Below are 72,089 nucleotides of genomic sequence, written 5' to 3' on the forward strand. Positions count from 1 at the left end.
TTGCGTGACGTATACAGTATGGTTTGGAATACAGGGAACGTTTGAAAGAGCTTATAACCCATCATATCACACCACCATGCTTACTCTCTCCTTTGCACCACCACTCAACACAGAGATACTATGACACCATTCGGTATAACTGTTCTCATACCAACATCCGCCGCACACTTCCCATCATTCTAGGTAAACCCTGCTGGTTACACCCCCCCCAGCCAGGCGTTCTCCTCAGGCCTAACGCAGCCACATCCGGTCTGGATAAATCCTGCCAGAACTAACACATATTCCTGATCCCTCAACCACCACCCCTACCGCTAAGAAGCAGCTAATACATGAAGACCGCACCAGCTGCACACATACCCGGTGCTCACATGCACCTTTGACTCTCACCACTCTCTCTACTGATCTGAACTTCGGTTCCCAAGGGTGTTCAACCTATCAGCGCCTTCAGACCATACCAATGGTATATAAGGCGCTATATAAATGCAAAATAACATAACATAACATAACAGTGAGTGAGTAAGTACAAGAGGCTATGTGGGAGGTATGCATTGCTATAGACAGTGAGTGCAGAGTCGTTTTTGGGCTGTGATCCTGCATGCAGTGTGGGGATGGTGTGAGTGCATGGTGGGGGGAAGTGAGCAAAGAGCAGGGTTGAGGTTGTGTATATTCATGCAGTGTGGGGATGATGTTAGTGTAAAGCAGTGTAGGGACTGTGTGAATATGTGCGGTGTGGGGATGGTGTGAATGAAGAGTGGTGTTGGGGATGGGTGCATGTCTGCAGTGGTTGGTGTGAGTGCAGAGCAGTGTGGGTGTGCAGTGGGGTGGTGTGTATGCACAGTGCTGGGCAGTGCAGATTGAATACAAGGAGTAGTGTGTCCGTGCAGTACGGGGCTCTGTGGGTGTGATATGTAGGTTGGATGTGCAGTGTACTGTGTTGGTGTATATACATTGCTAGGGTGGTTTATGTGTGTTCGTGGCTAGGGGCTTCTGTTAGCTGGTATCAGTGTTTGTGCATGTGCAGTGCTATGAACTCCCTGTGCAGCTCTGGTATGTTTATTGCCAAATACTTTATAATTAAAGGACGACCTTAATACTGAACACATCTAAGAACAGATTTCCTTTCACCAAATGATTGAAAAAGCAATTCATTTTACATGCTTTTAAAGTAGTTCGATTTGCCGAGTATGTACATTCAGAAAATTACCTGGTTTTAGTGCTTCCGGACACAATCCTTCAGCTTCGTAGCACTCTTATAATCAACAAATGTCTAACACCCACACAATGGCACTCATTTGATTACTTCCAATACAATTAAAGCATGAGTCGGCTCTGATGGGATTCAGCTGGTCGATCAACCCACTGAGCTATTTTACCACCTACATTATGTCAATGTTATAAATGCCCAGCAAATGTGTGCAAGCATGCTCATACTTTCTGAACATATTCACATTTGTTGATGAGCAGAGCATTAAAGCTGGCTACTGTAGCACTTGGGTCACTCTGGCAAGTGGCACTGGGGCAGGACTGACAGAAGATGTGTCAGGGCTGGTGGGGATTTTTGACACACTGTTTGGGAGCCCTCTCCTGCCTTACAGCTGGGAAAAAGATTTAGAGGAGCAAGTGGGGTTTTTAATTTATAATACAGTCAAAATAATGAGCTTCTCGCCTGCCCACCTCTGAGCTCCAAGGCGCATTACCATAAAAAATTGAAAGGCCCTGATGCCATTCCTGGACTGGGGTGAGTGGCAAAATAAGTAGCAAACAGCTGTCCTATATGGACAAGCAAGTAGATCCAGTAGGAAATAGGACCAAGCGGTAGCTGCTCCAGGGTTAGGGACTGGAAAGCTGCTTCAGGTGAAAGGCAGGTCCAGGCTGGGGAACACCAGCTCAGCTAAAACCTCTCTTGTTCAGATGGTGAATGAGAAGATTTGCTCAAGCATCTTTTATCTGTACTTTCATTATGTACTTGGGCTGTCGCTGTGATATGATTTGCAGAGGAAAGAGTGTTGCTCGAGCCCTCCCAACCAAAATGGTTAGGGAAAGTCAACCCTCTTCTTAACAATGTATCTTCCAATGACAATTGTCACATCGTCTCTCTGTGGCGAACTATGAAAAATCAGTTTTGCAACCTATTGCTAGCCAGACCCGCTGCATGAACTGCCAATATAGCACCCTCTTTTATAACGTGTGACATTTCTGTATCCTGCTGGTACAAAAGTACAGGTCTCCTCTCCAACCCATCGCATACAAAAAATAACTAGTAGGTGTTTAATACGAGAGCAATTCTCACCTTGATAAGCATAAATAAAGCAATTTAAAGGTAAATGGTGGACATGTCAATCTGAAATCATTTGGCGCTCCAAAGATGCAGCAGCCTGTGCCTTTGTCACAGATAAATTGATGGTGGGTGGCGCAAGGAGCGGTTAAAAGGCTGGCATTTGCGTTTAATACATTGTACAATTACAGCCAATGTATTCCTATATTAATCTCTTTTAACTCTGAATCATACAAAGAAAATATTCGGTGACTTTGTGGGCTTAATGTCAAATCTTTTCACTATCTTTGAAAAGATTTTCTGCAGATGGTCTTTGATTTCTCAGATTTGCCCTCCAGCCTCTGACAGAAAGCTGGGAAGGGGTGTGATGGCATACTGCTGCGCACCCACTCACCCCCTACTCTATCACCTACTCTACCAGGACATTGGGCCTCATTACGGGTACGGCGGTAGGGGGTTAACGGCACCGCTAAGGATGCCGGCGCCGTTAACCCCCTACCGCCGCATTCCAAGGTCCCTTAGCGGGTCCCACTAGGGCCGGCTGGCTTTACCAGCCGCCCTTAGCGGGACCCGCTAAGGGACCAGGGAGCTAATAGCGGGCCCGCTATTTGCGGGCCCGTTATTATCTCCTTCCCCATTCCCATTGAGCTCGGATGGGAATGGGCAATGGTTTTCAGAATGGGGATTTACCGGGTCCTCCACGGTTGGAATGACCCAGTAAGTCCCCATTCCGACTACCCGGACACAGGTTTGGAGGCACCATGGCTACCTCCAGACTCGTAATGAGGCCCCTTGACCTTAATGGAAAATCCAAAGGAAGGAAAGCGTGGTCTGTTTACATTTCGAGCACTTTTGCTTCTTGGGGAGCTGAGAAAATAACACGGAGGTGGTGATGCTGGCGGGCGCCAGTGGGTCCTGCCACAGAAGATCTATGTCCCACAATGGCACATCAGTGAGTGTGGCGGCACAACAAGGCATGGGGCTGACACAAATGGCAGAAAGTCTGGGTGGCCCATGTAGCGGAGAGGGTCATGTGAGGCGATTAATGGCCGCAGGGTGCAGCAGTGGGTTGGCGACCCCATGTAGTGATCAGGGGCACCTGAAAGAACAAATACACATCCGGCGCACAGCAGTGATATTGGCGTCCCCCTTTGGGTATGGGGTCACCCATGAGACATTGATTTGGCATGGGTCACACTTGATGTGCTGCGCAATGTGGGGGAGGGGGCACCAATAATGGAAGAACAGCGCCTGGGGTGGGTCAGCACCATTTTGCAGCCTAGAGACAGACCCCATCCACATCACCCCAGGTACTGAAAAGGGGTGGCTGACTGCAGCAGCCACCTTCAGGTAATTTATATTTACAGTTGTAGTTATCGAGGTGGTGATGCAGGTACTAGATTAAGTTGGGGACGCATATAGAATTGATTCAGAGTTTAGATAAGTGAGAGGTTGGATAAGGTGTGGTATTGGCGGTGCCCTGGTGTGAGACAGGACGGAGAAGTGGTTGCCTGCCAAAGGCCTCTGAGGGGGTTGAACCTGCCACTGGGGCCCTCTCCTGGCCCTCTTCCACAGAGGGTGATGCTAGACAGAGAGTAGAGTCTTTTCCAACAGTTGTACCTTAAGGGTCTACCTTAGGCCCTGTCAGGGAGGGTGGGCTGACCAGGCAGAAGCCTCAAGCACGTTTTTTATTGTTTTTGTTTTCTGGGGCAAGCAGGTGGGGCTCGGCTCGAGCTTTCAGAAGGCAGTGGCTCATAACTTTGTTGAGGGGACTCCCTGGTATGCTAGATCGAGGCTGGTGGTCCGCTGACTTAGAGGGCCCAACACCCTCCCCAGAATAAACAGAGGACCTAGTCAATGGCAAGTACAAACTGCGGTTCATTGCAAATAAAATCAACAGAGATCAATACAAGAAAACAGGAATTCTATGGTACTTCTCAACGTTCCATGGCATGCAGGCTGGTTTTGTATGACTCTGGCGTCATTACGTGGGCCCTTCTCCAAAAAAGCCTATCAGCATGAGGGATTGGCTATTAGAGAGTTCTATAACCTATATGGTCTCCTTGGGATGTTATTCTTCTGGCTCTTGCGTGTCAGGTGGCTGGCCTGTCCCGTCCTCAAGAAGCTATCTATTACATTGTTGCAGAGTAGTGGGCTTACCATTGGTTCGTGCCCCTTGCCATCCACCCGGGGAATTCTAAGCGGAGATTGGTTAAAGCTGATATCAGATTCGTTTTTAAAATGTGGATTGCTACATTTAAACATAAATCCATCCGTGCCAGGTTTGAGCCTGGTTTGAGCCGCTACTAACTTCAGGAGTAAATGCCAAAGAGTACTTAGCTTGTGACTGAGCATCATAGAAGGTGCAAGAGTAAGGAAGTGGACAAGGACATAAAGGGTCTCATCATAAGTCTGGCGGAATCCCGACAGTAATACCGCCGAGATACCGCCAGTGCAAATAGCGCTACTGCTACTCGGTCCGACACTATTAGCGCTGAATCACGAGTAGCAGGCAGGCGGTTATTGCCCACTCCCCATTGGGTCCTCCGAATAGGGTTTTCATGGTGTATTAGTGCTGATGCAATTAGCATCGGGCCAATAGCAAACTCTACACTTTCTGTCCAACCCATAATAGCGTCAGCCCTTAAATGCGACAGTGACCACGTTACTGCCGCATTTAAGGGCTACTGCCCAACTTCTGATGAGGCCCAAAGAGTCAGTAAGACATATTATTGGACAATATTTGTTACATGCTATTTCGTTTTGTCACTACAAAAATGTCCCTGAGTTTATTGGCAAGTAGTTTTGTTACTTTTTGCTTTTTGCTGTGAGCTAAAAATTGAAGAACGTTGAGTGTATTATATAAAGTGTATTATATAAAATGTTTTTGGGGAAACAACGATTGTTGACAAGAAGCACAGTATTGTGCTAGCAATCTTATATGTATCCTAAGTATGTGTCAAAGGCGGCATCCCACCAGAGTTGCGAACCTGATCTGGCACTGTGATCCGTTGCGACGAAATGCCGTCAGATGAGTTGCGTTTGTGATGCAGAAAATCAGCTTGACAAAACCCCATGAGTATGGTACCTAGTGTTGCCAACCCAAATCCCCACAACACGTGGATGCCGCCCCTGTATTTTCATGGTTTCGGGACAGTGCAGACACTGACAGGGGAGGCACAGCGAGAGTAGTAGGAACCAATAGCATGATACTCCAGGTAAGGTCCACTGGAGCTGAAGCAGAAAATATCCCTGGCCAGGAAAGTAGATAATGTAGGTAGACCGACAGGCAGGCAGGCAGTTGGCAGGAAAAAGCAGATGATGCAAGACAGGCAATTGGATAACAGGAAATGGCCCGTGGCCGATGCAAAATCATGGCTGGAGACCTGGGGGCCGGTTCCTGAAGACCATGTGGGCCTGTTTCGGCCCAGGCATGGGCTTCATTGTGAAGCCTTCACACTTCAGGAACCAGCCCCCAGGGCCTCGGCCTCACCGGACGGATGGATGCAAGTTGCAAAGGATCTGTAAGTAAGCAATTTACAGATCCTTTGCAATTGCAGCCCTGCGCCCGCCACCGCCAGCCCGCTGCAGATGCAGAGAAAGGTAACACTGAAGTGTTACCTTTCTTTGATAAATGCGGCGGGCCGGCGGCCAACTGCCGCGGCCCGGCCGCGACACCCTGGCGCCAGCAGCAGTCAGTGTTACAAAACACTGGGAGGGAGCGGCAATGCTGGGCGGAGCTGCCGCAGCCCAGCCTGCTCCCTCCCAATGTTTTGTATTACGCTAGAGCCAGGCTGCAACGTATTGCGTGGGGGGCATATCATTTTTGAAAAATTGCCTGCACGGCACCTTAGGGAGTTTGGGGAGGTCCCACCCTTGGGCTCCTGCCATGCACTGGCCCCGCAGGACACGCTGGGCACAGACTGGTGACACTCTCCCCTGAGAGGAGGGAAGTCCCTTTCTAGCTGGGCAGATGGGGTGGTGGAGGAAGCAGGGGCATCATTAAAAAGGCGCGCGTTCCCCTCTCATGACATCACCTCGCCGCCCCGGTGCTGCCTTTATGGTCCAGGTACAGAGCGCACAACCTGAACTCGGAGCAGTGGGGGCGGAGAAGGCAGCGCCAGTCACCTCTCCCTGCTCACCCCTTCATGAAGTTCATGGACGTTTCTCTCTAGGAGCCCGAGAATGGCAGCTCTCAGGATCCCGCTGGTGTGCCTGGTGCTCTTGGCTCTCTCCTCTGGTGGCTTGGGTGCATGTACGGTGTTCAGGGATGGTCTGGGGTGGGCCACCGCCCCCAGTCAGCCCAGGAGGGCACAGAGCAGCACTCAGGCAGCAACCAGCCACCCAGGCCAGCCTGCCGGCACAGAGGTGAGGGACCCATCATCAACCCCACAGCCCAACACCACCACCCCATAGGCCAGCGCCACAGGCTGCCTGCCTGCTGCTACTGGCAGCGGAGAGAGATGCAGACGGCCCTGCTGAGAGAAGGTGAGATCATACTAGTAACCATTCCAGTCTTGCTTGTGTGATGACAATGTGCTGCCAGAGAAGGGTACTCCCCGTCCACAATGACTAAGTTTGAGGATGTGTGCAGCTCTTGATTTCCACATGACAATAAGTGCTTGCCATGCATGCATATTTAACAGCTAAGAAATGTTGTGCTCCAAATGTAAGCATTTCAAGTATGATATTTGATTTGTTACCAGTCCATGTAATGCAGCTGGGGCTAGATTTGTCAAAGTGGTTTGAGGTAAAGATTTTGCCGCACTTGGAAAGCACGCAGCAACATTTGCCTGCCAAAAAAAGATGTTTTCAGAGGCTGTGAGTGTGAACTAATTTCTAGAAAATGCTTTGGGTCATTGGCTGTCCGGCCTGTCCCATAAAAGGCCAACACTGAAAGGGCCACCACGATCATTCATGTTTGTTGTTCGACGGGGTGGATGTGCACCGCAGCACAAAGGCGGCCTGTTGGGTGGAGGGAAGGGACCTGCGCTCTAGTCCAAGTGTAACATTAGGAGACACTCCTCCTTACATCCTTCACTGGGGGTTGGATGTGTTCGAAGGTGCTCTACATTGTTATTTTTTGCAACACCCTGGCAGCTCTGCCTTCTTCGGTGTTTGTTCGCTCGCCGGGGTGGTCGGTCAGTGGGTCACCCAAAAGCGTGATTTATTGGCTCCTGAGTTCTCATCCTTTCTCCTTCCTGTTGCTTACACAGGCGAGCTCCAGTTTCCTGGTCTTTACATCCACTTAACACTATAACGACAAGCCGCAGAGAGGTGTTGCTAAATGCATCAATGAGGGCACATGTGTTCAACAGATCTTCATGTATGTGGTATCTCTCTCTTGTGATTAGTAAACACGCTCCAGTATAAATGGGCCCAAGCAAGAAACATTCCTTTGAAAAACGGCTCACATTTTTGCAAAAAACATGCATTTCCCATAATATTTTAGCGAATGTAAATGATAACTGATGACTTACAGTAGTAATACACCGTACGGACTACATGAGAAATATTTGACAATAGCACATCAAGTGGCCAACGACTAGTCTTCATTTGTTCACAATGAATGAATGCTTTGTTGTAATGTGTCTATATTTCCCATCTCTGGCATACTGTTCAGGATGTTTGTTTGCATGTATGAGGTAATGAGTGATCAGAGTATGGGATGTCCTGTGAGTGTGCTGCTTTGCCTATTTTGCCAACCTCTGATCTGAAGCCTGAAAAGTAGATGCACGCAGGCTCGAAATGCAGCCATATTTGCACCAGACCTGCAGATGAACTTAACTGGTCTGCCGTTAAATCTCAGTTACCATTTTAATGGTATCCACCAAATAATAATTGCTCATTTTACTATATCCGATATGATAGCTCAGTGGGTTGAGCGCTCGCTACTGCGATGTGTGTGTGATCTGCAGGTGTGAATCCCAGCAAGGCCATCTCAGCCTTTAATCCTTCTTAGGTCGATAAATGAGTACCAACACAGGTTGGGTGATATTGTATGCAAATTTGTTCTATAAAAAAGAGCTTAAGCGTAAGTGCTATACAATAACATATTATCATTTGGCCTTGGACGTCTGCTTGCATTCACAGTAATTTGACAATATGGATCTATACACACAGATATTAATGATACATATCGTGATCCATTCTTGTATGCAAAGTTACGATATTTTATGAGCTGTGATGTAATGTGGGAAACTCATGAACGCTCCATAAGTAGCATTTTCTGTAAAGTCGTGAATTGACACGATTCACAGATGATGGTTTGAGGGCCACTTTTTTTGAGGCGAGGGGTGGGCCACTTTTGTGAGGCGAGGGGTGGGCCACTTTTTTTTCAGTGTCCGGGATATTTCTTGTCCAAGTCCGACCCTGGTAGGGAGATGGAAGCAGCATGGGCAAAAGGAAAGAAAGAAGCAGGACAAGGACAGCAGGCTACTGGAGCAGAGCAAGGCAGTAAAAGACGTAGGAAAAGCAGCAGCAGCCTAGTTGACTGCTGGAGTGCAATAAGACGTGCCTTGTAACAGTGGACAGGGGTTTAAATAAGCCTGCAACATGAAAGGGAGGCTCTCTTGTGTCTTGTTGCCAGATTTTGCCAAACGGCGCCATCAGTGCTACAGCGCGCATACGGAAAACCCGGGAGCTGGGCCACAGCGCATGCGCAGTAATGAAGACATGACAGTGCCCACCGAAGCATGACCCTCGAGACCAGGATGGGGCAATCCAGAGGACCAACGCCAACGGGGATATGGCACCATGAGAGGAGACGCCAGCAAATAAGCGGGGGCACTGTGAGTGGCTTGGGAGGTAGGTTAAGAGAAGCAGCGGCGTGTGTCTGGCATTGATGCATGACACGATGACCCCCCCCCCCGGGGAGTCCAAGAGCACCAGGCTTCCAAAGGAACTGTTGATGGAAGGCCAGCACGAGGGGCATGAACAAAGGTGGCAGGTTCCCAGGAGCCATCGCAGGGCACGTAACCTTCCCAGTCCACCAGATAGTACAACCGTCCTCTTCTGATACGGGAGTCACAAATCTCACGTACAACATACTCCGGTTCTGCACCGCACATGACAAGAGGTAGTCAAGGAGGCGTATGCCCAAAGGGTCAGGCAAATGAGGTTTCAACAGAGAAACATGGAAAACACTGATGCACCCGCCAAGAAGGTGTTAAATGGGGACAGAAAGAAACAGAACTTTCACGATGTGTGATGCGAAAAGGAGCCAGGTAGCAAGGTGCCAGCTTGGTAGGTAGGTTAGAAAGTGGTAGGTTCTTTGCCGAAAGCCAGACCTTATCACCCACCTGGAGGTCAGTCTGTGGAGACCTACGTCTGTCTGCATGTTGTTTATCGCTCTGCTTGTTGTGAGCAAGAGTGGATTCTGACAAACGATTTTGTTCCTGGATCTGAGCCATCAATATACCTGCGGAGGCGACTGCACTGTTCATAGGGTTGCTGATAGAAACAATCTTCGGGTGCTTGCCATATGTACCCAAAAAAGGGCTGCGTCCTGTGGCTGTATGTAGGGTTTTGTTGTAAGCCACTTCAGTCACGTCTAGTTGTTCTGCCTAGTTGTCTTGCATGGCACTGGCATAGCAACACAGCTATTGCTCTAATGTTTGGTTAGGGCATTCCGTTTGCCCATTTGTTTGTGAGTGGTAGCCGGAACTGAGGGCACAATGGATTTGTAGATGTTGGCAAAGACATTTCCAAAAGCCTGAGATCTACTGGGACCCTCTATCACAAATAATTTTCTCCGGCAAACCGTGTAACCGGTATATGTTGTGTAGAAAAAAATGTGCCATGTCGGTAGCGGTGGGGAGATTGGGAAGAGGTATGAAGTGGGCCATTTTACTGAAACAGTCGACCACAACCATAATGCAAGTACATCCATTAAATGCAGGGAGTTCCACAACAAAGTCAGTGGAGATGGTGTGCCAAGGATAAGGGGGTTGCTCCAGAGGTTGCAAGAATCTGACTGGTTTAGTTTTACTGCTTTTGATTTGTGCACATACTGGACAACTCGAGGTGTATTGTTTAATGTGTTGAGACATTTTGGGCCACGAAAACTGCCTTAAAATCAGTTCCGATTTGGCGTTCTTCCCTCAGCGACCACCCACCCAGGAGTCATGGAAACATGCCATCTCAGCAGTATGGAGCTCAGCGGTGGGAACATACAATTTGCCGTAACGGAAAACGGGACCATCCATGGATTCAATCCCTGGTGTTTCCGGTCAGTTCTTCCCATGCTGGATTGAAAGCTACATCCTGACATATGCATTGAAAGTATGGTATCACTACCCCCAGAAGCATTTTGATGGGTCTAAAACACATTGGGCCTCATTACGACCCTGGCGCTAAGTGTTTAACGGCGCCGTAAAAGGCTGCGGCGCCGTTAAACACTTAGCGCCTTACTACGAGGTCCCTTTGCGGGACCCGACTTAACGGCTGGTCTACACCAGCCGTTAAAGTAGGGACCCGCAAAGGGACCTTGGTGCTAAGTTCGGTACCGCAATTTGTGGTACCGTACTTAGCGCCTTCCCCATTCCCAAAGAGCCCTACGGGGCGAAAATGGGAATGGGGAAGGGCCATGGTTCAATAGGGAATTACCGCCCCGCCAACCTTGGAATGGGGTGGTAATTCCCCATTGAACCATGGCGGACCCGTTACAACACCAGCACCAACCATGGTGCTAATAGCGCCATGGTTTAGCGCCGGTGTTGTAATGAGGACCATTATGTCCCAACAGCCCTATTCCCAGGCTGATCATTCAAAGATCGGGACAAGGCATCAGCTGTTTTGTTTAGAGGACTAGGGATGTACGTGATGTGAATGTTGTAATGTGAAAAGAAGAAAGCCCATCTGGCCAGTCTGCTGTTTCGACATTGTAAGGAGTGGGGTACTGTACTTTTCTGTGATCCATCCTCACTTCCACTGGAAACTGACCTCCCTGTAAATGGTGACGCCACTCGTCAAAGGTTTCCTTTATAGCTAGCAGTTACTTTTCTATAACCAAATAGTTCTGTTTGCTAAAGGTCAATTTCCTAGAATAGTAGGCCACCAGATGTTCTTCTTTAGAGTTTTGTGCTGATTGAAGAAGTACGGCTCTGAGGGCTCAGTGTGATGCATCGGTTTCCACAATGAATGGCTGGGTGTCATCACCATGACACAAGATGGGTGTTGGTGCGGACCAGAGGCTGGGGGTTCGCTCCCTCGAGGGCCCAACAACCCTCACCCCAGAATAGTGGAGGACTCGGCCAAGGGCAAGTTCAACTGTCGTGTATTACAAAAAACCGACAGGGATCATATAGGACAATCTCAATTCTCCCAAGTTCTCAGCTCCCCACGACGCGCGACCCAGTTTTGTACACAAATGGCATTATCACCTGTGCCCTCACCCAAAAACCTATCTCCACTCTGGGTTGGGTGCTTAGAGTGGCATCACTTATATCTACCCCATAAAGAAGTTATTCTACTGGCTCTTGCATGTCAGGTGGCTGACCTGCCGCTTCCCCAAAAAAACGATCTATTACATTGCTGCAGAGTTGTGGACTTACCATTGGCTCTTGCCCTCTTCCATCCACCCTGCGCTTTCTGTCTCTTGATTGGTTAGATCTGGTCTGCCCTGGCCTGAGACAGAGTTCGGTTCTCAGCCCCCTGTGCAACTCTTCAAGGTGATGTGAAATGACTATGTGTCTGAATTGTATCTGGTAGTAGACCACCTTTTGCCTGTGAGAGTGCGTTTTCATGTTGCAACACTTGCTTCACTTCTCATCTGGATCGCTGAGGACGGCTCGTCTTCCCACCGCGCGGAATGCTCATTGTCTAGTTTGGCCGCATCACGTGGTTGTGGACCACAAAATTGAACTCTCTGGGTCTGTATTTATTACGATTTATTACATTTTTCTGCAGCTAGTGCCTTGTTATCTGGAGCTTGGAATGTGACTGTTTATCTCTGACCTCGGCTGCGAGCTCAGTTGCGCTTTGTGCAGCTTGAGTCTGCTCCGCTTGTCTCGTGTTCTGTGGCTTGAGGCCTTCTGTAATTTTCCTTAGACTTATAATGTGATTTCTACATGTTCTTACTGTGCTGTGTTACCTATAAGCTAGTCGTACGTGGTCCTACCAGGCTCCATATATACTCCTGTTGTTCCATAGAGTTAAGTTCCATAAGCATCTGCAAGCTTGCTCAGGATCTCTTGTTGCCTTGCGTTTCAGCGTTATTGCATTTGGCTAATGAGAAAAATAATAAAAGCTTGCTTTAACAGTATGTATATGTATCCGTACTCTATCTACCGAACTCTGTAAGCATGTTCTTCGTGTATGCAAATGTGTGTTCGTGTAATGCGGTGCTGGTCTGCAAGTGTGCTTCATGACTAGCGCTGCTACGTTGTGGTGTCACTAGTGATGTCAGCACAATGGCTTCTTGGTGCCTAATCGATTCATTCCATTATAGTGTTTGGCCGAGTGTGGCCACGAACGCACGTTGCTGCAAGGAGTCTGCAAGGAGTCTGGGTACCCTGTTTTTATTTGTTTTTTTTTCCTGGAGGAGAAGCCATATGAACAAAACACTCGCCACTAGCGGAGCGTGGCAGAGTGTTTGGCCGAGCTTGGCCACGAACGCACGTTGCTGCAACGAGTCTGCAAGGAGTATGTTTACCCTGTTTTTCTTTTTGTTTTTTTTCCTGGAGGAGAAGCCATCTGAACAAAACACTCGCCACTAGCAGAGCGTGGCCGGGTGTTTGGCCGAGTGTGGCCACGAACGCACGTAGCTGCAAGGAGTCTGCAAGGAGTCTGTTTACCCTGTTTTTTTTATTTTTTTATTTTTTTCCTCCTGGAGGAGGAGCCATCTGAACAAAACACTCGCCACTAGCGGAGCGTGGCGGAGTGTTTGGCCGAGTGTTCGGCTTGAGTGGAGCTCGTGGAGCCCCCAGCAGAGTTATGCACACGTGTGATACAGAAAACATGGAAATCATGTCGGATTCCCCACCTACGGAACCAACGGAATCAACGCCGGAGGCTTCTTCTATAGCCAGTGTTATGGGCACTACGAGTGAGGCATTCAAGGTGAGCGATGTATGCAATACAAACTCCAAATTGTCCGTATGTCCGCTAAACAAGTGGCATATTATTATTGCGGCTCAAACTACCTCACCACACATGACTGCGTTACTGACAGTGCCTTCCCAACCTTGCAGGTCCCCCAATTGTACAAATGAAACACTTGCATACCCGCTAACTAATTCGGCTTCACGCCCCGGCAATAATGAAATTAATTCAAGGAACAAGAGCGCTATGCAAATCACACCAACTGTCCCCTCTGCTGCGCGAGTTTCAGTGACCTCAGTGCATATGCAATCAAAAAAGATGCCTGAAAACGTTGACGGTACAGATGGCAATGACAGCGAAAACAGCAAACATAGATCTTGGCAACATGGGCCACAAACAAATACACTGTTAATAGTGCCCTTAGACTTTCCGGCAATTGCACTGCAGCCTAACGACTTATGTAAGGTAACTGAAAGTATGTCAGCACTCAATCAAAACTCAGTTATGACACAAAATGATGCGTTGCCGGCTATTGCAGAACACATCAGAGTTGAACATAATGCTTCTAAAACTGAAACGAATCTGCCTCTTCCTTACCCAGCCAAGGGGCAGAGAATGAGTTTATCTTCAACGTCTGAAAGAGTGGCTGACCTCAATAATTCCATACCCGCTCTCTTTGCTGTTTCTGGTGAAAATCACCGATCGTTTGACTTTGATATAATGCCGCAGCAATTAGAAGGTCAAGCCCAAAGATGCCTTAATGATCCGCTGCTAGGAGGCGGAAAGTCAAAACAACGAGTTTGCATGCCCAGGAAACAGCTGTCCATGCCTTACCATCTTCCTGAAAAATGTATATGGCATAGAGGACGACGTGAACAAGGGCGCCCGCCGTACCAGGAGAGGCCACCACAAAGTAACAAACACTTCTACACTACTGGTTTGCACGCCTCACCATTAGGTGACCCAGAAGTCTCGGCCCAACAACTGCTAGACGCGGCTTCAAAATTGGAGGCCTTAGAAAGCCGTTTGAAAAATAAACCAGTGGGCGCTACATATTCAACACATCCACAGAGTTCAAGCATCTTTGGCCTCAATTCAAAACCACGTAAAGCACCTGCTTACGCAACAGTAACCTCGCAAGAGAGTTTTTTGGGGAAACCAATCACCTTACTAAGGGATGGCACGAGTCAGGCCTCAATTGAGGTATCAGAACTCAAAAGAAATTTGCAAGACAATGGGCCTCATTACGACCCTGGCGGTAAGTTACCGCCAGGGCCGTGACTTTACCGCCATGGTGCTAACTACGTTAACGCCATGGCGGTAAGGGGATTTACCGCCCCATTCCGACCTTGGCGGGGCGGTAAATCCCCAATCCCCATTTACCCTTCCCCATTCCCATTTTTGCCCCATAGGGCATAATGGGAGTGGGGAAGGCGTTAATTACGCCACCGTAAATTACGGTGGCGTAATTAACACCAAGTTCCCTTACCGCCATGGTTTTTTACACCCGCTAAAAGCAGGTGTAAAAACCGCCATGGCGGAAAGGGAACTCGTAATTGGCGGTAAGGGGTCGGCGCAGCTAACGCTGGCGCTAACCCCTTACCGCCAGGGTCGTAATGAGGCCCAATGTACACAAACTGCATGTACAATGGGAAATGATACTCATGATAATTCCTCTTCAAAAGTATCTACAGAAAACAACTTTGCTATAATAGCAACTATGTCTGCTGTCATGGCGCCATTTATGAAGTTATCCGAACAATTGGCAGATCAATTGAAAGACCAGACGATGGTGGTAGCTTTGATGACCTCAAAAATCATATTTGTTGAAGCCTTCATTACAGCCATACAAAAGGACCTTGATATGAGCCAAGCGAAAGTGGCAACTCTGCTTTATACTATCCATGATCCCATCATCAAAGATAAAGAAAACCGCCGGTTATCAAGATGTTTTGAATCAATTGATGTTGAATCAAGCGTTCACAAAACTAGTCAACAGCTAACGGATCCATTTGAAATTTCAGAGCAAATCCCAGCAGGGACTATGTCACACCACAAACCCAAGGATCCCGCGATTAATGCCATGCCACCTCCTTCTGAAATTAATGGCACACCTGAAATCGACAGGTTGCATAGCAAGGAAGTTATAATGGGATCAGTCGCAGCACCTGGCATAGGTCTGGCACAAACCTCGAGTGACAATTTGTCTACACAAATATGTCCCATTTTTGTTAAAGGAGCAAAGTCAATCAATTTAAAACCGACAACCAAAAAAGCCAGAAGCAGGGCAAATGTCAAAATAAAAGCCTCAGATGCAAAGAAAGTGCTTACCATTCAAAATCCAAAGGCACGAGTACTCTGCCACAGACTAATCTAAAACACTCACAAAAGCAAAATGAACAAAAGAGTGACTCCCATGAGTTTTCTAGAAAAATGATGCAGTCAATTCCAGAGAAAAAACAGCACTGAAAATAATTCATGTCGGATCCTCACACAACAAGCATGATAACTCTATCAAACAAAACCAATTTGAAAAGCAGACACAACCAATTAACATCCAAAAACGTTGTGAAATAGAGGAAATCAGTGACGACATACAATCATCTAAGGACACAAATGGGAAACAACGGAGTTCACAAGACATGCCTCACCAATTCGTTGATATGGAAAATATAAGTGTGCTGGAAGAAACTGTCAATGAATCTGATGATTCAACATCTGACATGATGAACTTGTCAACTTATTCTGTAGATGACTGTACATCGACGAGTGAAGATCTTGAAGACGAAGAGGAAGGCATTTTGAACGCCCCTACTAACCAACTAAATATAGATGATTTTCAATCAAAACCCACAAAACAATTCTGATCAAACAAGAGCTCCAAAAGGACCATTTCGATTACATATGGAACAGTCCTTGCCAAACCCCACACCTATCGAGGCACGTGACCAATGTGGGGAGATAAATACTTCAATTCAAAAGACTTTGAAAATAAGTAAACCGGTTCCTAATATACAAAAAGACAAAGTCTCAAATAAGGGGCAAAAGAATTCTGCACCCAACGAAGCAGTTTTGAATCCTGCCCCCAGCAAACGCAACAATATTCACAATGATTCTGAGGCTGATCTTACCGAAGGCTGCTACCAAATCTCGCCTCTAAAATTACCATCCCGCTCAACAAAGCAAGCGGCACACAAATCACAAAGTCTTGGATTAAACTCCAACTACCTCGAAGATGGACTTCTACTTGAAAGGATGAACACAGAAGAAGATGGGCTGATCATGAATCGAGCCAATGTCATTAGACTATTGCACATTATCCCATCCCTTCGGCCATTAACATCTAATGACATAGCGACAGTTGAATTTCCAGTTAAAAACACATTGGACCGAGTGTTTATTTACCCAATGACTCCTTTAATTACACAAACCTTAAAACAGGAAATATTCCAACTAAGATCACTAGGCTTTGACCTAACTGAGTCGAAAATAGCACGTGGTCCACCGAAAAACATCCATTCCTCTTCAGAACTGAATCCAAATTCTGAACAAAAAAACGCTTGTGGGCGTTCAAACAAATGGCCAGCCAGAAATCATGGAAGGAGGGATAGCAGAAGTGACACCTACGACCGACGACACTACAACAACGATCGGCATCGAAATTCATCTCATCATGCAGACCATTATAAATCGGACAGATCTAACACACACCAGCGGAGAAAATCCTACAAGCGTAGAAGATCACCATCGCCACATCCGAGGACTGGCTACAGCCAAGAAAGAGCTTCTAATAAACACGAAACAAGGCTCCCAGTGGTTGGCACAGAAGAGAACTGGAAATGGCTTATGGGGCTGGTGGCTGATATCAAGATGCCATAGGATGAACTCCCACCAACATTGACACCCCCAACAATAGCATCTTGGAATACAAGGGGTTTCAGTCATTTGTTTCAGGAAGGATCGGATCGAATCGGAAATCATGACATTCTCTGCTTCCAAGAAACATGGATGCGCATTCCACCGATAGTCAAAGGCTATTCAAGCCACCTTAATCCAGCAATTAAAGGGGCTACTGGCAGACCAACGTCAGGTTTACTTATTCTCATTTACAATCAGCTTGACTTTACAGTAATCACAGAAATCATGCCATCCTCCTTAATTCAAATCATAGTTGGATCCATTCAAACGGCGACAAAACAAACGAGGAAAACACTCATAGTCCTGAATGTGTATTGGAATCCAGCCTCTGTTGCAAGCATACATTTTCCAGACCAGATTGAAAAATGGCTAGTGCAGTTTAAACAAAAATGGATAGATCCATGGTCCATTATCTGTGGTGATTTGAACTCGAAATGCTGGGATGAATCTAGAGGCCTCATAATACTCAATAGCTTTTCATTAACACCACCAAAGAAGAGAGGCTATCAGTGGAACATCGTCATGAATGCAAACAAATTGAACCTACTGAATGGCAACACTACCAGAGACATTCCATCTAACATCACCAGAAAACAAGGAACCGGTGGGCATGCCATCGATTATATTTACATCTCAGCCGAACTGATCACCGCAGAAAACAAAATGGTGGTCATACGAATGGATAAGAGTGATCACAATTTACTATCAGCCAAATTTTTACCAACTCAGAATAACATAACTTTCACAAACATGAAGTTGGTAGAAGTCAACATGGGAAAAAATCTAATTAAAGTCCCGTCCACTCGGCTCCCTCTACTGACTGAAGATTCCTCCATTCTTGTAAACCAGGTGATTTCAACCGGTGCCAAAGAACCTCTGAACTACCTTGGACTGTTCAGAACATATGAGAAAAAATCAAAATCTTCCCATTTGAGTTCCATTATACACCGGCACGCCTTTGACCATCAAGTGATCCTACGAAAAAAAGCATTGAGGAAAGGCTTAAACAAGCTAAATGGTGATAAATCTGTGTGCCTCAACTAAAAAAAACAATTACTACAGCAATATCGGAATTGGTTGCGGCTTTATAAAAAGACACTAGATTGCAATGATGCGGAGAAAATGTTATATACCATCAGATCATCTAATATCGCAGACATGTGGAGATTGATAAACCAATTACAGGTAGATCAAAATTCCTTGACGTCAACACCAATTCTTCCGGGAGCCTGGATCCCTCATTTCAAGGCAATCTTCTATCAAGAACATGATGACATACCAATATCACAAAAAAATGAGAAATGGCACTTAATAGATACTTCAACAGACACTATCGAGAATGTCATCAAGAAACTTTCCAAATCAAATGCATATGTCCCAGATGGGATAAGCAATGCTGTTTTCAAAGAAAATCCACAGGAATTGGCGAAACGTCTATCAATTCTATTCAATTACATCACATCGACCCAAAAGATACCAACTTCATGGAAAGAATCGATAATTATACCCATTCACAAAAAGGGCAATCGTCAAATTCCAGCTAACTATCGCCCTGTAGCATTGTTACATTCCATGGGTAAAGTATTTGGCAACTTGGTTCTTCAAGCATTATGAAATTGGGAAACATCATCCAGCCATTTTGACCCATGGCAATCAGGCTTTGTTCAAGGTATTGAGACAGCGCTCAATATATTCATCTTAAACCTGTTGAAAAGCCGCTCGGAGATCAGTAAAGGTTCAAAAATATACATAGCTTTTATTGATTTAACTCAGGTGTTTGACAGCATCTCGTGCCCTAAGTTATGGACTAAACTAGAACAATGGGGCTACCCTGTTTCCATCACAGATCCCATTAAAGAATTTCCCCATCATACCACTGTAAGAGTCCGGCTGAATAAAACAGGCTTACTAACTGAGCCAATTCCAACCAATAAAGGCGTTGAACAAGGCTGCCCGATGGCCTCTGAAATATTTAACATCTTCATCTCCGACATCGATTCTGCAGCTAATAACATAAGATGCTTTCCACCATCTATAGCAAACATCCAAGTTAGCCGCTTAGTCTATGCAGATGATGTGGTTCTTATAGACCAGACCCCAATTGGTCTTCAAAGACAACTAAATGCTTTACAACTGTACGTGAAAACCAATGGACTCATAATCAATCCGCACAAATCTGCCATCTTACCCTTTGGGGTTCAAAAGAGCCAGCTGCGAACAAAAACGATGCGTTGGTCGCTAATGGGAACAGAAATCCCCGTAGTACAATCCTTTCTATATTTAGGAGTTTGTATCAACACAAGTAAGATTGACGCTCCACGACTGGAAACATTAAGAAAGAAAGTGATGAACCTCACAGGTCTAGGAAAAATCATTTTGAAGCGCTATTGTGGCTTTAGTCTAATTCCATTGATTACATCTTATAAAGCCAAGGTGATTCTGATTCTCACCTACGGTGCTGAAACTTCTTTCAATTTCAAAGTTAAAAACTGGGCAATTCTAGAAGGTCATTTTTGGAAAAACACCCTTCGCCTTCCGAAAGGCACGCCAATACAGGCAATCCGTAGAGAACTGAGTTTAACCTCTTTGCTAGCCATCGTAGAGTGGAAAACCCTGTCCTTTTACAGAAAATGCATTGAGGAAAACCCCAAAGGGGGTTTTAAATGTCTAATAAAAGCCCTTTTGGAAGACCATGACCCACTTCTGACTGCATGGAAAGCTGAATGTCAGACTCTTCTTAACATCACAGGAGAGCAAGTGGACATTCTCATCAGTAACCCGGACAGAGTAAAAAAAAAGCTATATTCATGTGACTGGTTCAGGATCGAGAATGAATGGCTAACCTGCAAAACCTATGGGAAACCATGCCAAGACAGTAAAAAACCAAATTCCCTACCTAACTACCTGAAATTGTTTCCCCATTGGTATTTCAGAGATCAATTTCTCCGATTTCGACTTAACCTGATCAAAACAAGAGAAACTACATGGACACGAAATCATGCTGCGCCCTTGAATTGTAGACTATGTCAGGACCCAGAGTCAATAGAAAATCTGTATCACTTGATGATGGTCTGTCCAACTTTAACATTGCAAAGGAACACCCTCATGATCCCGATCATCACAAAGTACGGATACAAATCAAGGGAGCTATGGAGGAAAATGTTACAATCTGGGGAAAAAACATCAATATCCTTGGCCGTAGTCAAACTCTCTATTGCCATCCAGAAGCAGCTATCAACACTTGAAGACCTGTGACCTTCATTCTGAACGCTAATTGAAACTTACGTCAATAGAACTGTTTTTTTTTTTGGAGTATACTTGAAAATGTTGTCAATTGCATAACCAAATATCAAATAGATAAATAAAAAAATATAGTGTTTGGGTCCACAATCTCCACCGGGTTGTCTGATCTGGAAGGATCTGCACTGGATAGAGTTGGAATGGCTGTATGAGGGGATACCTTTCTGCATATGTGCCCGCCAGGGGTTGTCACGCGTTCTCCCCGTGGCGCTTGTGGAACGGATGGAGAATGCAGCTCCATTGAATTGCACAGCATGTTCTACCCAAGGCGTGCTTACCGGTCTAGTGTTTTTTCCAACATGGCCACCTCCGGGCTGCATTTATTCACTATGCACCCGGCGGTCGGCGTGTTGCAACCCTGCTACTTTCTGTCTACTTTGGGTAAGGCGCTAGTTTTCTTTTGCTTTGCTCGACATAGAGTTCCTTGCTTTCCATCCTACCTGGCATCCCTCTTCTGCTGCCCTCTGCGGCGATCCTCTCGCCCGGCTCCCTTCTATTTTGTCTCTCATGGCTTGCTGCACGTCTTTTGGTGATTCTCCCTGCTTTCTGCCTTTGGGTTCCCTTCTCTGTCAGTGATCCACTCTGTGGGGCTGTGCTTCCCTTGGGCTGTTCTTTCCCGGTGCTTCCCTTAGGAGCGCAGCATTGTCTCTTGGTCTTCACTTTCTCAGAGCTGCCCTCCTGTGTTCCGCAGCCTGTCTCCGCTTACCGGCAAGGGCTGCTTGTCGAAGAGGAGTTGTCAGAGGTGAGTGGCGAACCCTGCACATTTGACAGTGGTGCACTTGGGATTTGTCCGAAGAAGGATGAATGACTTTGAGTGTTTCTGGCTCTTCGGCTTGTCATGTTCATGGGGGTGAGGCGGGGCATTCCTGGGACCCTCTCTTCAGTCCCCCCTCAGTTTGACCTGTCGACCACTCCTCCATATCTTGTCACCTTCGTTCTTGATAGCCATATTTTTATCACTCCTCTGCGATGTCCATAGTAATTTGCATGAACGTCAAAACTTCAGGTCATGTAACTGCATTCTCCTTCAGGGTTGCACCATACCCATTTTCCCCCATAAATCTTGTTGTCAAATAGGTTGTCGAACATTACCATCTCAGTTTGGAACAGTGGACATCCCCTTATTCTTGTTCTGAGGTTCTCTCTTTTGTCCAGTATCTTGTATTTAGTATTTAGTATTTCCTTTTCTTCTCCCATATGCACATCCATCATGACCTTTATTCCTATCGATTTCTCAGCTGTCTTGCAGCATTGAGTGATGCAGATTTTTACCGCGCACAGTCCCACTAGTACTAATATCAGTGCCCCTAAGAGTACTTTCAGTCTATCTGCCAGCCATGAAGGCATCCACGACCATAGGTATGCTATCCAGCTCTGGTCTTTTCCAGTCCCTTCGGCTTCTTCCTCCATTTGGCATACATCTGCGATACTAGAGTCACTGCTTCTGTCAGTGTACCATTTTCTCCATAATTAGCCGGTACGAATGTGCAACAGGAACTCCCAATTTTTGCGCAAACTCCTCCTTCCATCGCTGTGAGGAGATCTGGGATGTATCTGTTCTGGAGCGTCATCAACCTTACTGCTCTGCTTGGAGCTCTTCTTTTATTGCATTGAAGCCATTTACTGTAGACTTTATTGTCAGCATCAGCTCCCATCTGGTTATTTGAAGCCATTTTGTGTTTGTATATGTCTGGACTGCTGGAACCACTGACGCGAAAAACATTTCTGTCCTGCTGAATAACCTATGTTCAGGCGGTACATCATCCAGGTATGCTTCTGACTCTGATGAGAAAAAGTTATCTCTTTTCGCTCTACTCACTTCCACTGACTGTTTCTTTCTTCCCTTTTCTTCTATTCCCACAGACCTTTTCTTTCTCGTTTTAGTGTCCATCTTTGGGAAGTCATCAATCTTTATGTCCTTCTGGAGCACTACCAGTGATGGCATATTGATGTGCACCAACGAGCAAACTCCTCCCCAAATGGGTGGCATGTTCTCGTCTGCACTGGACCTGCATGCCCAATAATTATCCATCAAGACTCTGGTGCCGACCTTCATTGCTGGATGCTTTTCTGTGTACCTACATCCTATGTTATCTCCAACTCTCACTGCTCCTTCATTGTGCTTGTTGTAGCACAATGCTGGTTTCTTCAGAGGTATTATAGGCATCGGTCCAGCTTCATTGTCTACCTAAGTGAGCAACTTGGCACTCGCATGCTGTTCTTTCAGGCACTTGCCATTTTCTCCTTCAACTGTATTCACTGGTGATTGTACTAGGGTGTGTGCTTTGCTTCCTACCACTCCATCTTTCCATCCTTGCTTGTGTATACTTGGCCATAGACGAGCATTTGTGGTCCCTCCCAACATTCTGGTTCTCCTCCTATTTCTTTCCCACCCTCTTCCGGCAGGGCAGCTTTTTCAGTGTTACTGTTTTCATGTCACCTTTCTACAGGCCATCAGTAATGTACTGTATAGCTTGGTCTAACTGCCAATAATTGTTAATCACGTCAAGAGTCTTTATGTGACTGTCTTCATAGGGTAATGTTGTTTGAGGGATCCATCTCATTGTTTTCCCTTGAAATTTTCCTCGGGTTGTAACCATGGATAGGTACATGAGGCATTGGGCTCTTGCTGCTGGTATTTTAGTTGCTATTAACGTTCTGGAGGCACTCATGGCATAGGGGATTAGTGAGCAGACATAACAGCTCTCCCCGGTGGTTTCCTTACCTACTTTGGTCATGTGTTTATACCACATGTTATTAGACACTCGAGCAGTGTCAGTGAGATATAGGTCCACTCCCCCCCATGTCTGGGTTGGGGTAATGTTGGTAGAGGATACAGTGGTTTTACTAGACACAAGTGATATTCGGCAAAAGATAAATGCAAGTCCCCACTTGGGAATAAAAGACTCAACAAAATAAGCATATGTGTAATTATTACACCCATTTACCTGTACTGCTGGATCCTTGTGCAGCTTGAAGATATCAGTTGCCTGCCTGAAATGCGCAAAGACTGTGCGTTAATTGATTAGTGTTGTATTCGTTTTACACCCTGTGAATCATGTAATCACTCATGGCAAATATGAAAAGCTGCCCCACACAGTTCTGATTCTAGGGTCGCTAAGTATTGCGAGGACAGATGGGTTTCCGCGTTCAAGTTGTGGGTAAGGTTGGGCCAAATATGCTATGAAAATGTGGTAGTACGCACTAGGAGGATGCGCTCGAAATCTGTTGGACCTTCTAATAAAGTGGACAAATTGGTCTGAAAAAGTATCAGGTTTTGAATCATTGGGAAACATGCACAATTCATACAATAAGACAGTCACACTTTACCGAAGAATGTGTGTAGAGAGAAAAATAACAAACAGACAGTGTCCCCTCACTCTGGATGTGTAGGAAGTCTTGGCCCTAATTCTGCTGCCCATGAGCAAGTAACTATTGGGTGTCCTCCGCTCGGCAGTGCTGGTTCCAAATTATATCCTTGTTCCTCTTGCTGATGATTGTTGGCCCTATTGATCTTGTTGCCCGGTGAAGCCCCAGCTTTGTAGCCCTTGATATCGTTCATGTGATGCCAGACAGTTTTTCCCTCAAGCCTTACCGCTTTTTCAGTTACTGCTTCAACAATGAGGAGGCCTGTGAATCTGGTGCATCCCAGCACCAAACAATGTTCTGAAGGAGAACCCTCTCCCCAGGAAAGACAGGAACCTGTTTAAGTAAGTCCTCTGTGCTGGCGACACTGTCGCTTTCTCCGCTGGCTTCAGGGCCTCACTGGTGTTGTTGTATCTGGCGAGAGACAAAAGTGGCACTAGTAATCAAGGAGGTAACATACTCGTACATTTCCTGACCCAAAACATTCACACTACTCTGTGTATCTTAGAGCACCCTAGTAGGAGGAGCCAGGAGAAGTTGCATGCACCGTCCTGTCACCACCTCACGTGGGGTTAAATGGAGGCCAGACCCGTGCTTGGTGCGCAATGCGAACAGGGCTAAAGGCAGGCAATGTAGCCAGTTCTTATTGGTACTCTTTTTAGTTTTGACAATAGTCTCTTTCAGGAGGCCATTGAGGTGTTCACACAACCCGTTTGCCTGCCGGTGAAAAGCACAGGAGAATTTGTGTTGGATGCCCAGCAACATTGTGATATGCATGAACCTCTCACTGGCGAAGTGAGGGCCGTTGTCAGACCGCAGGACCTCACATACACCCCATTGTGGGAACACTTCCCGGACCAGACATTTCGCTGCTCTGCCGGCATTAGGATGGGAACAGGGGCCTACCTCAATCCACCGAGAGAATGGGCACACAACCAATATCATGTAGCGGTATCCTTGACAGACTTGGATCATGTCGACGTAATCGACGTGGAGGTTCTGAAATGGACCAACTGAGTGAGGTATGGCTCCTCTCACAACTTTCAATGTATGTCCTGCAGTAAATTGCTTGCAAACCAAGAAGTTGCTCATGAATTCAGCCACGTGTTCTGCCAAGTTAGGACAGAACCATGTTTCTCCAATATGGACGGCAATCACCTCCTTCCCTGTATGTGTTGGATAATGTAGCTGTGTCAGTGCTGTGTGCAACAATGCTGGTGGCATAACCACCTTCCCTGTGTTGCCTTGTCGTCATAGGGCATCTGTTGGAGATACTGTACATCCTTTCCTAGTCCATAGGACCTTCTCCTCCCTGGGTGCAGCGCACTGCAACTCTATTATTTGTGTTGCTGGCAATACACTGTACCCCCCCTTTAGTATCATTGCCTCTGCGTAGTCACAGGCAATGAGGCCTCAATTTCCAGGAGTTCTCCAAAATATGTGGAACACTCTGCTTCTGTGTCTGCTGCTTCATTCCCTCTTGAAATAGGGTCTTCCCCTCATGTGTGTGCTTGGCATTTCACTATTGCTAGTTGCTCAGGATAATGTATGACGTCTACTAGCCTTCCCAATAGAAGTGCATTCTGTACTGGTGACCCATCAGCCCTCCTGAAACCCCTAATCATCCATCGTGACAGTCCCGAGTGTACTGTGGATGTCACGTAGGCTGAATCTGAGTAAATTGTCACCTCCTTTTTTCTGTTGAGCTCCAATGCCAATATTAAGGCCAATAGTTCTGCTGCTTGTGATGTATAATGTGACAGTAATCATGCGCTGGCTACTACCACACTTGTTCCGTCCTCCCTTAGCCTCACCACTGCTGTTCCTGTATGTATGAACCCATCTGCCTGGTCAATTGTTGATGACCCCTAAATGTAAAGCACGTCTCCCACCTCAGGTGCGTCTTCCTGTACCATACGAGTGTCAGTGAATTCTTGTAAGTTTGCTGTGCAGTCATGTGCATAGACACCTTCCTGTAGTATGCTGGTGAGAAAAGTCGCTGGGATGACAAGTCTGCACCTCACTACCTTGAGAGCTGGATTTGATAGTAACACCTCATATCCTGATGCTCTTTGTGTTGTCAGTGTGCTCTTTGGTCTCTCCAGTAATGCAAAGAGGGTATGCTGCATGTAAAGAGTGGTGCTGCACCCAATGGAAATACCTGCTGATTTGTCTACTGCAAATGCGGCTGCAGCCAAAGCTTGTTTGCACGGATAACGTCCTCTCATTACCGCGTCTGACTTCCCACTGTAGTATGCTAGTGGCTTGTGCCCCAAGCCTGTCTTCTGGGTCAGTACTGATGTCATCACTACCCCAGCAGAGTGCGAAAACAAAAAGAATTCCTTTTTATAGTCTGGGATCCCTAACACTGGAGCTGTGCATATTGCTTCCTTCAGCTCATGCCTCAGTCATATCTGTCGCACATCGTATAATTTTGTCCCCTTTTTGTGCTTCCTTTAGTGCACTCAACGAGGGTTCTGGTGTAAGTGCTGTAGTCAAAGACCCATGCCCTACATTAATTGCATAACCCCAGAAACTGCTGCATCTCTCTGACTGCCGTGGGTTTTGCTGTCCTGCGTATTGGCTCCACCCTTTCTGGTGTCACCTGTCGGCCATTTTGGGAGATCTGTCCAGTGTAGCATTGCTTTCTGACAGTACTGTAGTTTGGCTTTGTCCACCTTGTATCCTTTGTCAGCTACACCGTTACCATGTGCACTGAGTCATTTCTGCATTGTTTTTCTGTCATGCTGCAGATCAAAATATCATTTATTTACTGTATGACCGTGCTCTCCGTCTGTACATAGCCTAGGTCAATCTGGAGGACTCTATTGAATATGGAGGGTGATTCATAGTACCCTTACGGAAGTCTTGTATGTTTCCACTTATTTCAATATATAAATGAAGTCAAGTCTTTTGAGTCTGGGTGTAGAGGTATAGAGAAGAAGGCATTCTTCAAATGTATGACTGTGAAACAGGCAGCTTCCACTGGAATGCTGCAGAAGATTGTTGCTGGGTTCGGAACTAACGGATATTCTGTTTCTGCAATATGGTTCAGAGGTCGCAAGTCCTGTATAAGATGCATTGACCCTCCTGTTGCTTTCTTAACAGGGTACACAGCCGTGTTGCATGATGATTCTGATGGTACTAGGATGCCTTGCTTTACTAGTGCTGCAATTGTTTCATAGATGCCCTCGTCTGCCTTCGTTGAAAGTGAGTATTGTTTCACTCGTGGTAGAATCGCTCTTGGCTTCAATTTGATCTTCATCCCTCCTAACCCCTTCAAAAGCCCCACATCATAGGGACTACTGGTCTATGGGATACTGGGTACCTTGGCCAAATCCTCCTTGAGAAAGGTTGGCGGTGCCTTCAGCGCCATCTTCATTCTTTGTGGTACCTCCCTGCAATGTATCCTCACCCAGTATGTGGTGCTCAGTTGGAATACCATCTTATGGTCTGATCTGTTGTCCCTGAATAAGTCTTAGTCTGTCAATGTGGTCAGCCTGTATCCTTCAGTTACAGTAATCACTACTCTAGATAGTCACCCTGTGTCATCTGTTCCATGCACTACTATCCACTCGTCTCCCACAATCAATGCCTCAAGCTCTAGTGGCACTATTGTCCCATCTGCTTCATCCAATGATATCTCTGGTCTTAATTGGTACTCATTTGAAATGCGCCACATCTTCGCTTGGATCCCTGGGAGCCATTCTATTGCAATCTCAGTCCCATATTGAAACAGTTCCTCATCCACCGGCACGCCTTCTGTACATTTCATCCACAGTAGGCTTGAATAATTTCCCGTACATTGAGAATGTGTATCCCTGGTGTGGAGCACACTACCCCCCTGTCCATGAATGACATATTCATGTTAGGTGTGCTCATAATGTCTCTCACCAGTATGTTTACAGATGTCTGTCAGGAGTAGAGTAAGGGTAAGGATAGATTGTGTTACGCTATAGAAATTGAAATATTGTCTGTGAAAGGAACCACTTACGTAGCCCCAAAGAATCCTTGAGTATTAATGGCATCACCTGACAGTCTGTATTTCCCCTCACGGATGCAGGATTTAGTCGACCATGTGTCTACAAGAAAGGAAAAAGTCTTGTCACCTATCGTCACCCCTATGCATGGTTCCTCCGCAGGGTTAGGTGTAACTGACAGGATGGAATACATTGCGTCCATCTGTGGGCTCTCCTATTGAGGCAATAAGCACATCCCATTCCCCAAAAATTGATTTTTCCCTACCATGGTGACCCCCCTCCAAGCTCCTAATGGGGGCCGTGGCTATGGAGTCTGTGTGTGCCACTGTCCCGTCATTTGCTTGTATGCCATTCTGTATCTGCAGCACATGATGTGCTGTGTATGTGTGCTGTGCATTACCTTGAGTCTGGAGCATCTGCAGTGACTGCAAATACTGTGGTATAGTCGCTTGCATTTGTGGTGTCTGAGTCATGGGTCGGTGTGGCTGTGAGTATGCGTTTGGTGCCTGGCTGTGCTGTTGTGTTTGGTCCTGTGTATAGTACTCATCCTGTTCCCCCTGATATGCAGGTTGGTATTGCATCCCCCATTCTGTTACACCCCCTGCTTCTGCAGACTTTCAAAATGTGCCCTATCTGGACACCCACCCAGCACTGTGGTGTCTCCCTCCCCTGTCCTGGAAACTCCCCAAAAGGCTCCCCTGGGCCCTGCTGCACCTGCTGTCTATATTCTCGAGCCCCCCGAGTTCCCCTTTGGTTGTAGTGTATCTATGGCCCATACCAGCATCCTCTAGGTGGCCCCCCTCTTCCCCGAAACCCATGCTGCTGGTTTCCCTACCCCATGAATCCTACCCCGGGGGCGGCTGTGCGTACTGTGGCTGTGATGCCCCTTGTCCTCCCATGCTTGTTAGCACCGAACCTTCCATGCCATATTTAGATACCTTCTGCTGCACTAAGTTTGCTTCCTCTTGCTTTCTTTCCTCATGCTTTGTACTCACATTTTCTTGCAATAGCCTGCAGTGGTGTGCTATCACGAGCTGTATTTCTGGCCAAGGCTTTGCCTCCATCGCCACTAATTTCTTAAGCTGCTTCTGTACCGGCTCTGGTAGCCCTTGGCATAAAATGTGGTAAAATAATGCTACTGTTTTGTCCCACGGTTCTCGCGTTTCAAGGTGCCAAAGCTCTTGAATCATCTAAATATAGTGTAAGGGGTCTCCAACTTCCACGATCTTGCATGCCATAATTGCACTTCTGTCTGACGTGTCTGAATATTGTGTCCTTAGGGCTTGCCATATTGCTGCTTGGCAGTTTGCAAACGGCGAACCATCATGTGCTGTGTCCTGAATGGTCACTCCTGGGTCCACCGACCTTCTCCATACGTCATTAGCGGCTTCCCCAAGGATTATGTCCCCCAGTGCTAACTTCTGTACCGCTATCATTCTTTCCATTTTGTATATCCATTTCCCTGCACCCCCGGTTAATGAGGGTAGGCTACACCTCACGTTTTACTTGTCTATGTATTTCCATGGTATATATTGAGGTCGCCCCCTTCCTTCTCTAACAGGGGCAGCTATGTGAAGCCTACCTCCATGTTTAGTCCTCATTTCAGTAGCACGCATTTATCCGACCCCCCCATGTTCTTAGTGTTGGTACATGCTATGGCTGTCTCCCCTTTCCTTCACCATGGGAGATCCCTGAGTCTCTCAACAAATGGGAGCAAGCTGTCAGAGCTGTGTGATGTATCTCTGGTCTGCGGTGTCTGATTGTCCCTATCGTGCTTAGTCGTCCCAATATTCCTTCCCCCCTTCCCATGTCACATTCCTCTCTGTGCTGTCCCCCGGAGACCTGTGCTTCGGTCGCCGTCTTTCCTCATGCCCACTTCCCCCTGCGTCTTCTTCCTCAGGCTTCTCTTTGGAGTTGATCAAGTCTATGACACCCCTATCCCCTAGGACCCCATATCCATTCTGTCTGATAATGTAGTCGTCCTGCTTGGCAGGGTTGTGCTGTCTGGCTATGCTCGCCTACCTCCTCCCCCTTTGTTGCCTCCTATGCCCATTGCCCATCGTGTCGTCATTTCTCTGATTGTGCGCTTCTCCTCCCCCCCCATTTCCTGTCCACTAACACTTGCTTTTCCTTCTCATCTGCTTCCATTTGTTTCTCAATCTCTTCTTGCTCCTTCCTAATCCTTTCTCGCTGCTCCTGCTCTTTCTATTTGCCCCTCCTCCTCTCTTGGTGCTCCCTCTCACATCTCTCTTCTGCTTCCCTCTCTCTTCTGTCTACTTCCTCCATTATTTCTGCCCAGTCCTTTGCTTTGTTGCTTCCCTTAAGGCCTTCCATTGCCTTGGTTGCTCCCGCTGCCTCTCCCGTCGTCTTCCCATCTAGCTTTAGAAGAATCTGTCCCCCTACCCACTCGTTTGTGGCTATGCCCTCTAGCCCCTCATTTGTGCCCTTCTGCACCTCACTGCTCGCTCCCTTTTCGGCGATCGTTTGCCCCATTCCTTTCTGCCCCTCCTCCTTGGTATATGGTGGTGGCTGAAACACTGGATTTGAATACCCTTCTGCTGCATTTAGCTCCCGTAGTGGGTACATCTCCTGCTCCACGTCTGTGTTCTCAGAGTTTTCGCTTGCAGGAGAGGATGGGGGATCAGAGGATGGGGGAGCTAGCACCGATGCCTCCTGCTGGTTTAGCATCCATTGATGCCTCACCACTTCCCCTTCGCCCTCCTGGAACATCTGCAACAGCTCGAATATTGCCATGGGGTTTGCTAACTTCTTCTTCATAAAAGTGTCCTGTAAGTGTGTCAGTAGTGATTGCTGCACATTCTTGGAGACATTTCCGCATTGTGGTCATGGCATAGCCAATTTACCCTCAGTGCTTTTAACCCATTCTGTGCTATATTTACAAATCTTGTCCTTACTGGGTGGAAGAGTCTTACATAGGTGCTGTAGGGGTGTGACACCACCGCACTTCTCTTGATATATTGCTTTTACACTTACTTGACCTGAAGCTGAGATTTCCGACAATCCGCTGTTAGGGGAAAAACACAGTACAATGGTAATACTTTCAACTTTTTTCAAGCCTCTCTGGCTCCACAACAACCTGTCAGGCATACTCCATGCACAGTTTTTCCACAAATCTCTGCCTCCTCAGGCACACCCACAAATCGTGCACATGCACCTTCCACACACTGCCAGTGGATAACCTCCTCTCTCTATTTCAAGTTTCTCAACACCGATTCCACACCACCTCGTGCTCTCCAAGTCCTATGCGCAAACCTACGGGAGACGTCACCAATTCACTAAGCAAGGTAGTGCTAAAGATCCCTTACAGCGCGCTCAATGCTAGAATCCTGTTACTCAAAAATACACACAACCCGACATAAACCCACAGCTGTCCTCCTGCCTCCTAGCAGGTATTGTTGAGTACCTTTCGAGTATTGTCGAGTATTATGTAGTAGTGTGTAGCATTGTCAAGTTTAGTAGGGACAGGAGCGGAGGAATGTATTCTTTGTGTTCAATAAGTGGGTCAGGTTCTGGGTAAGACAGGCAAATCCTAGTATAAAGCACTTGTAAAAATTGGCGAACCCTAAAAACCACTATATGGCTTTTATGTTTTCGGGGCTCTTCCAATTCATGATTGCCTGAATCTTTTTCGGATCCATCTATTTTCTTGTGTTTGATCTGTACCCACAGCGTCGCCATGTAGATAACTGCCTCTGCGAGACTTAATCAGATGAATCACCTTCCGCACGCAATCTATGCCAGCTCCCTTTGCTGAACGCTACGGAATACCATCATCTATGACCCGAGCTAAAACGCCCAACCCACAGGAAAACCAATATTTACATAACTTCTATCATTTGTGCCCTTGAGTAAATAGTGTAGGTTGTTCACCAGAACCGTTTACATTGAAACCGAATGCACCCTAACCACAAAAATCACATCTATCTCTGCTCCTGTCCCTACTAAACTTGACAATGCTACACACTACTAGACAATACTCGACAATACTCAAAAGGTACTCAACAATACCCAATACCACCCTCGCACCCCCGTTACTTTCCTGTTCCCACAAAGCTGCCACACCACCCTTCTGATCTGCTGGACTCCTCATGGACCGCGAGCAGGATATTTCCAAGGCTGGCTCCTGGCGGCCTTTGCACGGGGCGGCCTTTCCCTGTTTTTTCGAAACCCATGAGACGTCTGCCAGTAATTCAGGCTCTGCGGAGGGAGGGTCGGCTTTGTGCCGGACTAATGTAGCGGAACCATCCCCTCTGCTACCAACTTGTTGATGCGGACCAGAGGCCAGGGTTTCGCTCCCTCGAGGGCTCAACAACGCTCACCCCAGAATAATGGAGTACTCAGCCAAGGGCAGGTTCCACTGTTGTTTATTACAAAAACTGTCTGGGATCATACTGGACAGTCTCGATTCTCCCAAATTCTCTGCTCCCCACGACACGCTCCCCGGTTGTGGACACAAATGGCGTCATCACCTGCGTCCTCTCCCAAAAACCATTCCAGGCTGGGTACTTAGAGTGGTATCGCCTATATCTACCCCATATAGAATTTATTCTACTGGTTCTCGCATGTCAAGTGGCTGACCTGCCCCGTCCCCAAATAAACTATGTATTACATTGTTGCAGGGTTGTGGACTTACCATTGGCTCTTGACCTCTGCCATCCACCCTCAGATTTCTGTCTCTTGATTGGCTAGATCTGGTCTCCCCAGGCCTGGGACCCTTTTCGGTTCCCAGCCCTCTGTGCACCTCTTCAAGGTGATCTGAAATGACTATTTGTCTGAATTGGATCTGGTAGTAGACCACCTTTTACCTGTGAGAGTGTGTTTCCATGTTGCAACTCTTGTTTCACTTCTTGTCTGGATCGCTGAGAATGGCTCATCTTCCGACCACGGGTGAATGCCCATTGTTGAGTTTGGCTGCATCAGGTTGTGGACCACAAAACTGAGCTCTCTGGGTCTGCATTTATGAAGATTTATTCATTTTTCTGCAACTGTACCTTTGTCGTCTGGAGCTTGGAATGTGACTGTTTATCTCTGACCTTGGCTGCAAGCTCGGTGGCACTCTGTGCAGCCTGAGTCTGCTCCTCTTGTCTTGTGTTCTATGGCTTGAGGCCTTCTATACTTTTCCTTAGACTTATAATATGATTTCTACATGTTCTTACTGTGCTATTTTACCTATAAGTTAGTCATATGTGGGCCTACCAGGCTCCATATATACTCCTTTAGTTCTATAGAGTTAAGTGCTGTAAGCATCTGCAAGCTTGCTCAGGGTCTCTTGTTGCCTTGCGTTTCAGAATTACTGCATTTGGCTAATGAGAAAAATAATAAAAGCTTTGACAGTATGTATATGTATCCATCCTCTATCTACAGAACTGTGTAAACATGTTCTTTGTGTATGCCAATGTCTGTTCATGTAATGCGGTGCATTGCTGCGAGTATGCTTCATAACTAACACTGCTACGTCGTGTTGTTACTAGTGATGTCAGCACAGTGGCTTCTTGGTGCTTAATCGATGCAGTCCATTATAGTGTTTGGGTCGCCGATCTCCATCAGGCTCTCTGGATCTGGAAGGATCGGCACTGGATATGGTTGGAATGGCTGTCTGAGGGGATACCTTTCTGCATATGTGCCAGCCAGTGGTGCACTTGCGTTTGTCCAAAAAAGGATGAGCGACTTCGAGCTTTCCTGGCTCTTCGGCCTGTCATGTTCATGGGGGTGAGGACGGGCATTCCTGGGACCCTCTCTTCATGGGGGCAGATAAAAAAGATTGCTTGAGATGCTGGAATGATTGTTACACTTCAGTATCCATTAGGAATGTATTCTTTGTGTTCAATTAAGCGGGTCTGGTTCAGGGTAAGACAGGCAAATCCTAGTATAGCACGTTTGTAATAAGTGGTGACCCCTAAAAACCACTGGATGGCTTTCATGTCTATAGGGCCCTTCCAATTCATGCTTGCCTGAATCTTTTTCGGATTCATCTGGATGTCGTTTTGAATGATGCAGTATCCCAGGAAATCGATCTGTGATTGAAGTAACTAGCATTTTTCTGCTTTAGCATATGAATGATGGTCAATTAACCACTGCAACAACACTGCAGATGTGAAGTACATGTTGGTCAAGACTGAAAGAGAAGATGAGAATGTCATCCAGATATACCCAAATTGTCAATCCAATTAAGTCTGAAAACACATGGTCCATAAACCGTTGGAAGACGAGTGGGGCATTACACAGGCCGAAGGGCATAACCCTATATTCAAAAGGCCCCAATGGTGACTTAAATGCTGTCTTCCACTCATCCCCCTTCTTTGATCCTGATAGGATGATATGCATGCACTCATCTGGTCAGGTTTGATGCAAATTCTTGCTTTCTGTAGGGATTCCATAATATCACGGATCAATGGCAACGGGTAGCAATCTATTTTGGTTATCTTATTGATATCGTGATAGTCCACACAGGGTCGTAGAGATCCCTCTTTCCTAGGGACAAAGAAAAGAGGAGCTCCTGCTGGGGATTTGGAGGGCATCATGTAGCCCTTGTCTAGACTTTCTTGGAAAGGGCAGTAACACATCATTTTCATGCGTGTCCGGGAATAAATCCATCTGTGGGGTATCTGTCAGGCAAATAGGTGATGTCACAATCAGGAATCAAAGAGAGAGATGGAATGGGAATCAACAGCATTAGAGTGTGTTCGTTCCATGATTGGTTTTGAACAGATTATGGGACACAGGGTGGAGCAAAAAATGATGGTACGTGTTTTCCAATTGATGTAAGGGTTGTGCCTGGTTAACCATGGAAGCCCCAATATCACATGGTAGGGAGGTGATTGGATAACTTCCAGAGAAATTATTTACTGATGGTACGCAATATGTAACAATAACGAGAGAGATGGAATGGGAATCAACAGCATTAGAGTGTGTTTGTTCCATGATTGGATAACTTCCATTATTTACTGATGGTACGCAATATGTAACAATAACGGATGGGTATGTTGTTTGGTGGGACCTGAGGCCAAAGATTGGTTCCTTTTTCTGGAGGGTTGGAATGCTGGTTGGGCCTGTTGACACCCTCTCTACAGACAACAGGCTAGCTAGTTGTCCGTCGGTTTGGGTGGTCTCACAGGCAAGTCCCAAGAAAATGTCTTATACCACCACAGTACATACATAAATGGCTTTGACGTCTTTGTTTCCATTCAGCTTCAGTTAGAGGTCCGCGCATAACTCCCAACTGCATCGTTTCTGGTGTACTACTACAAGAAGTGGGTAACACAGGTGTCATAGTTGTGGGATGAGGAAAGGAGAACCGTTCTGATTTCTTGCATTAATTCCTCCTCTCAGTGAGGCGGCGATCAATACGTAGAACCAGTTCTATTAAGTCTTGAAAGGTGTCCGGTTCCGGATTATGTTACATTCATCCTTTATTTCCTCCCGTAAACCACATTTGAACAAGGTTTTCAAGGTCACCTCAGGACATTGAACTTCTGCAGCCAGCAAACAAAAACAGGTAAGGTAAGTAACCAAGTCCATGGAACCTTGACGTATATCCATCAACTGATTCTGGGCAGTGGAGACCAGGTTGGGCAATTGAAAAACCGCTATAAACGCCTTCTCAAAGTCCGCAAACTGTCCAACATGGGACTATTGGAAGCCACATAAGGGGTAGAGCAGGAGAGGGCTTTACCTGTCATGCAGCTCAATAATATAACCAATTTTGGCCTTGTCCTGCTGGAAATGCATCAGGCGGTAAAGGAAGTGTATCCGGCAGTGATTGCAAACCTCTGTAAGCTTACGGGGAACTGCATCGTATTTCATCGAGGAACCATGAGCCACTGCACATTCAGTGGATGAGGCCCTAGCACCATGGGCAACTATTTGTTTCAGCGTGGTATTCTCTTGACGCAAGGCGGCCACTTCCAACCACAGATTCTGTAGTTCATCTCAGAGATCTTGAATGGATTCTATATCAGGAGATTGTAGGCATCTTATTCTGTCAAGGGCGGCGTCCCACCAGAGTTGCGTAACTGATCTGGTGCGGTGGACCGTTGCGACGAAATGCTGTCAGATGAGCTGCCTTTGTGATGCGGGAAATCGGCTTGACAAACCCCAGGGGTATGGTACCTAGTGTTGCCAGCCCAGCTCCCCACACCACGTGGATGCCTCTCCTGTATTTTCGTGGTGTAGGGACAGTGAGAACACTGAAAGGAGAGGCACAGCGAGAATAGTAGGAACCAATAGCAGGATACTCAAGGTAAAGTCCGCTGGAGCTGAAGCAGAGAATATCCATAGACAGGAAAGTAGATGATGTAGGTAGGCAAACAGGCAGGTCAGCAGTAAGGCAAGCAGGCGGGTAGGCAATCACACAGGAAAAAGCGATGATGGCAGACAGGCAATTGGAGAACAGGAAATGGCAGGCAGACTGGTTGGCAGGAGGACTAACAGGAATTGAGCAGGAAAATTGGTGGCAGGGAGACAGGGAAGAAGGATGGGCAAAAGGAAAGAAAGATGCAGGACAAGAACAGCAGGCTAATGGAGTAGAGCAAGGCAGTAAAAAAAAGGTAGGAAAAGTAGCAGCAACCTAGTTGACTGCTGGAGAGCAATAAGACACACCTTGTAGCTGTAGCAGTGACCAGGGTTTTAAATAAGCCTGCGACATGAATGGGAGGCTCTCTTGTGTCTGCTTGGCAGATTTTGCCAACCAGCGCCTTTGCCGCCACAGCATGCATGCGCGAAACCCAGGAGCTGCGCCACAGCGCATGTGTGGTGCTGGGAACATGGAGGTGCCCACCAGGTTGCAATCCCCGAGACCAGGATGGGACAATTAGAGGACCAACGCCAACAGGGTAATAGGTGCCATGAGAGGAGACCCCGGCAGGTAAGTGGGGGCACTGTGCGTGGCAGGGGGGGTAAAGGACGCAGCGACGTGTGTCTGGCATGGATGCGTGACAGTATGATAAAAAGATTAAGTACAAGAACAATAAACTAAGTTGATGTGGAACCTCTCTCTCCTGTCACAAGCAGAGGTGATAATCATTAGCACCATGGGCGTGGGCGCTGGCCAATCAGGCTGCTCTGAAAATGGCGCGAATTTGCTGGTATAAGCCCGCTTTTCTAAGCAGATTGTGTGCAGCACCTTTTGCAACCGTGATGTTCAGATGTGGGTGCCAAAGACAAGGTTACCGTTTTTCCTGCAAGGCCATGCTTCGGAGAGATGGAGTCAGTGTTTCCTGTTGATCACCGTCACAATCAACACTTAAAAAAAGACTCAATTTGCCAGAAACGTGGCATCGCTAGAAGAAAGACACGTTTTCTTTTCTTTTTTTAATATAATCTTGTATTTTGTACCCCACCTGCACAATACAGCCGCTAATGGGTATTTAGTGAATATACTCTGTCAAGTCGAGCCCCTTTATGCCGCAGACAATATCCTTCATCAAACTAGCAAGGCGATTCCCTGTTTCTCTCTCTAAACGCACAATCTGAAAGCCACACTAACTGACTTGAGTGACACATCATACGATGCAAAATATTTTTACAAGGCAGTAGGAAACATTATAGTGACTGCCTTTAGTGACATATGATACATCACTTAATCACCCTGACTTTCTTGAGTTGTGCACGTATTTTTAAAGGGAGGATACATTCACAATGTCTGCTATCATTACGCACTTGCTGGTGTTGGGAGAGAGCACATATTATTATTTTTTTCTGAGGGAGAAGAAAATAACAGTGACTGGTTTGAAAGTGACATATCATTCTTGTATGCGGGAATTATTTCTGAGGGAGTAGAAGGACTAGAATCACAATACATGTTGTTTCCTTAGGGAGCAGAACATGGCAGTGAATGGCTGGAGAGAGATTGGCAATCTGACTTGCCTCTCCGCCCTGCTATCGCAAGTACGTGCAGCTGTATCCTGAAGCGTCTCTCTCTGTTCTTATGCTCTTACCCAGGTGAAGACACACAGTCATGCTGTGGTCCAGCCCTCTCCAGATCTGCTGGATCCTCCCAGGCCAAGGTTGAGAAGGTGCAAGAGAGGTACCCAGGGCCAAGCAGCTCTCGCTCATATGTGTGCCATTTCACTAATTACAGTTGGCCACAATACATTCAGAATATTTACTAAATTAAGAGAATATTAGCTGGCTGAGTAGTGGGGACTGGCATAGTTGAATTTTCCTATGCACACCCCCATCTGCAGCAACTGTGCAGAGAGTGTTTAGTGAAGGGCACTAAGCAGTGCAACAGTTGTGTGGTTGTGTATGTGTGTGTGTGCATGTGGGCCAGCATGGCCATCCTCTGTGAGTGTTATGATTGTGTGCTGACATCCTGTTGTTGTTGGTGAGGCTGGGTGTGTGTGTGTGCTGCCATCAATTCGTTTTGGTCTGTGCTGCCATTCTCTGTTGTGTGTGCTGTCTGTTGTTATTTATGTTTGTGTGTGCCACCATCATTTGTTGTTTTGTTGGGGTGTGTGCTACCATCATGTGTTGTTGCTGCTGGCAAGGGAATGTGTGTGTTGCCATCCATTGTTGGTGGTGTGTGTGTTTGTGTTGTGTGTTAGTGTGGTTCTTTTTGTTCTTGCTGTGTGTTTGTGTGTGAGCTGTCATCAGTTGTTGCGCTTTTGTGTGTGTTTGGGTTTGTGAGTGCTGCCATCAATTGTTGGGGTGTGGGTGTGTGCTGCTATCCATATTTGATTTTTGTGTGTGCTGCCATCATCTACTGTGTGTGTGCTGCTGCTTATTATTGTCATTGCTGTTTTCACGTGTGTGTGCTGCCATGTGTTGTTGTTCCTCTTGATGTTTGTGTGTTTGTGGTGCCATATGTTCTTCTTCTGAGTCTGTGAATGTGTGTGCTCTGTGCGAAACCTTAGGGTGTTGTCACTTGTAGACTCCGGGGATCCTTTGTTCAGGTGGTCTGGGAACGGCCATCGCACTTGGATCCCGACCCTGGGCGCGGACGAGCGACAGAGGATCATCTGGATCATCTGGCCAGGAGCTCCTTGGGGACTGGGGCAGGACCGCCCTCAGGTGAGACATGGTATCCCATCCTACTATTTCCGACACACCCCTACCCGACATCCCCTCAGCTTTTATGGGATACTGCCACCAAAGTTCCCTCCTACCCCAGCATTTTCCTGTAAAGAAAAGGAGAAAACAGCCAGGGAAATTAAAACCGCCCCTAAATATCGATGCAATCATTAACTCTCCTTCCTTAAAAACACGAGGATATGATATAAACATGAGAGGCCCCTTTTTCCCCCGCAACATTACATCTCCCCCCCTTTTTCTGATGATAATCTGTCCAACCTTTCTTCCCTTTCTATGGGGCACTACAACTCCCACAATTCCATTTCTCTACTGGACTGCCAGAGGACTGAGGCGTGGAAGAGGAGAACTGAGGCTAGAAAGATTACCACTCATTCGGTACAATGGCCCTGTCCCACTAATGAGGTCAGGCTGGGTCAGGCACTCAGCCACATTCACACACACTTGCAACTCATTACCAAACTCCCTAGTTATAAAAGGGGTGGCCAGAAACCATAGAGGGAAGGAACCAGGGATATAGTGTGGTGCAGGAGACCTGAAGAGCAAGCCTGCGTACCAGAGAGAACATTTCTTCCACGACTGAGGCGAACCAGACAACACAAAGGGAGAGGACAGGGGGCCTTTTGAGAAGGCAGAAACTTGACAGAAGGCCAGGCGGGAGTTCCCTGTGGCTGTAAAGCTAGGAGAGTTCAAAGGAGAAAGCTGTGCGAAAGAGAAACAAGCTGCTGTTGGAAGCCCAAGGTTGCCCTGCTCCTGGATAACGGCTGAGTTGGGGTGGAAAAGGAAGGCTGTGCAAGGAGACTTGAATGCTTCATGCAATGCACAAACCAGAAGTGAGAAAAACATCATCTGGTGAGTTAATTAACTGAACAAAAGTCTGGTTGATGTCAGAACAAATTAAATTGCAACCGCAAGTGAAACTGTATCATTGAGGCAGGCTACGCGTACGCGACAAGTGGAAGGCGTGTTTGAAGTTTACCGTGTGCATTACAAAGTAAAAGATTGGTCCTCCAATAGGAAGTCGCACCGTCGAAAAACTTTGTAAGATCCTTTTGAAGTGTGTTTTCAAGGGAAACAAAGTAAGAAAGTAACGCAGTCTTTAAAAGAAGCTCATAAAGAATCATATGAGTGCGAAGGAGTAAAGAAAAGGGAAATTACAAACGCTAGGAGCAAGAGAACTACAAATGCACAGAGACATTGATTAGAGATTGTGAATACTGTGAAAAGAGTAATGTTGATGAACTGTAAATTGCAGACAAGAAAGAAGAAGTTAAGCAAGAGACTTGATAACATATTTCAAGCGATTGGCTTGATCCCGGCTGAGGGAAGCCAATGTAAGAAACTGTGATCGTCGAAGTGGTCATGCAGAGGTCTGGTCAAACCCTCTGCAGTTTCGAAAGCTTTGACAAAGGTAATTGACTTGTGTTTTCTCGGTGCATTGAAAACTTGGGTAAGGGAACCCTGAGGAAAAGTAATTGTTTTTTTTAAACTGCGAGAAGCGGCTGTAGGTTGGGAAAATGAATCCTGTAACGCCTACATCTGAGTTGTGATCAAGAAACCTGGGAAAGGGAACCCCAAGAAAAGAAGAGGGACACAATCCTGACTGAAAGCAGTTTGGTTATTAAGAAAATGGGAGACGCAGACTCGGGTAAGGAGAACCTAAGGTGCCTCATTGAAGTGTGAACTGTGAACCGTGAACTGAAAACCATGAATTTTGAGAAACGTAAAGATGCATTCAACAGCCAAAGCGTGGCCTGCTCAAAGAACTGTGTCGCTCACTTGCCCTTGTCAAAGATCCGAAAACCTTGTGCTTAAAACGAAATGTGGGGAAGGTAGATCTCTGGAATAGTACAAGAAGCAATTCTGACATATGATTTAGTATCACACATTTTCCTTTTACCCCTCCCTCTACACTTTTTGTATACTGAAACAGTGGGCAAGGCTAGGTTTTCTTTATATTTGATGGTCGAGATTGCTCCCATTTTAGCTACAGGGCCAGATAGGAGTTTTCCCAACCCCCTGAAACTATCAATAAAGGTGTTGAAACGTGTAGCCTTGTGCTGTTGCATTACTCATGGTACCAAGTCTGTGTCACAGCTCCCATCTGTTGCTATGTGTGTGTGTGTGTCCAGCCATTTGTGTGTTTGTGTGTGCCTGACTGTGTCCTGTCCTCCTTTGTTGGTGTGTGAGTGTGTGTGTGTGTGAGAATCTGAGTGATGCCAGCTGCTGATGGTGTGTGTGTGCTTGTTTTTTTGGTGTGTGTGTGCTGCAATCCATTTTGTTGCTATGCGTGTGCTGTCTTTTTTTGTATGTGTGTGGTGTTATCTGTTGTTATTGCTGTTTGTGTGTGTGTGTGTGTTGCTGCCATCCACTGTTGTTGTGGATGTTATTATATGTTGCAGTTAGTCTTTGGAGTGTGTGTGGGGGTGCTGCCACCTTTTGTGGTTGTAGTAGTGTTTTTGCTGACATCCATTGTTGCATGTATGTATGTGTGGTGCCATCCATTGTTTCTTGTGTATGTGAGTGTGTTTGCACTGGCATCTGTTGTAGGTATGTATGCTTAGGTATATATGTGTTGCAATCCAATAGCATTGTTGTGTGTATATGGTGCATATGTGTGCTGCCACCAGTTATTTTGGTGTTTGTGTGTGCTGCCATGGTTATGGGTGTGTGTGTATGTTTCCATCCAGTTCTATGTGCCTGTGTTGATCCATACATTGCATTGTATTGCTGTTGGTGTGTGTGCGCATGTGTGTGTGCGTTTGTGATGCTGTCTGCTGTTGGTGTGTGTGTGTGTTTGCTTGCTACCATTCGCTGTACCTGTTCTTTGGTGTGTGTGTTTTACTGTTATCTATTCTTTGTATTCCTATGAGTGTGCTGCCGTATGTTGTGTTTCTGTGTGATGCCATCTGTTTTTATTGCTGCCTTGTGTGTGATACCATCTGCTGTTGGTGTTTGTGTGTTTGCTACTATTCACTGTACCTGTTCTTTGGTGTGTGCTCTTCTTTTGCTATCTATTGTTTCTATTCCTATGTGTGTGCTGTCATCTGTTGTTATTGCTGCTGTGTGTGTGTGTCTATGTGTATGTGACTGCTGCCATTCCTTCTTGCTGTTGATGTGTGGATGTGCTGCCATTAATTGTTGGTATGTGTGAGTGGGTGTGCGTCTGTGTTGATTCTGGGTTCACAGTCATCTTTTGGTGTAGTGTTTGTGAGGACATTTGCTTTTATGTGTGTGTGCTGCCATCCATTGTTGTGTGTGTGAGAGTGTGTATGCACTGCCATTTGTTGTTATTGGTGTGTTGGATGTATGTCTGTGTGTGTGTGTGTAGGGCTGGATTCTGTTGTTGTTTGTGTGTGTGCTGCTATATGCCCTTGATGCTTTTGCTGTGTGTGTGTGTTCTGCCATATATTGTTGTTGTGCACGTGTTTGTGTGTGCTGTCATTTGTTGCTGTGTTTGGTGTGTGTTTTAATGTGCTGCCATCTGCTGCGTGTGTGTGTGCGTGCGTGCTGCCAGACATTGTTGTTATTATGGGTCTGTGTATGAATATATGCTCCCACCTGTTGTGTGTGTGTGCTGTCATCCATGCATTTTTCTTGGGGTATGTGTGCTCTGGCATCCATTGTTGATGTTTGTGTGTTGAAATGACTACTGCTGTACAGGAGTACAAAGAGGAGTACTAGTTTCTAAACTCCTACTCAGCCCACACTGCAACTAAACCAGCAGTGATCTCAATTATAGAGGTGAAAAAGAAACAATGTGAATGCTACACCTCCTTCACCTCTTTAATGTGCATTCTTATACTCTTATTGTAGGTGAAATTGAAATTGTGAAAACCCGATATAATGGACTTACTGGAAGTATCCAGTGTGAAAATATGATTTTTAGATGTATGTGAAGAACTGAATTATCTGCAAGAGTATGTTGGTGCCTGGAATAATAATAATTAGTCATATGAAAAGAGATGAGGTTTTTGGAGGTGTTCTCCTGGAAAAGAGTGAATTAAAACTGTAAATAGAAGAAATGTAAGGATTAAGTATAATACACAAGTGATATGGAAATGTGCAACATTAATTTGCATTTATGAAGTGCGTTGTTTGCAATATCTAAGAATTATGTAACAATTATGTATTTGAATTCTCACAATGTAAAAGGATAGGGAACTGTGCTATATATATATTTATCAACCATGTGCACTTCCCCATGGTGCGTAAAACAGAACAATTAGTGCAATTGCAACCCATTAAAATTCTCTGAAATTTGTAGGGCTGCTGAATAGCATTCATTTTGATTAGTCTGGGTATGTATTAGCTGTGGGTAGGTTGTGTCTGATTTTCTGTATTTGGTGTGGAGTACAATTAGTGATCTGATGACTACTGGATCAATGTTTTTAATTGGTATATATATATATATATATTTGTTTTAATGTGTGCTTAATTTGAATATGCTAAATGTTGTGTAATGATCAAATTAAGTTTTGGATTGTTTCTAGGCATTGTGAGAAACCTGAGGGCATCCTAACATCTACTTGCCTTGGATCCTCTGTGCAGGTGGCCAAGGAAAGGCCATCACGTTTGGATCCTGACCCTGGGAGTTGAGAAGTGAGGGAGGATCACCTGGTTGGAGGGTTCTTGGGGAGGGAGAATGAAATGTCCTCAGGTGAGACACAGTATTTCCCCTTTCCATTCCGTGATGAAACCCTAGTCCAAGAAGCCTTTGTGGGATATTGTTGACAAGCCTCAAAAAGCCATAAGGCGGGTGAAACAAAAGTGAGGGGCCCGCAGGCTAGACATGGTATTCCCCTTTATCGATTGATGACCAACCCAACCCTTCGCCAACCTTTATAGCTTATTGTAAGTCAGCTCCCCTTGTTTCCCCACATGTGACAATTGACAGTACTGGGACGAAGAAGAGGCAACTAAGAGCAATGAAGGCTATGCTCTTTTACCACTCTGATACTGGCACGAGGAGGATGCCTGCTAAGAGCTGGAAGGGTCAGGCATGTCCTTTTGATTATGGTCAGACAGGACTAATTGACACTTGCTGCCTGTCAAGGGGGCTGCAAGTGTAGAAAAGGAGACCAGCCCAGCAGGGAAGGGCAGGAAGCAGAAGCAGCAAGGGGGCTGGTGCAAGCAGCAGATAACCTTATTGGAGCAGGACACTCAGACGCTGGGGAATGCAGAGGGAGGCGGTTGCAGGAAACGTGGCATGGAAACTGTGTGATCCACGCTGCAGTAAGAACTGCTGAAGCGACCAGTGAGTTTCTGATGAAAGGGAAACTGTAACGCTCACCTGGTTCCCACAGGGGCCCTGGTCTAGTCTGGATTGGTGTGGCCTCTTCTAGCGTGATGCGCAGGACCCGGAACACCGATTGGATAGGACCTCCAAATCGTGCTTGCCTGGCCCGTAGGAATATCCTTCTGCAGATGAGAAAGGGGATTAACAGTCTGCAGAATAGTGTGCTAGCTCCCCCCTTCCCCTTTGTTCCTCTCTAACTTTCTCCAAACCCGGTTTAAGCTCACCTTATGGTTTGGAAGGATGAACTCTCCATCCTGCTTCTGGTGCAGGGGATCGTGTTCGTCCAGTTACTTCACTGGTTTTCAGAATGGCGCTGGCAAAATCCACTTGACTTTCCGGGGCGATGCGCCGTAAGTATGAAAGTTCAAAGTTCAAGTGAGGCCCCCTTTATGTTGTCTTTCTAACCTGTGATCTGTCCTTTATTTCAGGTGCAGAATGAAGGCGATGCGTCGAGGGGTTAAACTGCCAAGGTGAGTAGTGATGAGGGCGATCCCTCTAAATGTCCTTATCATTCCCCAGAAATGTCTCTTGTCCTTTCCCCATAGGGGCCGGGGTACGGTACCTGCCAATGGGGCGGCGCCGACCCGAAATGTGGAAGAAAAGCCGGTAAGTATTATGGCTGTTAAGCAGGCTTTCCTTCTGTGTTCCTTCTGCTCACCTTTTGTTTCTTCCTCTCTCCCCTAGGTGCAGAGATGTGGCGTCCGATGCTGACAGCCGCGATGGAGCCGGGAGATCTTCAGGGATGCTGGCGAGAAGATTCCGGATGCAGGTAAGAAGTTTGAAATAGTCCTTGGTTTTCACCTTTCTCTTCTCTTCCTTCCTTGCAGGTCTTCCAGGTTCGAGGCGGGCGTGGCTGGAGTCCAGGAGCAGGAGCAGACACGGTGAGCGTTAAGCTGCAGGAAGCAGAACAACGCGAAGCATGAGCTGCTGTCTGGGCATGGCTTAAATAGCCTCCAAAGAAGTCCCAGGTATGTATCCTTCCCCAACTAGGTATGTATCCTTCCCTGGCCACGCCCGAGTAAAAAAATAGTCCCTATGAAAAAATAGTCCCTTTCAGGTCTCAGGGAGGCCTGAAGCGTGCAGCATGGTCTGCATCAGGTAAGTGCACAAAACACCTCCCTTTATGAGGCTGGCGCCTATGGCACCAGGACTGATGTCCAACATGAGCCTGGCGCCAAAGGCGCCAGGACTGAGTCCAAAGAGCCCCTATAAGGGGCCGCTGGGATTTTACCCAAGGGCATGATGCCTGCTTCCGGGGGTGCTGGGCCTGGCCTGGTGCTCCGGGGGTAGGCATCATGACAGAAACCCGGTGCACGGGTGTGTGAACTCTATTACCAAGGAATACTTTTTATTGGAGTGGTCGTGTGTCTCAAACGAGCACGGTTTGGAAAGTCTGCAGTCTTTATCATCGTCAATTACTAAACTGCTGGGAATATTTTCTATCGGGGTGGTCGAGTGTGTCTGGAAACACGTTTCCGAAGGTCTCGAACACTGGGCAATACATTTAAAGCAAAACAAACGAATATTGAACAATAGATAAAGTGAAAATTAGCCCTTAATTATTGAATAGCAAACTGAATAAAAACTTTACAAACAGAATGAAGACATTTTGAATTTAAAAAGGGAACAGTACCTCAAATTCAAACAAACCATTGTATGCTGAGTTCTGAAATTAATATAACTTTATAGAGTAAGCAAGCCACTATATGCTGAGTTCTGAAGTGAATATAACTTTAAAGAATCAGCTACACAAAAGACATTGAAACTTGGTTTACAAAATGAAACTTTACAATTAAAACAACAGAAAGGAGTATTGCAACCAACTTGTGTGAAAGCTCGAAACTACAGGAACCAATATTTGAAAGCAGAAATAACTGAACTTTGGAAATCAGAATTAAGAAGACAAGGATACTTCCATTTGAATTGTGTTGTGTAACAAAAATAAATCTTGGGGAAGGGAACCCTTGAGATTTGAGACATTTGCTGACGTGAGGACAGAGTCTCAAGGCTCCCTTGTGTTTGAATTGTGTTGCTTTGAGCTTGGGGAAGGGAACCCTGAGTATGGGTTAACACTATATCACCTTTAGTCAGAGGAAGGCAATTTTGAGACTTTTTGTGGAACTGTTTTACACTTGCGGAAGGGAGCTGAAAGGAAGCTGTGAGCTGGAAGAAGCTCAGATTTTGTGTTGAACACTGTTTTCTTTTTGGTTGCTGCCATCCTACACATTGTACAGATTTAGTTGTGAGGCAAGTATAGGTTTTGGACACAGACAGATTCTGAAATTGAACTACGGGTAGATGGTTCTCATCAGCCTTCGAAGTCTATATCGGCCACCTTAAGGAGTCAGCGTTTGAAAAAATCCAACATGCCGGCACCTAAAGATGACACTACCAGAGCCCTGGTCATTGACAGTAGAAACGTCATCATTATCAACGTCTCAAAAACCTTGCAGAGAGAACCTAGTGATGCCTGGCTTCATGCAAGACCTGGGCCTGGGGTAGTTTGCTGCTCCGACTTGAAGTTCCTGCGCAGAATTGAACTCGGCACCTGGTGTGCCCAGGGGAATAGGGATTGAATCCTGGTGGAGTGTGGAGCCAGTACCCTGCCTCTCTTTTTGAGATTATGTATATATCTGCCCATGAGATCTTTGAATCTTGGTTTAGTAGTCTGATTTTGGTTTGCCGCTTGGATTGAGAACTGAGGGATCATTAATTGTTTTTTTATATTCTGTACCTTTTCAATATTGTGTCCTTATGAAAAGGGTTTGTTTTCTTTGTTTCCCTCCTTTGCTATTGTTCATTCGGTTGTTTTGTTGGTATGTTTTGTTTCTTTGTAAGCTCTTTGAGGCCTGTGGGTATAAGGCACTCTATAAGAACTTTAAATAATTAAAATAAACTCTATGACTCAGACGTTCCTTAGTTTCATTTAGGAAGGGAAATCCCACCTTAGCATAGGGAAAGTTAGGCCTTTTTCCATCCTGACCTTTAAGTTAATTGTTTTATTTTTAATTCTGAATCTATCATCTGTATCTTGCTTCATGGTGCCTTCAAAGCACTAGCAGTTTTCTTTAAATGTAACCTGTAACTAATTGTAATGTTTGTGTGATTTGATGTACTGTTTGTTTCTGCTATGCTTAAATATTCTATCAATGTTTTCATATTGTTATTGTTAGAGACTTTGGAGTAAATAAATTGACAACTGAAAAATCGGAAAGAGCGAGAGAGGCATTGCTCAAAAGAGTTTGTTTTGTGTCAGGGATTTCTGCCTGTTGCTCGCTGCCATGGTGAAAAGGGCGCCCCTGTAAATGTGTGGTGCAGATAAATGCACATGAGGCCAAGAAAATGTTTCAACAGAGTACAAGTGAATGTTTGCCTGCAACCATTGCTTATGCTTTTAACAATGATTTCCAAAGACTCAGTGCTAAAGACACGGATGTGAAACTGTGCCACATATTAAAAATAATGTGTTTGCCCCATCAAAAAGAACTCTACAGGCTTCAGAATGTATATTGGAGTTTTAAATGAAATAATCTGGGATTTTGTCAGAATGTTATATTCCTGGGTTCCAAGCACAGATAAACTATTTGCGCTTGTATATTATAAGAAATGTATTTGTTTCCAATCACTGTATGTGATATCTATTTTGTTTGACAAAAGTATTGTTAAAAGTCATGTACAAAAATAAAGCTTCAAGTGACATTCCATTTTATTCTGAAATGTCATATACAAAAATAAAGCATCAAGTGACATTCCATTTTATTCTGCAATGCATGATATGATGTGATACGATATTTTATTTATATTGCGCTCATACACAAGTGTTTCAGAGCGCGACCAAGCAAAGGGAGGGGAACATGGGAGAACAAAAATACCATCTTATTAGGCCCAGTGACATTAAGAACGTGCAAGTGCATGGAAAGGAAAAAGGGGGGAAAGTGCATGGGGGGAGAAGTGGAAAGTGTGGACAGAGGAGAGAACAGAATAAATAATAAATGGGATAAATAAATAAATAAATAAATGCAGACAAAAAGGTAGTGCAGCGAGACAACGTGGCAAGTGCATGCATAGTCAGATAGGGTATATATGATAAGTGCAGAGGAAGAGCGGGGGACTGTATGGGTACAGATACAGATCCCAGTGCCAGGGGTGGCCCGGAGGTAGTGCAGGAGGGAGGCAGGGTGCGCAGGTACCTAGGCCTGAAAGACAGAAGGTGGCCAGGTGCACGGTGCAGAGAGAGAGAAACAGATCAGCAGGGGAGAAGAGGGACAAAGGCAGAAGCAAAGAGGAAGGTCTTGAGGTGCTTCCGGAACCGGAGATGGTTCTCCTCAAGTTTCAGGGTGGCAGGGAGGCTGTTCCAAAGGGAGGCCCCAGCCGAAGACAGAGATCTGCCCCCAGCACTTTTCTTTGAAAAACGTTCAACCCTGAGGGAATTAGACATAGAGGAGTGAGGGGTTCGAGAAGGGAGGTATTTACGGAGGGATAGCTGAAGGTATTTCGGTCCCAGGCCCCAGAAGGCCTTGTGGACAATGCAGAGGGCTTTACATTTAATCCTTGCATCCACTGGGAGCCAATGAAGGGATTTCAGAGCTACAGAGATACGATCCCAGGGCTTGAGGCCGAGGACAACTCTCGCAGTCCTGTTCTGAATTAGTTGTGAAGGGCGGAGGGTGGAGGCAGGAAGATTTAGAAAGAGGCTGTTACAATAGTCGAACCTGCCGAGAACCAGAGCTTGGGAGACTGTGAGCTTCTGGGGGACGGAGAGGAAAGGCAGAGTACCTCTGAGGAGGTGCAGTAAGAAGTTTGACTTTTTAGAGACGTCAGAGATGTGTGCGGAGAAGGAAAGTGTGGAGTCAAAGATGACCCAAGGTTCTTAGCCTCGCAAGTAGGGGTAGGAGGAGGGCCAAGGGAGGCCGGCCAGAGAGTGAGGGGAAAGGATGGTGAATCCCAATGAGGAGGATCTCAGTTGCACTTCACTCTGAATAACACTATGTTGTATTTAACTCAAAATTAAACATCACAAATGTAATGCTTGATGTAACTTGCTAACCTGAACTGACCGAAAATTCACCTTCATAAAGCCCAACTTTAGTTCAGGAATTCACAATACAAAACATGACACCACACAGGCCCTGATCTATCATGCTGAAATTGGTTTCCCACATTAAAGCCCCATAACAAAAATGACCATATGGCCAGCTCATGTGAAATACAAAGGGACCTGTCACATATAGCTCCAGGTCCCTCATAAAATACATTAGCAAAAGTCAGAGATAATCAGATCTCCTTTCAGCTAAGCAAACCTTGCCTTAACATGTATTCAGATTTGGAAGGAGAGTATGCAGGGGATGTAGTAACAGGGACCTCTGTGGGCTGAAGTCAGCATTTCTTACAAAATTGCATAGAAAGCTAATGCATGGTATTTTAAATAAAAAAAAAACGTAATAATAAAAACATCATATCTGTGAGGGAAGATTTTAGAAACATAAGATTAATTGCAAATCAAAGGAAAATAATGTGTATTTTACCCAACATAAAATGTGCCTAATGGAAAACTCTGGAACTAAAGAGAAAAATTGATTATCTTTGGATCTAAGCATCGCAAAGGGACACGCAGCACATGTGATTGTGTGCACTGATCTACAGATTACAATGATATTGATTTTTATTGAACTGGCATGTGCTAATCAAATCAGAGCTGGGGGAAAACACGCTGGAAGAATGCCATTTTCAGCGCAATTCCCACCGGCATTATTACTGTGCGGTAATTGTGCCACAAATTCCACATTGAGTCCAATATACCCAATGGGGAATGGGGGACTAACTTTTAGTGCCAACCCATGATCTGGCAGTAATAGTGCCGGACGGGTAGGCACTAATGCTAAAAAAGTTGGGCGGTATCCCAGCCATGATACCGCCCAACTCGTGATCAGGCCCATTGTAATTAAACTAGGTGCGCCCTCTTCACACGAATCAGAGGAGGAGTTAAAAAGATATAAAGTAGCATGCTTGCAGGGAGGGAGATGATTAAGGAAATATAAAAAATGTATATTAAAGAATATTTGTGGATATCTCTAGAACTGGAGATGGCAGGAGGGCTGACACCATTTTGATGATTGATTTCCAGTCTGGATAGTTAAAGGGGCCATGTTTCAGTGAGATGAGCAGGCCAGAGGGAAACTGATTGTCGGGCAGCAAGCTGAAAAGGACCTTACTGAATAAAGCAGCTCCAGAGTGAGAGATCAAGCTTTCTCTCCAAAAATAAAAAGCCACATATACAATGTAGGTAGAAATCCTGAGATAACCCCAAAAATGTCCCTATCGAGTATCCATGGCAAAATCTAGGTTATAGAAGGCATGGAATAAATGAAAATGCTAATATGACAAAAATCCATGTGCAGGATTAAATACAATGCCATGTGTCTCCCAATTAAATTGAGCACCAAGTGAGATGTTATTTCCATAAAACCCAATGCATTTTGTACTGAGTGGCTCAGTTTAAAACGGACAGCATTTTGGTGCAATGCAGAAGTGTTTTTTGTAAAATGAAGCCTCATTAAACAGAATTTTTGGTTTATGCGACATAGAATCACAAAGGTCATAGTGTAGTCATGACACACTATTGTCTATAGTAATAGCATGCAAAATGTGCAGCCAATGTGAGTCTAGTTATAAATTACATGTTTGCACAACAGAAATTAAACCCGTCTAATCCCTCATCTTGAAATGCAGAGGCAGACTTATGTGTAATGTGAAAGGTCAGTGCTTTAACATCGTGGACCTCATCACGAGTTGGGCCGTATCACAACTGGGATACCACCAAACTTTATTTGCAATATTCCCCGTTCCCCATTAGGTCCATTGGACCCTATGGGGAATTTTTGGTGCAATATCTGATGGTGGTATTACCGTGTGGTAATTGTGCTAAAAAGCAGCATTTTTCTGGCACGTGGGGGCCCTAAGTTACCTAAACTGGAGGTAAGGCAGGTGCCCTACCGGTAAACAATGCTTTCATTACCGCCACCGGTATAGCTCTGAGCTGGGGGTAAACATGACATACTCATTATTTGGCGGACCCTTAAATGCAGCGGTAACTCTGTCACCACAGAATTTAAGGGCTACTGCCCAACTCGTGATGAGGCACAGTAGCTGTTACTGGAGAATAGTACATACCCAGCCCAAAAACACATAGAGAATGAAAGCAGTGCACACAAATATAGACTGAAAAGTGCACTCAAATAGACTGAAAACTTCACACATGTAGATTGAAAGCTGCACGTGCATATATAGATTGAAATGTGCACACACATATTCATTGGAAGCTGCATATATATATATATATATATATATATATATATATTCATAAAATCTTGCATACACTTGTAAGAATCCCCTGTACCACAATTATTGCACAGAAAATATTCTGCAAATAAATGCTGGGTGTCAAACTAGAAATTATATCGTGCCTCCTATTGCTATGAATATATGTATATTGGCCTACGCCAAGCTGCTAACAAGCTGCTTATAAACTACATGTGAATAAACTCGCATTGCAAGGTCCTGACCTTAGAAACCATGTAAACTGTCATTTTGGGTCAAGCCGCCATTTTAGGTTTTCTTGCTCTATAAAGTCACCATGTGAGCTAAAATGGTAGCCTATGTTATTCAGAACAGAACTTGATTGTCATGACCTCTGTACAGCTAATGTATAACTTGCCTGAAGGCCACTTGTTAGGGTCATGAGCTGAGACCTTGTCCTTCTGCTGACCTGTGTGCAATGGATTACCTGTATCACCGAAACTGATCTATAATTGAATGAGAACACCTGCTTAACTATAGTGTATAAATTAAGTCCCGCATTGTAATGTTAGGCCTAGAGCATACATTATTACCATTTCTTCTTGTTAATGTATAAACCTAAGATGAACTAGATTTGACCTGGCAAGGGACCCTCGAGCAGTAACTTATTTATGGAATGGTTAACCTGCAGAAAGGCTGGACAACAGGCTGGAGAAATGTATAAAAGCCTGACTGTTTCAATGAATATTTGCACTCACTGAGCACACCGAACCACGCCGGAGTTCGCTGTGTTGTACTGAGGGTCGATAGCTATCTGAATTTTGTTCTGTTCTTTTGTAACTGGATTCAGTATAAAATAAAGTGCTTTGTATGTTCCTTTGTAACCTGTGTTTGGTGTGTTTCCTTTTTGGTTACCCTGCCTCATATTATTTCCTTGTTTTCACAGTTGGCGCCCGGAATAGGGACCCTCAAGATTGATGCCGGATTATTGAAGGTTGACGCACGCTATCGGACCGGGATCGGACGGTGTGACATAACGGGCCCAACTGAACGAGATGCGACACCTCAACAGCGCTGGACGATAGCCGTGTGGTCTGGGACGGCATCTTGACGAGGGTCAATTTTTTGAGGCGGGCAGATTTGCCGAAATCACCATACACAAGGTAAAATTTGTTAGGTAAGTCCTTTGTAAACCGATCGGTCCTCCTTAGGTTTGGTCAGGTGAGTCGTTACCCGACTCTTAATTCAACCCTGACAATTTGAATTTGGCGCATTGTATCTGCAGACACAATTATTGACCAGGTAACACCGAGTATTTGAGAAATGCCTGGGAAATTGTCTAGCTGCTTTAGGGTATTATTCCGCAGCGATAGACAATCTTTGGAATTTAGCCGTCCGGCACCACAGGAGGGGTCACCGGCATGTACTATGTACTGTAAGCATGGCATTGGAAGTGTAGTATTTAATACAATTTGGCACAGACAAACCAGACATGCCTCCGAACTTCAGTGGCCAGTCAATGGTAGATTTGAGATCCCTCGTATTGAATGTTTAGAGTCAGTCTTGTTAAAAAAGAAGGCCAGACCTGCAGCATTTGATGTTTTGCAAAATTGGAAAAGAGAAGCGTTGCAGCAGCTTAAAAGTAGGGAAAAACATGTGCGCCGTCATAAATGAAATGCTGAAAAGGCGTTGTTATATGATCAGGACAAACAGTCTGAGTCGGTTAGGAATATGGACAGGGCTTTCTCACTCGGTATTCAGAAAATCTATCCTTCTAAAGATCTTCACAATTCTCATGAATTGTTAAATGAACGAAGGCCTGGTGCCTCTGCACCACCTCCGTATGTTTCTCTTCCTCCTGCTGTACCTCTTCCTGCTGTTATTCCTGCTCTTCCTGCTCAACCTGTTGTTCCTATTCCCCTGGTTGTTGTTCCTCCACCTGCTCCTCTGTCTCTTCCCATTGCACCAGTAATAGTACCTCCATTGAATTTGCCTGCACCCTCACTCCCAAGTAGTTCTGTACCGCTTGTAGTTGATCAGGGTGCGGGGTCGACGATTGTTACTCGTAATACTGTTCCTACAGAAAAGAAACAGGATTTGTTTGCATGGGATAAGCATTGTATGGAGAGAGATGATCGAGCTAATGTTCTTGCCACACTTTCTAATATGGATAATTTTCCTGAGAAAAATGTTTTCATTGAAGGTTTAGGGATTCATTTATGTGTAATGTGGGGTGAATTAAATAATGCAGACCTCCCACAAGGGTTGAGGGACCTGAATACTTTAGCGTTTTCAAGAGACACTGTGGAGAAGGTACATGAGCATGTTGAGAGGATATTTGAGTATAGATAGGAGTTGGAAAGGTTACGGAATGAGGATGACGAAGAAGAAAGTATGTATGTACAGAAACGATTTCTTCCGTGTCGTAAATCGACATCTGAGGAGGCGCGAATTTGTACAAAAGATGCGATTAGATGGATTTCAGACATATCGATAACTCCAATTCAGGTATATGACACATACAGTCAATATACGCTAGAAATGCAGAGGAAAGTGATACAGGTAATGGTAGACTACCTGCAGGATGAATGTTTAAAGAGAAAGGTTAGTTGTCCCACAGAGTTATTGAGCATTTATAAGAGAGCTTTTTCACTTGACACTTCTTCAACTGCTTTAGCGCTCGACTTAGCTCTGTTGCTTAGTAAGCTTTCGGAGTTGCCTACATCTCAGTTGCCTATGAGAGAGGTTCCTCCGACATTTGTCCCAAAGGTTGAGATTCCTGCTAATGCTGCAGCAGGTACACCTGCTGTGGACATTCCTGCACATTATGTATCGCAGTTTGTTCACGTCCCGTTTTCACGACAGGAAGTGAATACTATTAGACAAACTATTCCTGACATTAGGAAAAATCCGACAGGGTTCTATAAAGAGATAGAGTCCGTTTTGCAGTCCTCAGTGTTTACCCTAGGCGACATTGATTTGCTATTCCCTGTACTCCTGCCTGTAGATTTGTGGAAACAAGTTAGAACTATAGACGATGTACCAGGGTTGGGAGATACATGGGCTAACATAGTTAGGCTTGATGGGGAAAGGCCAGCTGGTGAGATACCACCTCAGGTGATACTAACTTTGCAGAATCATTGCAAAACTGAAAACTATAATCCCCGAAAAGAGAATTATTTGGGACAAGCTTACCGCCTGTGTCCAAGGAAAATCTGAGGGTGCTACCGAGTTCTTTAATCGGTTCGAACAGGTATTCTCGGATTTCAGTGGACAAGACTTAGGCACAGAGTCTGGGAAAAGATTATTTATGGACAAATTTGTACGTGGATTGCTGCCTGACATCCAGTCACAAATTATGTCTTCTGAGAGCGCTTGGCAGCCAAAATCCCTTTGAGGTGGTAATGGGGAGACCTGCTAATATTTGGGGTTTGCTTAAAAGCTGCGCATTGGGCGATGTAGAAAATGTACTTCTCTCCGACTATTGTAACCAATTGACTAAAAACCTGTTTTCAATTTATCACCAGGTGCGAGAGGCATTGCCGGTGAGGTACGAGGGCCCCGGTCACAGTTTACGACCAGGGGATTGGATCCTCGTTAAATCCTTTGATAGAGCGTCTTGCCTCGCACCACGTTGGAGGGGCCCCTACCAGGTGCTCCTGGTTACTCAGACTGCGGTCCGGGTAGGAGGACGTCGCCACTGGATCCACGGCAGCCACACCAAACGGATCCCACACCCAGTGCCATACGATACAGAAGACGCAGAACCCCTTTCCGACATTGAAACCAACGTACCCGAAACGGCAGATGGTGGAGAGAGAGTATCGGAGGCCGTTCCGGAAGTTGTAAGGCCCGACAAAACGGCCATCTTGCCTCCTTGCTCTCCCACTGCATCGTTTGTGGATCATCCATCTTCTGATCCAACTTCCGTTCACTCGCCACCTCCTGTGGGAAGTGACGACATCCTGTCTGCTGATTCTTTTGCACCGGAAACTGTGAAGTATAATCTCCGCCCAAGGAGATAGGTTTGCAATACGGCTCTTGCTCTACAATTGAAAGAATTTGAGGGCTTGCCTTTTTTTGGCCCAATTGCATAAAGGGTTCTGCTGGCTAAGGGTTGTGGGAAAAGACATTAAGAAGACGCGTGACCGGAGTCGCCAGCAAACGAAAACAATTGGTGTTTCTCGATTGAAGACGACAATGCCCGCATCCGCTACCGTTCGTACTGAACTTTTGGACAAAAATGTGACTAGGAGAGACAATGAGCAGATATGTATGGGGGCCCCGAAAACGTTTTGTTGTCTACTGGTGATAATCACGGGACTTTTAGTAACTGTTGGTTGTGGGTTTTGGTATTTGGAGAGAATGTACCCTTTGAATGATTTCCTACCTGTTGAAAATATAACTGTTGTTCCCACTCCTTCTGTGCAACTACATACCTTGTCACCTAGAGATCTTTTGCATAGACGGAATTATCAAAATAACACTCTACTTCTAATTATGAATGCTACCCATGCAATCTTTAACAGAACCAATTGTTGGATCTGCTCGCATTTACCGCAACATGGGGATAAGGGGCTAGGTTGGTATATTCACCCTTTACCTTTGACAACTGCTTGTTATGCTTCCCTTAGAGCACTGTTCTTTGGCCGATGGAACGATAGCATCTCGGGGAACTTTGATGGCACTAATTTGAATAGTTTTGAGAAAAGTGTTCTGACACCCCTGGGATGCTCGCTTTTCGCAAATAGGAGTAAGCTCAATATTGCTTCTATTAGTGTCATGCCGCCGTCTTTTGGTGGTCGCTGGCGGCTATGGAAGGCTTGGCGTTGGCGGCGCCATTAGAATGTTCCGTGTTTTTTCTCTTCACTTCCTGGTTTGACGGTCTAGTCTTTTTCTCTTGTTCCCGTATTTAACCACGCCCTCCCCTGGGCTCTGTGCTTTGCAACTGTGTTTCCTGTGCCTTGTTGCCGTGCTACTTTGTTTTCCTTACCTTACTCCAGTTGCCATTCACCGCGACCTCTATCGCGGTATCCTTTCGCTCTACTTCTCTCCTCCCCTTCCTTTCTCCCGTTCCTTATTCTTGGCGGTTTCTCCACTCCGGTCTCTCGCACTGCTCCTTGTTCAGTATCAGCTTCACCGGATTCTCCAACCTACTGCTACACCGAGAAAGACTTACCTTGATTATCCTGCTCCGGTTTTTCCTGCATTCCCAGGATCACAGTCATCTCTTCCTGCTCAGCATTGGTACCAACTAGATCCGTAGAGAGGTTTTTTTAAGCGGCTGCTTTTTTCCTCTCATCCTGGTTTCTGCGGGAAGGGGGCCGGCTGCTTCCCTGTTTATCAGGGGATCAGGGTGGCTTCTTCCCGCGGACGGCCGTTCCTCTTCACGAAGAAGAAGAAGCCCCAGACCAAGACCTCCAGACGAAACCCCGTTCCGGAAGAGACAGGTGAGGAGAAAGGGGAGGTGGACATTGATTTATCAGATTTGGAGGATAATACGCTGGTTCCCAACACTCGTGACAGTTTGCAACGCCACAAAGAGATTACAATGTCTATTCCGGAACAGGTCCAAGAGCTGCTCACAGCAATGCAGAATGTGACTTTAGAATTACAGGCTGTGAAAGCCGAAAACGCTGCTCTAAGACAGCGAGTCGACCACTTCGAACAGTCCCGGAGTGATCTGCCTCCCATGCCCTTACCTTGCGGTAAATATGACGGTTCACCTACAGGATTTAAAGAATTCACGGAGGCTTGCATAATTTATTTCACCTTCAGACCTCAGACATATGCCTCAGATGCAGCCCGCATAGGGTTTCTGATATCTAACCTTACGGGTAACGCTCTTTCCTGGGCTACCCCGCTTGTGACCGGTGCCAGCCCGTTACTACACGATTACGCCGGGTTCACCGCCCAGTTCAAATTGGCCTTCGAAAGGCAAGAGTATGCGGTAGTCGCCAGTGAACAGTTACTGGATATTCGACAGGGAAGTTCCGATCTTCTGTCCTACATCTCCCGCTTTAAACGGGTGGCTGCAGACGCAGGCTGGCAACAGAACGCTCAGTACACCATTTTTCGCCGAGGATTGAGGGAAGACCTTAAGGATGAATTAGCAAGGGTAACCAGACCAGCTACTTTAACCGACTTGTGGTCTACAGTGGTACAGCTGGATTTCCGTCTCTCAGAACGGCGGTCTGAACGTAGAAAACAGCGTGGATTTCCTGTTACGCCTGATCCTGGGATTACCTCTCCTTCTCCTACTTGTACGTCGAAAGAGGAGCCAATGCAAATTGGGACTACTCGAGGACCACTCACCTCGGAAGAAAGAAGAAGACGCAGGGAGAACAACCTGTGTATGTATTGTGGATCTAACCAACATATTCTTAGAGATTGCCCTAATGTACCACCAAGACGTTCGGGAAACGCCATTCCTCGGAGCTAGTAGGGACGAGTTACCGAGGGGGATTTCCTGGTCCCTTTGTTTCTTTATCAGTCACACCCATGCTTACAACAGAAGACAACCGTCTCATGGTAGTCGGAGTAGAGTTATTTATCTCTCAGCAGTCCTATGAGGTTCTGGCACTACTGGACTGCGGCGCTGCTGGTTGCATTATGGACTTGGTTTGGGCAGAAAAGGTCGGCATTCGCCGTTTGCAGAAAGACGAGGACCAAAAGGTGGAAGCTGTAGATGGTAGACCACTCAGCTCGGGTCTAATCACCCATACCACACCTCCGATGCAGATGAAGATCCTACATCACAACAAAACCATTCAATTCGACCTCATCCGAGCAGCTCATTTTCCAGTAATCCTGGGGGTCTCTTGGCTTCGGAAGCATAACCCGACCATTGATTGGACAAAGAACCAATTGTCATTTACCTCAACTTTTTGTCGTCAGTCATGTTCTTCACAGACCCTGCATACTTCTGTCCACATTTTACCAGATATAACCTCCAGTTTAGATGTGTTGAAGGTAAACAGCATCCCTAAAGAATATCTCCGCTACCAGGAGGTGTTTACGGACGATGGCCCACAGGAGTTACCTCCTCATAGACCAGAGGATTGTCAGATCATTCTCCAACCCAATGCTGTTGTTCCTTTTGGACGAATGTTTTCCCTTTCCCTCAAGGAAAAGAAGGCTCTCAAGGAATATCTGGATTCTAATTCACATCATGGCCTGATCCGACCTTCATTCTCCCCTGGAGGGGCTTCACTTTTTTTTGTTCCAAAGAAGGGTTCCAATGAGCTTCGTCCTTGCATCGATTATAGGGGCCTAAACCAAGTCACGCTTAGGGATAGGTATCCCATGCCACTGATCGGAGACATTCTGGAAGCAGTACAAGGAGCAAAGATCTTTTCTAAAATCGATTTAAGAAGAGCCTACCACCTTTTGCGGATACGATCCGGTGATGAATGGAAGACTGCTTTTCGCACTCCCTTCGGACACTACGAATACTGTGTCATGCCTTTTGGCCTAGTCAACGCTCCAGCAATATTTCAAAGATTCATGGATCGCATCTTTTCTGATCTATTTTTTCATTGTGCCGTCGTCTATCTTGACGACATACTGGTCTATTCAAAAGACGCACAACTCCATTCGGATCACCTCCAACAAGTCCTTCAAAGACAATGCTGAAAAGTGCATTTTTCAAGCCTCCGAGGTCAACTATCTTGGCTTTATTCTGTCTTCGGAAGGAATCCGCATGGATCCCGCTAAGATCGACGCCATATTGCAATGGCCAACACCCCATACCATCAAAGACGTCCAAAGATTTCTAGGGCTAGCCAATTTTTATCGCAAATTCATCCAAGGTTTCTCGGATCGAGTTCTTCCCATTACAAAGCTGTTAAAAAAGTCTTCAATGCCCTTTATCTGGTCTTCTGAGGCAAACCAAGCTTTCCAACGACTTAAGGAGGAATTCTGCTCTGCCCCGGTACTTCATCAACCAGATCAGAATCTAAGATTCATTGTGGAGACTGATGCCTCCTCTGCGGCGATAGGTGCAGCCCTTCTACAGGAACATGAAGGTTTGGAACATCCGGTTACCTACATGTCCAAGACACTGAATGACAGCCAGATACACTATTCAGTGATAGAAAAAGAACTCCTGGCCATGAAATCTGCATGCGAAGAATGGAGACATAATCTACAAGGGGCTAACCATCCCTTTGAAATCAGAGCTGACCACAAGAATCTTAAAGTACTGCAAAAGATGGAATGTGTCAACTCCCGTCAGGCTCGTTGGGCGCATTTTTTCTCCCAATATGATTTCACATTGACCTACTTACCAGGTTCCAAGAACATACTGGCTGATGCTCTTTCTAGAAGGCCTTATTCAGACATGTCTCAGAAAGAATTTCCCAGTCTTATGCTTCCTGAAGTCAAAGTAATCTGTTCGGTGGAGTCTTTCTTAGAGAGGGTCCGCAAGGCCACGCGGTCCACCTCTCCTCTCTCAAAGGATCTATCCCTTAAAGATGGTTTATGTTTCAAGCAACAACGATTGTTTCTGCCAGACCGATTCACCCGTCAATCGGCTTTAAGGTGGTGCCACGATGATCCAACGGCAGGACACAGAGGTGTTAAGAACACTTTGGAATTGCTTCATCGCAAGTTCTGGTGGACCGGTATGGCCAAAGATGTTTCAACCTACGTCAAGTCATGTCCGGTATGCTGCCGATCCAAACATTGCACTCAAAAGTCGATTGGTTTTCTCCAACAACAGGACCTTCCCAAGAGACCCTGGAGCATTATTTCCACGGATTTTATTGTAGATCTGCCACCTTCGGAAGGTTGTTCATGCATCATGGTAACCGTCGACTGCTTCACTAAGATGGCACATTTCACTCCCTTGGCTGGTCTTCCCACTGCCGCTGAGATGGCGGCTGTATTTGCCAGAGAAATATTTCGCTTACATGGTACTCCGGACAAGATTATTTCTGACAGAGGTTCACAGTATACTTCAAGGTTCTGGAAGGAGCTTTGTGAGAGACTGGGAATGGAACGAGCATTATCATCTGGTTTCCACCCTCAGACTAACGGGCAGACTGAAAGAACCAATGCCACGCTGGAGCAGTATCTTCGATGCTTCACAAACGCACAACAAGATAATTGGGTTAGTCTGCTGGTCACCGCGGAATTTGCCTATAACAATGCCGAGCACAGTGCCACTGGTCTCAGTCCTTTTTTTTGTTCCTATGGTTTCCATCCCAGCTTTATTCCTTCTCTCTCCTTTCCTCCTTCTACCACTCCATCTGTGGATGCCTTACTTACCAGTATCTCGGAGGCTCACAAGTCTGCCACGGGAAGTTTGCGGGCGAGCAGTCTTCGGTATCGATCATACTGCAATCTTAAGCGCCAGCCCGTTCCAGCTTGGCGAAGGGGCACCAAGGTCTGGTTGTCTACTAGGTTTCTGCCTTGCTGGCTTCGCCCCTCTAAACTGTCTCCCCGGTACCTGGGTCCTTTCCCTATACTACACTAGATCAACCCCGTGGCCTTCCGCCTTCAGTTGCCTAAACACATGCACCGTCTCCATCCTGTATTCCATTCCTCTCTCCTGAGGGAATGCAAGGGTGATCCCTACCATCGCCCTTTGCCACAGGACCCGGTCCCCAAGGCGGTTCCTTCCGATGAGTATGAGGTGGCCTCCGTTCATGACTCCCGCTATCGGCGGGGTCGCTTGGAGTATCTCATTCACTGGTAAGGGTATCCACACTCGGAGGACTCCTGGGAACCGGTGTCACATGTTCACGCTCCAGCGTTGATTCAGCGGTTTCACCGTCTGTTCCCGGGGAAACCGGGGGGGTGTCCCTTGGGAGGGGGCATACTGTCATGCCGCCGTCTTTTGGTGGTCGCTGGCGGCTATGGAAGGCTTGGCGTTGGCGGCGCCATTAGAATGTTCCGTGTTTTTTCTCTTCACTTCCTGGTTTGACGGTCTAGTCTTTTTCTCTTGTTCCCGTATTTAACCACGCCCTCCCCTGGGCTCTGTGCGTTGCAACTTTGTTTCCTGTGCCTTGTTGCCGTGCTACTTTGTTTTCCTTACCTTACTCCAGTTGCCATTCACCGCGACCTCTATCGCGGTATCCTTTCGCTCTACTTCTCTCCTCCCCTTCCTTTCTCCCGTTCCTTATTTGTGACGGTTTCTCCACTCCGGTCTCTCGCACTGCTTCTTGTTCAGTATCAGCTTCACCGGATTCTCCAACCTACTGCTACACCGAGAAAGACTTACCTTGATTATCCTGCTCCGGTTTTTCCTGCATTCCCGGGATCACAGTCATCTCTTCCTGCTCAGGATTGGTACCAACTACATCCGTAGAGAGGTTTTTTTAAGCGGCTGCTTTTTTCCTCTCATCCTGGTTTCTGCGGGAAGGGGGCCGGCTGCTTCCCTGTTTATCAGGGGATCAGGGTGGCTTCTTCCCGCGGACGGCCGTTCCTCTTCACGAAGAAGAAGAAGCCCCAGACCAAGACCTCCAGACGAAACCCCGTTCCGGAAGAGACAGGTGAGGAGAAAGGGGAGGTGGACATTGATTTATCAGATTTGGAGGATAATACGCTGGTTCCCAACACTCGTGACAATTAGGCCTTCTGATAGACTGTCTCGTCCTTTCCAATCTTTGATTTCCTTTAAAATGGCTCCGATAGGCAATAAGGATGCCGTGCCTCCTTCTTATACTGTTAACCATAGCCCCGATTCAGTTTCTTTCTGCATACAGTGGAATGGCACCCGGTCAATGGGAGATTTTAAAGGTTGTGCCAACGTTGCAAATTTGACTGGGGAAGCCAGACCTTTGTATGTAGGCGAACCTATCTATTTTGTTTGCGGTAATGTAGCATTTCCATGGTTGCCTAGGGATTGGCAGGGAACTTGTTATCTAGGAATCCTGTTACCTGGGGTGTTTATAGCAAGTACTGTAGAGGTTTCGAAGGCTCGTCCATGGCGGGACGAGAATGGCGACACTCCAGCACAGGTTTTAGGAGATGTAGCGAAATCATTCCTTCCATTCTTTGGGCAGATAGCGAATTCCGAGGATATCAGGAAACTAGCGAGAGTACTGGAGAGAACCATCAACCGGACCACAAATATACTCTATAATATGACTTTAGAGCAGAAAGCGATCAGATTGGTAGCGCTTCAGAACCGGATGGCATTAGATGTCATTCTGGCTGAACGTGGTGGAGTATGTAAACTAGTGGGGTCCGCTTGCTGTGTTTTCGTACCGGATTCCTCTAAGGAGTATGTACTGAAAGAGATCTTAGTAAAAGATCTAATGGCGATAGATATTTCTGACAGCTATTCAGGGTGTATGGACGATGACACATGGAGTTATTTGCAGGGAGATCAGAAGTAGTTTAGCACTTGGCATAGGCCAAAAGGAGGGTTTGTCAAACTAGAAATTATATCATGCCTCCTATTGCTATGAATATATGTATATTGGCCTACGCCAAGCTGCTAAAAAGCTGCTTATAAACTACATGTGAATAAACTCGCATTGCAAGGTCCTGACCTTAGAAACCTTGTAAACTGTCATTTTGGGTCAAGCCGCCATTTTAGGTTTTCTTGCTCTACAAAGTCACCATGTGAGCTAAAATGGTAGCCTATGTTATTCAGAACAGAACTTGATTGTCATGACCTCTGTACAGCTAATGTATAACTTGCCTGCAGGCCACTTGTTAGGGTCATGAGCTGAGACCTTGTCCTTCTGCTGACCTGTGTGCAATGGATTACCTTTATCACCGAAACTGATCTATAATTGAATGAGAACACCTGCTTAACTATATTGTATAAATTAAGTCCCGCATTGTAATGTTAGGCCTAGAGCATACATTATTACCATTTCTTCTTGTTAATGTATAAACCTAAGATGAACTAGATTTGACCTGGCAAGGGACCGTAGAGCAGTAATTTATTTATGGAATGGTTAACCTGCAGAAAGGCTGGACAACAGGCTGGAGAAATGTATAAAAGCCTGACTGTTTTAATGAATATTTGCACTCACTGAGCACACCGAACCACGCCGGAGTTCGCTGTGTTGTACTGAGGGTCGATAGCTATCTGAATTTTGTTCTGTTCTTTTGTAAATGGATTGGGGGTACTTCTGTTGTGCTGATTCGATGGCATGGTGAGTGCTGGAGCTGATTCAGGGTCTACTGGACACCTGCTGTGAGGATTCCGTCTTGAATGTGCGTAGTGGCAGGGAATGGAAATTGGACTGTTGAACTACTGGTACCCTCTGAACAGCGTGAACAGTGAGTAAACCACAAAACAATATGTTGCGTAGTAATGTTGTGGTCCCAAACTAGGCGCAAGAGTGCTTGCTGACCCTCAGCATGAGTCGAAGACTTTATCAGGTTACCCAGTCCCCGAACATTCCAGCTAAAGAGTGTGACCGGTTGTTTCAGCCTCCCAGTCTGTGAAGTATGGTATAGTTCAAAGGGCACACTAGCCCCCCCCGCCCCCGTGTATCCCACAACCAGTTCCACCAAGTGTATTTTATGTATACCCTATCCCAAACAAACTCCCTCCCACCTTCCTACCCACACTGCTCCCAAACAACAGCAGTGTCATTCCCCACTCAATAACATAATACCAACACAACTCCAAACATTTGCACTTGCATGGCAGGGTTACTGTTATGTGTCATGTTATAGAGACTGCTATAGTGTCAGGACTCTGTCCTCACGTGTTCCCAAACCACTTGTATCTACATCACGTGTACCTAAACTGCGCTTTGCCAAACATGATTCTATGGGCACCTTGAAAGGCACAGGGAAATGCCCAGCAATACGGAATGTGTTGTGGTGTTTCCGTTGACGTTTCATCCCACAATAACAAAAGGCTCTGTTCCTCGCTCGCCACGCTTTACCTTGGAAACTAGGAAAGCGTGGTCGGCTGCTCCATCACGTGAATCACGCAGGAAGACGAGTCAAGTGATTGGAGTGACATAAATGAAGCCCTCTACCGAGGAACGGCATTTCTGAATGAAGTTGCTGGTTTTGTTTCTGTGGTATCCTGTTCCGTTCTTGTGTTCCATCGTTTAAGACATATTTCTTCTTCTGGACTCCGTATTTGCCTTCACTCTTGTTTGTACCATGCTCCCGCCTGACATCAGACCCTTGCTTATTTTATGGACTGCCGCTCGGATTTCCTTCTGTACTACTATGCCCGCCTATTGCCAGATACGTTTGCCTGCCTACACAGACTGCCTCTCTCTACGTTCCACGCAAGACTCTGCCCGCGTTAAGATGACCTTTGCCTGCTTCAACGGACTGTGATTTCTATGTTCCACAAAAGACTCTACACCCGGGCCCACCCGGATGGGAGGCCCGGGGCCGTAAGCTGGGAGGTGGGGGATTTGTGCGAAGTCCGGTGGGGCAGCGCCTGTTTGGCGCTGCCCCACTTAGCATGCACATGGTGGGGTCGGGCTGCTGGGTCCCTTAACAATGGGAACCCAGACAGCGCGTCTCCAAGACAGGAGGGTGAGGTGAGAGGGGCAGGTGACAACCGGTAGTCGCTGCCCCCTGTCACCTTGCCCTCCATACTTCAAAGGCCCCCCCTTCCCATCCTGCGGATGCTGAGTGGGGGCCTTTTGAAGTTCAAAGAAAGGGCCGCCTTGCCCCCAGGCTGAATTTTGCCTTTATCTTGCGGGGGCAAGGTGGCCCTTCTCATGCTTCCTCCCCGTCAGCCACGAACGTCCCGGCACCACACTCCTACAGGTGAGCCTAAAGGTGTCTTAGGGGAACTGGCCAAAAAGGCGATGGCACAGAAAACTGCCAAGATGTACAATAAGTGCTTGACTGATTTTGGAAGGATCACAAAAGTCACCAACATCAGGGATATACAGGAGTGCCATGTCAATGACTTTATGGAGTGGGCTTTCAAACAAAGCAAAAAGAAGGCATGGGCTTCATCCCATCTGGCAGCAGTTTCATATTACACTAGATTAGCGGGGGCATCCGACCCCACCCACGGCGCGCTAACCAGATATGCACTCAAGGGTTGGTCCAAAATGGAAGGGGTCAAGACAGACACTAGGCGCCCCCTCAATTTTGCTAAATTAAAAATTCTGCTAGACACCTTCCCTGCAGTATGCAACAATGCCTACGAGACCTCACTATTTAGAGCTGCCTTCACACTAAACTACTTTGGGGCATTCAGGATCAGCGAGATTCTGTTCTGACTTGAGTGTCGTGTAGACCGATGAGTCCTCTGTCCCCAAGTGACGCACAGGGGAACTAAATAGAAACCCGCTGTGCGACCTTTGAGGCCACAGGTGGGAGATGTCTTCCCAGATCCACGGAGCCTCTGGAACACCGATGCTGCTGTCAAGAAGGAACGAGGTTAAGTACCAGGCAATCACAATACAGTCAGATAAACAAAAGGATCTAAAGTGTCTTACCTATCTGGTGTAAGGGTGACCCAGGTAACCTAGTAGAGAGGTTCGAGACTCAGATGATGCGGCGGTCCCTGTAATGGTAGAACCGCAGGTTAGCGTGGATGAAGGGTTAGCCACCTGTAGGAGAGAGGGCTTGACTTGAATCCCAAGAAGGGAAAGGGCGTAGAAGTTCAGCAAGGTAACAAGGGATGATCCAAAGACAAGTCGAGGTGAAGTCCAAAAATCCGGCAACAGGTCAACAGTTCCAAGCAAAGGTACAAAGGGGTGTCCGAGGGAGTCCGAGGTAGAGTTCCGTGATCAAGATAACAAGGAGCAAGTAGTAACGCCAAACAGGGTCTGAAGCCAGCTGAGAAGCAATGAGCGTTCTGTCTCTCAAACCTTTATACTGAGTGTCCCTGGGTCATGTGACTTCTCTGGGTCATGTGACGTCCACCAAGATCACGTGAGGAACGCCACAGTGTATCACATGACCGACGTGAAGACGAAACGCCGCCCCTTCTGCTATATGTTCTCCAAGGCAATTGCCAATGCAGAAAGGGTTGTAATCGAGCCCGTACACTAAAGCTGGTACAGAGTTTTCGGTTCTGTGGGTTCACCAAATGACTTGAGCCTCGAAGCTTGGGAGGGGATGCTGGGGGAATGTGAGCAGTGTTCTGATGTCTAGTGGCCTGGTGTGCAGAGGATCGCCTAACATAGCCCCCCCCAACGGCCCACGACCCCGTGGGCAGGACGGATGATCCTTATGGAAATGGGCTACTAACCGAGGGCCGTTCAGATCAGGGGCGGAAACCCACGAACGCTCCTCCGGGCCATAACCCTTCCAATCCACCAGATACTGGAGCCCACCCCTAAACCATCTGGAACCCAAAATGGCCGACACCTCAAAAACATCAGGAGAGGTCAAGGACACCGGCGCAACAGGGGTACGAAGACGGACAGAGTCAGGACAAGGTTTGAGGAGGGAGACATGAAACACAGGATGGATACGCCAAGAACTGGGCAGCACTAGACGAAAAGCCACCGGATTCACAACCTGAGAGATCACATACGGGCCGACAAAGCGAGGTAATAACTTCCGGCAACCCACTAGGCGAAGATGGCGTGACGACAACCAGACCCTAGAACCCACCACCAGAGGGGGAGCAGCACTACGTTTGCCATCCACATGGGCCTTCATAGAAGTCTTTGCTTTGGTGAGATGAACCACGGTACTAGCATGTACAGCCGATAGATCCCTAAGACATGTCGTGGCCGCAGGGTTCGAAGAACTGGAAGCATCAGGGACCGGCAAGACCTTGGGATGTTGGCCGTAGAGGGCGTAAAAAGGAGAATAACCAGTAGCTGAATGAGCCGCATTATTGTACGCGAACTCCGCAAGCCGTAACACGGCCAACCAAGAGGTCTGATGTTGCAATATAAGACAGCGAAGGTACTGTTCCATGGATTGATTCGTCCTTTCGGTTTGCCCATCGGTCTCAGGATGATAGGCCGACGAATACCTGGTATCAATGCCCAATAATCTCGTCAACGATCTCCAGAACCGAGAGGTGAACTGTGAACCTCGATCGGATATAATGACCGAGGGGAGGCCGAATAGCATGAACACATGTTCAAAAAACAAATCCGCCGAGACAGGGGCCGAAGGAATGCCTTTACAAGGAACAAAACGAGCCATTTTTGTGAACGTGTCCACCACTACCCAGACGGAATCAAAGCCTTTCGACTTGGGGAGATCAGTAACGAAATCCATAGTCAACGTATGCCAGGGCCTAGGAGGTACCGGAAGCGGAAGTAACAACCCAACCGGTCGACCTCTTCGATGTTTAGCCTGAGCACATACGTCGCACGAATTGACATAACACTCCACATCGCGCTTCATAGAAGGCCACCAACACCAACGCTTGAGAAGATCTAAAGTGCGCTCTTGTCCGGGATGGGCATTAAAGGGAGCATCATGAGACCACTCAAGGGCCAGATTACGAGTGTCAGGTGTGGGAAGGAACAGGCGTTCATGTACGAAAGGTAATCCATCAGAATACACCGGATCCCATTCTCGCAACTGATCAGAATGATTGCTAGTCCAGGATCGGACCGAGTCTAAAAGCGACAATGAGGGTGTACAGAGACAAATCACATGACTCTTCCCGAGAACAGTGTCAGGGAAGGCAGGCAACTGGACCCCCCCCGGGGAACGTGACAAGGCATCTGCTTTCCCATGTGAAGTGCCAGGACGATGCATAATATGAAAATCAAAAGGGGAAAAGAAAAGGTGCCATCGGACCTGTCTGCTATTAATGCACTTCAGAGAAGCCAGATCCTGTAAATTCCGATGATCTGAGTATACTGTGATGGAGTGTTTAGCCCCCAGAAGATGATGACGCCAAACACGGAAGGCATCCATGACAGCCAAGAGTTCTTTCTCCGTAACGGTGTAATGAGACTCAATACTGGAAAACTTACGGGAATGGTATGCCACTGGATGTAATTTGCCTGTAGTAGGACACGTTTGAGACAGTACCGCACCGAGAGCAAAGGAAGAGGCATCCGCCTCAACTATGAACGGAAGATCAGGATTGGGGTGTTGGAGTACCGGTGCGGTAGTGAAGGCGGTTTTCAAAGCCTCAAAAGCCTCCTGATGTTCCCTGTGCCAATGATAGGGTACCTGAGGACTAGTCAGAGCCGTGAGCGGCGCAACAATTGTGGAAAAAGAAGAAATGAAACGTCTATAAAAGTTGGCGAATCCCAAAAAGGCCTGCAAGGACTTGAGTGTTTGAGGTACTGGCCAATCCAATACTGCTTTGACCTTAGATTCGTTCATGGATAATGCCACAGGGGTGATGTGGAAACCCAGAAACTCAACAGAAGTTTTATGGAACTGACATTTCTCAGGTTTGGCAAATAAGGAATGTTCTCTCAAACGGGATAGTACTTCTCAAACATGCTTTACATGGTCATCAAGATCACGAGAAAAGATTAAGATGTCGTCCAAGTACACAACCATGTAAACATCCAGAATATCCCTGAATATGTCATTCATGAATCGTTGGAATGTGGCCGGGGCATTACATAGGCCAAAAGGCATGACTAAATATTCGTACAAGCCGTAACGAGTACAGAAAGCCGTTTTCCACTCGTCTCCCTCGCGAACGCGTACTAAATTGTATGCGCCACGTAGGTCAAGCTTGGTGAAAATGGAAGCATGTGTTAAATGGTCTAGAAGTGGGGTGATTAACGGGATTGGATATCTATCCTTTTTTGTGATAGCGTTAAGACGCCGATAATCCACACAAGGACGTAAATCCCCCTTCTTCTTGGGTACAAAGAAAATGGGACTTGCCGCTGGTGAAGTGGAGGGGCGGATGTGTCCTAAACGTAAGGCGTTCTGTACATACTCTTTCAATGCTTGTTCCTCCGAAGGGGACAAAGAATAGATCCTGCCCGAAGGGATAGTGGAATCAGGAAGTAATTTGATTGGGCAGTCATATGGTCTATGTGGAGGAAGTACCTCGGAAGAGCCCCGATCGAAAACTGATTCGAATGCTTTGTACTCAGGCGGAATCCCAGACACCAACCCCCCAACAGTATGTGAATGCACAATCTCTGGATCATCAACAGTGAGTTGAGCTAAAGCTCCCAAGGCCCGAGAAGGTGTGTCAGAGGCTTGATGGACCGGGAGACAATAATTCTGACAGACTTCGGACTCGAAGAGTACAGTGCCTGACTGCCAATTGATCAGTGGATTATGTTCACGTAACCATGGAATTCCTAGTATGATACCGAATTGGGGTGTGGTAATTAAATCAAAACTTAAGGTTTCTGTGTGTGTTTCTTGTATGTTCAACAAGAGGGGTGCAGTTTGGTGTCTAACAGGACCAGAAACTAATGCAGAGCCGTCTACGGCTTGGACATGTTCCGGTCGTGTTTTTACCACTAAAGGTAGGTTGAGGGAATGGGCCAAATCAATATCTATGTAATTACCAGTGGCACCTGAATCAATGATGATATTGACTGCAAGAAGAAGGCCTGTAGAGGGACATAGAGTAGCCTTTACAGAGATGGGTTGGACACGAGCAAAGGCAAGAGAGGTACCCGGAGAGGATGACGGGACACTCGACCTGTTCTCCGGATCTAAGGTCGAGCCATCCGAAAAACCTGGCTCTTCTTGGGACGTCGAGGACACTCTTTCACAAAATGTCCAGTGGTGCCACAATAAAAGCATGCATTATCCACCCTTCTACGTTCCCTCTCTGATGTTGTAATAGGACTATGTAAACCTCCCACTTGCATAGGTTCTTCTGTACTGGAAGCAGGAGTACTAGCAAGAGTAGGATGGGAAGAGACCCCCAATTCAGCTCTACGCTCTGATCGTCGTGCATCTACCTGCAAGACGAGATCAACCAATTCCTGATACTGAGTAGGCATAGAAGGGATCACTGATAAAGCATCTTTCATGGTGTTACTCAACCCCCTATAAAAGACCACCGCCCGCTTGTTTTCTGGCCATGATGTTTCCGCAACTAGTTGATTGAACCGGGTGATGTATTCTATCAAAGTCCTTCTACCCTGAGTCAGTTCTAACAACTCCAAATCCCTAGACTGTGTGTTGTGTCGGGTATCGAATACTCGAGACATTTCTAGAACCAACAAATCAAAGTCGTAAAGGACTGGGCTATTATTCTCTAGCAGGGGATTAGCCCAAGCGGCAGCCGTTCCGGCTAAATGGGAGAGGGCGAAGGCGGCTTTAGTAGTGGAAGTAGGAAAAGCCAAAGGTCTGCATAAGAAATGTAACTTGCACTGATTAACAAAGGTTCTGAATTTCTTGGGGTCACCTTGATACCGTTCCGGAGCAGCCAGGGGGGAAGGAGTTGGGAGGATCATTGGAGTTGGGACTGTAGAAGTAGCCAAGGGAGGGGGTGTAGTGGAGGAGCTGGCATCTCCAAACTCAGGGTCTGCAGGAAGGGAATGCTGAACACTCTGTATGGAATCCAACCTTTGGTGGATCACTGTGTTCGCGGCTGCCATATCTGCCCTTAATACTGTAATTGCCTGGACTAAAGCAGCTATGGGTTCTTCCGTGGATCCCTGCATCGTCAAACACGACTAAACGGCTTCTCAGTCTGTTCTGACTTGAGTGTCGTGTAGACCGATGAGTCCTCTGTCCCCAAGTGACGCACAGGGGAACTAAATAGAAACCCGCTGTGCGACCTTTGAGGCCACAGGTGGGAGATGTCTTCCCAGATCCACGGAGCCTCTGGAACACCGATGCTGCTGTCAAGAAGGAACGAGGTTAAGTACCAGGCAATCACAATACAGTCAGATAAACAAAAGGATCTAAAGTGTCTTACCTATCTGGTGTAAGGGTGACCCAGGTAACCTAGTAGAGAGGTTCGAGACTCAGATGATGCGGCGGTCCCTGGAATGGTAGAACCGCAGGTTAGCGTGGATGAAGTGTTAGCCACCTGTAGGAGAGAGGGCTTGACTTGAATCCCAAGAAGGGAAAGGGCGTAGAAGTTCAGCAAGGTAACAATGGATGATCCAAAGACAAGTCGAGGTGAAGTCCAAAAATCCGGCAACAGGTCAACAGTTCCAAGCAAAGGTACAAAGGGGTGTCCGAGGGAGTCACGTCGATACGCACAACAACTGGAGAGGGAGACACAAAGAATTACAGCTGCAGAGGGCAGAATCAGCACAGCAGAAGACAATATAGTATCATTGCAAAACACTGCGGCCTCTTTATCCAAGGATATGAAACTAGTGAAAGCGCAATGTGATGACTTGAAGTTATAAGGATGGCACTGTATCAAACAATAAGACAGACACAAGTGACCACAGTTCAAGGGTGTTTATTGAACTGGAATTGGGTTTGAAAAACACCTATCTAATCCTAAATCTAAACATGGGAGCAAGCTACGACCATCAAATAATAATAACACAGTCCTAGTGGTACCTTGGAAAAATAAAAGGGCCTATACTAATAAACCTATTGCCAATCCTTACATCTAAATACAAATGGTGTGGGAAACAATGTTATGCAAAAGAAAAGTGTTCAAGAAATGATATGTCAGGATATTCAAGCCGTTGGCTTCTCTTCCGCACATTTTCATCACAGGATCAAGGCGGCACACTCGAGCTTAGCACAGTCTCTGGCTTCTCTAGCACGAGGGTGCAGTTCA

Source organism: Ambystoma mexicanum, chromosome 1p (genome assembly GCF_040938575.1).
Source record: "Ambystoma mexicanum isolate Mex_15411 chromosome 1p, UKY_AmexF1_1, whole genome shotgun sequence".
Lineage (NCBI taxonomy): Eukaryota > Metazoa > Chordata > Amphibia > Caudata > Ambystomatidae > Ambystoma > Ambystoma mexicanum.